Genomic DNA, 59,426 nt, shown 5'->3' on the forward strand with positions numbered 1-59,426 from the left:
AATTTAATTTCAAAGTGAACTATCCCTTTAAGAATTTTCAGAGATTCACATTTATGCACATTATTTGAAAGTGGTAAGGAAAGTTCCACAAATAAATATCAAGCTCACTGTATTACATACACTTATGCTGATCCTAACAGAACTGCATTTCTTCATAGGTGATTATGACATGTTCCTGCCTGCAGACAGGTGTTTTATGACCCCATTCCCTGACCCAAACCAGTTACAATGCAGCTCTAGCCCGGACAAGAGCACACAATGAAATGAACTTTGGCTAACTAAAGGGAAGATTTCAGTGTCTGATAAGTCTGAGGGTTGCACACCTGACAGGGCCTTTGACATTGCTGCATGTGCCATATTACACAACATTGCCAAAAAAAAAAAAAAAACACTTTTCATTATATGTTTAATAAAAGACAAATATACTTAGTTCCTTGAGTTTTATTTCAATTGTTCTTTGTAAAGAAAAGCCAGTGGTCAAGTGCCTGCAACAAGAGATATTAGACACATGCCTCATGCAACAAATAAAAAGGAAAAGTTGGCTATACACTGTCCACCTGTAGGCCTATGTCTCCTCTGTCTGTGCTGACTCTTCTGTAGGCCTTTCTGTAGATGTGGAATCCTGCAACTTATATTGCAGCCATAAAGCATACAAGTATAAATTAAGTAAAGTTCTTTATGCACTTGCAGGTAGGCTAGTTCCTCCATGACAGTTATCTGAGAGGGTTTATTCACTGTCCAGTACAATGGAAACAAATGGACAGTAAGTCTTATACTTTCTTTCCTTCGGAAAGTTAGAAAATGTCCACTTACTGCACATATTTCAGCTACCACTTTCTTGGGAACAGATACAAGTGTTGGTGTATTATGTAAAAGTGCACAAAAGAGGAAAACACAATGTCATTACAATGAACTACACTCGGGAAAAATATTTTCACATTAACATAAGTTTATCAGTTTTCACTCTCACAAGTCAAAGCAATTCATCATTACTCACGATTTAACAGTTGAAATGACTATACGGCCTTAATTTAATGCAGCAAAAATTCTTTTACAGTGTAGGCTACTAAGATCTTTTCTTCTTTTTTTTTCTCAGCCTTTTTCTTGGTTGCTTTTATAAACAGACAACCATTTATTTAACAGTGTCTTTTATAAAAGAGACTATAATATAATTAAAAATTACCATTATGTAGAATATTTTTGTACTTCACTTTTATTTGTTCCCATGTTCTAGTGTGGTGACTCTGACATTACAATGAACAAAGTAATTATGCAATTATTAAAATACAAAAATATAGGCTAATAATAAGTGATAAAAACATCTAACATGGCCACTTCTAACGGATTTAAATTGTCTGCTACTTTTTGCCAGCCCTCTCTCCTGGCTTTTGCAGACTTTGAGGTGTTCCCTGGCGTTTTGATTAAACATTAAAATTCTGAATAAACTTCGACTATTAGTTCTTGTTCTGCTGAGGAGAAAAACTGAGCCCGCTCTTTGGCCACGTTGAGCAGCCAATAGCAGCGTTGCTGATCAATGTTTCTACTATCGATACATATCCCCTTTTAAACCAGTGCATGAACGCGCAATTATCTCAGATAACTCAATCCAGCTATACTAATCATATCCGGCAAGTCTGTTCGAAGAACCTAATTAGCTAGATCATGATTAGCACGATGATATCATCTTGGATGTGTAATTTGATCTCGGATGTTTTAAGCAAGGTAAGAAGAACGAGCCCCTGGGGCCTGTTTCAGAAAGGAGGTTAAGTGAAAACTCGTGAGTATTTTAACCCTGAAATGAGGGAAACTCTGGGTTTTCCGTTTCAGGATGGGAGGTATGTCAAACCTGAAATAGCAGAGTAAGTCAAGCCTGTTTCTGAAAGAGAGGTAATTTATACTCCGAGTCAGTTACCATGGTAACTTACTCTGTGAACCTAACCTGGTCGGGAGCAGGTTTTCTTTGGTAAACCTAGAGTTTTTCGTATGTAGTAAATGCATCTTGATTTAAGAATTTAGATATTTTGACTGGAAACAATGACAAAAAGGCCAAGTAAGAAAAGCATTTTTGCAGTGCAGTACATTCATTTATTGCGCATTTTTCTATATAACATCGGAGATGCAGAGCACATACACTCACCTAAAGGATTATTAGGAACACCTGTTAAATTTCTCATTAATGCATTTATCTAATCAACCAATCACATGGCAGTTGCTTCAATGCATTTAGGGGTGTGGTTCTGGTCAAGACAATCTCCTGAACTCCAAACTGAATGTCAGAATGGGAAAGAAAGGTGATTTAAGCAATTTTGAGCATGGCATGGTTGTTGGTGCCAGACGGGCCGGTCTGAGTATTTCACAATCTGCTCAGTTACTGGGATTTTCACGCACAACCATTTCTAGGGTTTACAAAGAATGGTGTGAAAAGGGAAAAACATCCAGTATGCGGCAGTCCTGTGGGTGAAAATGCCTTGTTGATGCTAGAGGTCAGAGGAGAAGGGCCGACTGATTCAAGCTGATAGAAGAGCAACTTTGACTGAAATAACCACTCGTTACAACCGTGGTATGCAGCAAAGCATTTGTGAAGCCACAACACGCACAACCTTGAGGCGGATGGGCTACAACAGCAGAAGACCCCACCGGGTACCACTCATCTCCACTACAAATAGGAAAAAGAGGCTAAAATTTGCACAAGCTCACCAAAATTGGACAGTTGAAGACTGGAAAAATGTTGCCTGGTCTGATGAGTCTCGATTTCTGTTGAGACATTCAGATGGTAGAGTCAGAATTTGGCGTAAACAGAATGAGAACATGGATCCATCATGCCTTGTTACCACTGTGCAGGCTGGTGGTGGTGGTGGTGTAATGGTGTGGGGGATGTTTTCTTGGCACACTTTAGGCCCCTTAGTGCCAATTGGGCATCGTTTAAATGCCACGGCCTACCTGAGCATTGTTTCTGACCATGTCCATCCCTTTATGACCACCATGTACCCATCCTCTGATGGCTACTTCCAGCAGGATAATGCACCATGTCACAAAGCTCGAATCATTTCAAATTGGTTTCTTGAACATGACAATGAGTTCACTGTATAAAATGGCCCCCACAGTCACCAGATCTCAACCCAATAGAGCATCTTTGGGATGTGGTGGAACAGGAGCTTCGTGCCCTGGATGTGCATCCCATAAATCTCCATCAACTGCAAGATGCTATCCTATCAATATGGGCCAACATTTTCTAAAGAATGCTTTCAGCACCTTGTTGAATCAATGCCACGTAGAATTAAGGCAGTTCTGAAGGTTAAAGGGGGTCAAACACAGTATTAGTATGGTGTTCCTAATAATCCTTTAGGTGAGTGTAAGTAAGGCCACTGTATCAGAGCGGGAGGGAAAGCGTGCCTCGCTCATGCTCTTTCTGAGAGTTTTTGTGTTGTTTCCTGGACACAAACCCGTGAGATCCATCAAAGAGGAGATTCACAGGATTGCTGGTCAGTGGTGGAGAAATCGGTTTAAATGAGGCTAATCTGATAAATGATGTTCACTTGATAACATCTTGCTGTGACCTCTGAAAGTAACTGATTTCCTTTAGAATTTCCAGTGTGGTTGGATGCATTGACACGCCTCCCATCATCGCTCCTGCCGAAAATGAAACCGATTACTGTATTGAATGGGAGGATGCCAGATGGAAGGGTAGAGATAATGCTGTAAGCACCACCACAGCTGTTAAATAAACAGTAATTATTCACAATTTATTTGGTCATTTTTATTCCCTACAAATACAAAAGCAACAGTAATAATTTTTCCTGTTGGATTTTAATATTCTGTATTGTGTATCTCCTCTTCATCTATCAGTGGTGGTGCAGGTCCTCTGCCTTCTTGCTGTTGGTGGAGGAGAACTCACATGTTAATTTCATTAGCCTAATTAAAAAATTTAACCGGTTGGATTAGAGAACATTTCATTATGTGAAAAGAGCATTATACTACAGGAAACATGCTGCGGCACATTGAAATAGACACTGAATTATATATTTTTTATATGTCAAATGTTTGTAAAGTCATGTAGCCTACAGCCATGCTTAACGATTTAACTGATTTAATTATGGTTTTATTGTTCAATTTTAGTTGCTGCCACAATCTTTTCTTTTTTTTTTGCCTGTGGTATACCATGAAAATGAGTATTAGTTAAATAACTTACCGTTCTGCAAGTTTTCACCTGATAATATAACCGTGATTGAGAATTATACTTGTGTATTGACTCGGAAGTATGCAGAAGTGTTTTTGTCGAGTTCTGTTGCCATGGTGAATCGTAATTTCGGAGCTCCATTGATTGTGGCTTTTCACAGTCATGGTGCACGTGCTTAACTCAGAGTCAACCTATTCAGAGTTGATTGAACTAACTCAATTCAGCTGTTCTGAAACCGAAAACTCAGAGTTTCCAATCTCAGGGTAAATCAACTCTGAGTTCAAGTTTTAACTCAGAGTTGGTTGAACATCCTTATTGAAACAGGCCCCTGAAGATATATATTGCTTTCCTTTTCTTGTTTACTTTTCTTTTTTGTGAAATTCAATAAACTGTTTACTTTTGACAACTCAAGCAATTGTGTTATATTTCTGGGACAGAGGATTGAAGTGATTCCTCCATGTTTATTTTTATTTATGTTATCATTTTCCATTTAATTTAACCAGGGGCCAGGGGCCTACCACTCTAAGTCAGATGGGTGCATTGACCATTTTAATAGGACTTTGCTGTCTATGTCACCGGGTGACAGAAGCGGAACCAAAATTTTGTGTCACGGTTCCCTCGGGGAAGTATTTCCGGTGTGACACCAGGCCGGTTCCGGTTTTATGTCATGGCCGACCGGGATTTTCTCGGAGGAAACAAAGCAGCTGTAGCGGGTGAGGATTAATCAAGGCGGCGATTGGGACATGTAGCAAGAAGGTGGCTCATAAAAGGACACTTTGCAGGCGGGGGAGGAGAGGGGAGATGTGAGGACGTAGCGCAGTGGTGTAGTCTACGTGATACGCAGGTATACGCCGTATACCCACTAGAAAAGGCCAAGGATTTGCGTATACCCACTTAAAAAAAGCGTGAGGATACGTATCAACTTCGTTTTGTGTCAGAACTTTCACACTTTCATTCATAAATTCACCCCGTCTGTGTTTGCGAAGCGACGGATCGAATCGCGGAATCCAGTCACAAATGGAACTTGCTATATAAAGCAGAACGTCACGGAATTAGGCTATTTTTGAATGAATAAATCATTTTATATTAGAGTATACTCACTACAAAAAACTAGACTACACCACTGGTAGCACGTGAGAGAGGCCGAGAGAGAGGAAGAGAGAGAGGAAGAGAGAGAGGAAGAGCGAGAGGAAGAGCGAGAGGAAGAGAGAGAGGAAGAGAGAGAGGAAGAGAGAGACAGAAGACTTCGGCTGGATTGCGGGTGTAAGCCTTGGTTGCACCGTGAGTCTGTTGAATTGCAGTTTTATTGTGGAAATGAGCACGAGTGAAACCTTACAGTGTGTGGTGGATATGCGAGTGTGGGAATCGTTTCTGCTGTTCACTCGCAGTCATAGCTGTCCATTGACCTCTTCTCTGCCTGAGCCCTGGGAAGGTACAGCTGCGTTGGGGAAATACCATTAACCTCTTCTCTGCCTGAACCTGCTGCATTGGTGAAATACCATTAACCTCTTCTTTGCCTGAGCCCTGTGAAGGTACAACTGCATTGGTACAACCGCATTGGTGAGATACCATTAACCTCTTCTCTGCCTGAACCTGCTGCATTGGTGAAATACCATTAACCTCTTCCCGGCCTGAGCCTGGTGCTGAGATACGTGAAGAGAATGCTGAAGAAGAGAACGCGGAAGCTGTGAATTATGTTCATTCCTCTCTCTGTCTGAAGGTGCAGAGATACGCGAAGAGAACGCTGAAGAAGAGAACGCGGAAGCTGTGAATTCTGTTCATTCCTCTCTCTGTCTGAAGGTGTTGAAATGCGCGAAGAGAACGCGGAAGCTGTGGATTATGTTCATTCCTCTCTCTGTCTGAAGGTGCTGAGATACGCGAAGAGAACGCGGAAGCTGTGAATTCTGTTCATTCCTCTCTCTGTCTGAAAGTGCTGAGATACGCGAAGAGAACGCTGACGAAGAGACTTTTTAAGATTGTTTTTATTATTTAATAAAGAGCCTATTTATTTTGAATTCTGTGTTCGCCTTTTCCCTTTGTGTCCATGGTCAGCTCCTCAGGGGCGGCACGCAAGCGAGGGGTGGGCGGCCCGCTGGCGCTCCACCCCGACCTGTGACATCTATGCTGTCAGGACTATGCTGTCACTTTTTGTGGATAAGAACCAACAGAATTGGGATTAATTGTTACCTTATGTGGTCATGGAAAATTGTATTAGTGTCAATGCTGCTACAGGCTTTACCCTCCATAAAGTTGTGTTTGGGAGGGAGATGGTAATACCAGTGGATGTTATGTTGAATGTGAACTTGGAAGAGGCTTTTGAATCTCCAAGTGACTATTGTGTATGTTAGACTTTGTCCACTGTGGTGGGGGCAGTACAACAACATCAGTTACAGAATTCTTCTCAGCAGAAAAAGTATTTAGATTACAGTACAGTATTATTCAGTTGGGGAGCTAGTCTGGGTTTGAAATAAGGCAAAAAAAGAAAAAAAAAAGAGAGTTTGCTATAAATTGCAGAGAAATTATAAGGGCCCCTGAAATACATTACACATGGCAGATACAACAACACCAAAACTCACTGGCAGTACTGTATGGCCACAAGTTGGTGAACCATTCAAACCATGAGTTATCACTTCTGGACAGGGGTGATTCTAGGATTTTTTCAACTGGGGGGCACAAGAGGGGCCACAATTAATACAGAGGGGCCAATATATGTTGTGTTTATATATAAAACTGTAGATATCCAAATCATTTAAAGTTCAGTAAACTTTAAAATCCGCAATAAACAGTGATAGCTTATTTTCTTTTAATGGCATTTATTCAATGCTGTAAATAAGAGCAGTCAAATTCAATTTGTATTAACTTTTCACTTTTCAGAAGTGAAAAACTGTAATAAATACAAGAATCCAATCTGTGAATAGAGTACAACTCTATTAAAAATAATAAAACTCAACATTAGGTTATATAAACTTTACAGAAATCCTCACAACCTTAAATGCTTGGGCAAAAATAAATAAATAGAAAAGCCTAATTTATACAAATGCATAAGTATATTATTCATATAATAACTACACAATTAATTAATATAACTTTAATAATTAAATACAACAATAATAACTTGTATCCACATCCTATTAAATTTGCATAGCAGCATTTGCAGTAAATTTGCATTGATGAATAGACAAAATCTAAATATGCCAGGGCTAATTAGCCTTGTGCATGATTGTATACTATCATATATCCATACTTTCTGTTAGAGGTATAGCTACTTTTTCAAAAGGGTATAGTTTAACTACATGCAAATTAAATTAATCTTATAAAAACAGTTTAGAATAGCTTAATTAGTCCAGTGTTATTTTAGTATTATTTATTTATATATAGGCTATAATACATTTTAGTAATATTTTATTTACATTGCTAATTATATTTATGTTTTTTATTTGAGAATGTTTCTGGATCTCATGGCGTTTTGTCACTAACTTCTGTGAGTTCTATCTTCATAGAAAACATATACATTACACACTTAATTTGAGACTCATATTTTTCACTTTGCTTGACACAAAATTCAAGAAATTAGCCAGATTGTGCCACACAACATTGCAAAACTACAAGATATTTGAAGAAAAACTATTTTATGTTTCAGACAGCAAGAAAACTCAACATCAAATATCTTCATAATCTAGATATTATGAGAAATTATCCATAAGAGACCATTACATACCATGTCCGGGTTACAAATTGTGCATACACCAAAATTCTTTTTATGAATATGGTCCATTTCGAAGTGTTTAAATCCAAACAAACAATATTCGTAGATTCTCCTCTACTCCTGTATTGTTTTGTGCTTGCACAGCGTCATGCAGCTCGTAGACTCTGATCAGAGGCGCCGGCGCCGCTGCTTCCGTGGCTTGCAGTTTGTATATTAGCTAATCATTTATATAAACCAATCATTTTTTATTAACTTTTTAAAGTTTAATTACAATTCTTATAAAGTCATTATCGAGTCATGCGGTACGACACTGAATTAATTTAGAGTATTCGTTCTCAATTCAAAGTCAAGTAATTTTCTTCATTTATTCAGTAGCACCTCACTGCAATACATGAGATCCAGGGGGCGGAGTTGGATCCAGATATAAGGGGTGGAGATTGGTAGGTTTAGGGGTGGGTTTAGGGATCAGGGGGGTGCAGTCACGTAACTCAAGTTTACCTCCACCTCTGATATTTACAGCTTTTGAAGTGTGGAACGTGAGATAAACATAATATGATTTGCTTCAGCATCTAGTTTGCAATATCAGTAGCGTATCGGCCGAAAAAAATCACTACACAGGAAAACCCTGATTGTGTAATAATGTATTACATTCATTCAGCCACAGAGCATTGTAATGACATTGAACTTGGTCTGTCCTAACACTGTGCTGCAACAACTCGCTAATTTAAAAAAAGGGAATATAAATTAGCTCAACTTAGCATGTGCTTTTTTTTGTTGTTGGAAAACTGAAGCTCACTAATCTGTGTTCTACAACTACTAGACTAGTCTGGTTGTTGAGAAGCATCGCCGAACCGTTAATTATTCAAAAGCAAGCCGAAAGATATAATTAGAAATTTTGAGTGACAGACAAGTGAAGGGTTGGGGCACATTGGGGGGCCAATCAGTTTTCAGGAGGGGCCAGTGCCACCATGGCCCCTCCCCTGTCTATGCCACTGCTTCTGGGTGGCTCTTTTACACCCATTCCCATGTGCTCAATGATATTGATTATGCTGTCACTATAGTCTGGAATGTAAAAACATGATGTACCCAACATTTTACACACCAATCCTTTCTCAGCAGTCAGCATGTCTAACACAAATCTATTCTGTATAACAACATCTCTTATTTGTTTTATTTCATCATTAATCATTGTCAAAGCATTCTCAGTGCTGTTTGCTATTGCCAACACAGTCCATACCAACCCATTGATCTTACTCAGCACTGCAGTAGTTCCTCCTCCTAAAAAGATTGACCACCCCACGTCAGCTCCTGGAGTGGTCTATGGGTCAGACAACGTCTGTACATAACCTTTGTGGCTGCTTGGCAGGGTTCCTGGCAAAATGTTGATGTCTCTTTTTTGTCTCACCATCGGCAGTTGTTCCCCCGGCAAATACACTGATGTGCCCACATTCATCAAAACTGGTTAGCAGCAGCCTGACCTCTTCTTCAGAAGAACATAATAAGCCCTGTCCCCACATACCCAAACTGCTGAAGTGTCACTTGGTCTGTCGAAGGGACATGTAAAGGTGATGGAATGGATGCCAGTGGTCGTGAACATTTTACGGTGATGGCATTTTTTCACATCAATTTTGATTCTGCATTCAGACCATCCTACTCTCAATTTTGGTTTTGTTGAACAAATGGACACATCCCCAGTGGTTGGTTTATTAATACTGACCTGCTTACATGCACTTGTACACCACACATGGTTTTAGTTGCTGTTGGTGTTCTCCCCTGCTCCATTTTAGTTAGCTTGATGAACATCGCAGCTTTAGAAAGTGTTGTCCATGTCCAGGTGTGTTCCAGCTGTACTGAGAGTTCCTTTTTCCTCGTATTGTCTGTGCAGTCAGAATTATATATCCTCTCTAGCCCCCTCTTCCATCCGGAAAAGTTATACCACCAGTTGAGCAGACTGCAATGATTGAGTCGCTGTCCACCAGTTCTTGGTTAATTCTCAGAGTCTGCTGTCTCACTACCACCCATGCTTGTCCTCGCACAATAGGATCGAGTCGGTACACTGGTTGCTTCAGAGATGTTCCTCTAGGGTATCCTTGTTCTTGTTTTCAGATAACAGCAGTCGATGTGAGAAACAGACTTTGGCTGGCACTGACATCTGTTGTTTATGGGAATGGTTACTCCTCTGATCCCTCTCCTTGCTCTGTGAGTGTAACGTTTCTGCAAGGGCTGGCGTGGACCCACATGGCTCTCTCTGCTACTTTCACTGCTGTGTGCGTAGTTGCAAGCAGCACTTGGAACGGACCCAGCCACTTTGTAACGACAATGACTATGACATGCGGTCACATGCTGTTCAAATTAGTAAATCCTGATCCCCAAGTCTGCTTGAACGGTCAAAATTGCATCTTTGTGGCTCCCCCGAGGGACATTTGAGTCACATAAGGAAACCCTGTTTTCTTAGAATCCCCTCTAAAACCCCCATTTCAGCTCTGGACTCCCTGTGACTTTTACAACCTCACAGACTCGTGACATTCCAGAACACACACACACGTACACACACACACACACACACACACACACACCAACATCCTTTTGTGTCTAACTTAAAATGTGTGTAACTCAGACTGGTATCTGAATTTCCTGTAGGTATGCGTGATTAATGTTGTTGTGATCATACAGTTATGATCTTCGAGTGTTTGGATCTGAAATGTATTTTTGAAGAATGTTCTCCCAGTAGAATCGCATCCCGTAACCCGAGCTCATTGGCAGGTCATAAAATTTGACCACAGAGCTATCCAGCCCTATGCATGAGATAACAGGGTCGCAACATTCCAACACACACACACATACAAACACACTCTGGACTGTGAAACAGAAACCCCCTACAGAAAAGGACTTTTACCCATAAAGTCACTCCTAAAGGTACTAAATATATAAATTTGTGTGTTAAGAGGTGTGTGTAAACCATAGGAAAGCATATGTCCTATTTGTGACCTTAATAGAACTGCTATTGCCTATACAAATGCATAATAATGTATCGTTGCATGGCTACGACGCCTAGATTCTATTTTTGATATCTTTGTAATCCTCTCCAGCTAACGGAGTTGAATTCCTATAACAGAATTCAGTGATGCGCATTGTTTTATAAGTTCATATGTCTGGAGAAAATCCTCTCCAGTTAAAGTCAATCATGACTCATTCGAGTGGGCGTGTCTAACCGGACAAAGGAATCTTCCCGCTCGAAAAATCTCGACAGCTGATTCGTCCTTCACGAAGGAGGGGACGGCACCTGGGACACTGATAAAAGTCCAAAATCTCTTCTCTTCCTCTCAACTCATCCAACTTCTCTGGACCCTCTTCCCCGGCGCAGCTCCAAGGAACATCTGAAGGAGGCCCTGGCCTTCTCCATCGAACGAACCCATGTTCGAGTCGTAACCGCCGGTATTTGCAACTAAGATTTCCAGCCTCTCCCATCCCGGGAGACGAATCTGAACTTTTCCGGTAACGTTAAATTCAAGTGAGCCTTTACATCGTTTTTCGAAACGACCCAGAAGAAGAAGCTAGACGCAAACCAGCCGGACACGCGCACGCGCGTCCCCTTTTCAGCATCACACTGAAAGAGTACCACATCTCGCAAGTATATTGATTCCTATAAAAGCTGTTCCAGGTGTCTAGGTCTTAGGTCTGTGATTTAAGTTACCCTCTATCTTCCCTCTATATCTTTCTTTCTTTCATTTCATGTTTTTGTTCGGTTAAATGTTTATTCGTTTGTTTGCATTTTTACGTACGTTTATGTTTGTAGTTTATATAATCTCTAGTGTGTGCCATTTTATTAATAAACCCATTTATACTTTTAACTGGCTCTGTGTTTGAAAACCCACTTTTTATAAAGTCAATGAAACAAAAGATCTATAAAGCTACAGGCTCTATATTATAAAACTACTTTGAATAGTTTTTATTAATAAACCCAAAGAGGTTTTGTCTTCGCGGCCAGAAGACAAACTCTCTTGGAGTTTTGTAGACAGGAATACTTCTTCTTAACTGTAATGATCAGACAGTACAGAACGAGGCATTTCCTATAATTGATAAAGTAAATGCATATGCGATTTATGAATTATGACCATGCGTTATAAATATTAATATTGCCAAAATTCCCTATATTCTTGAGCTAATTCGCATTAACCCAGAGGCATTTACGCTACAACTTCTTTGCCTTCCAGCTCTTCCTCCTTAGATCCCTTATCACCACGGAATCTTCTGGTTTGATATCGTGCAGTGCAGTAAGGTATCAGCTGCCTTTCCTTGAGCTGCTTTCACCTGCAAACAAATGCTAGATATGAGAGAAGACATTTCTTAACAATAGTTCAACATGTCATGTTCACACAACTCGGTAGATGGCACTCTTTGTTTAACCTCTTCCATTCCCAAAAATGGGGTCTTCCAAACAATATCCAAAAGGTCTTGAATTTTCAGCAAATGTTGTGAACCCCTTAGTTTCTTATACATTTGTTAATTGAGTTACCATAGCCCCTTTCGATGCATGGTCCAATCCATGCATCAATTTAGCATAATGGTTGAATTTTTTTGGGGGGTAAACAAGGTTTGCCATCAACACTAAACCAAACGCCATCTTTAATGCTGCTGCCAGATTTCCTCCAAACAGCCTCTGAAGCAAAAGACTTCATGCTCTGTAAAGAGTAAGAGTCAAGGTTACTTTCATCAAAAAAGTCACATGACTTTGAGACAGGACGGCATAACTGGACTAGCCAGCGGGCCGATCTCGTGGCACAGAATCTGAAATGCCTGAGCAAAAGTCTGTCATCAAAGTTGTTTGGTATAATTCCCTCCAGAACTGTCTTACACGACTGCGTTCCCAAACACGTATCCGCCTCCGCAAGCAATTTATTAAAAACCCAATTATTATATATAGTGGCTTCTCCTTCTGCACCAAATTCAATCTTTCTTAGTGATATTTAGCGGCAGTTTATCAGGAAGTAACGATTTTGTTCACTTTGGCGCAATGGATGGAAACGGTTTTGTGTTTTCTGCGATATTCCAATTTTGCGCACGTTAAATTCGCAACTTTGTTGCAGCTCCTCTCTTCCCAGTCTGTCAGTAACGCTCTGTTTAGTTCCTGTCTCTATGAAGCCCCTCCTTCTGAAAAGCACACTGTGCTCTGATTGGTCGGCTGGATCAGTGTGTTGTGATTGGTCGAGCGCTTCGAGTGTATATGGGAAATGTCCCGCTCTTACCATAACCACCAGTTTAACACACTACTAACTAACTCAACCAGGCCCCGTCCCTTTATTCTGCGTATGAATTATTATAATGAGGAATATTGTGACGTGTTCGTTCCCGGAAGAAACTCAAGACTACAATGGAGGTGTTTCAGGGAGTTCAGAAACACTGACACTGATATAGAGAAGAACTGGAGCTTTTTCAAGCTCAAACAGCAACATTACACACTAGGGCTGTGGTACTCGAGTCCGGTCTTGGACTCGAGTCCGGACTCGAGACCGTTTTTCTATGGTTTCGGACTTGTCTCGGACTCGCTGGTATTCGGACTCGGACTTGTCTCGGTCTCGGCCACTGGTCTTTTGGTCGACCGAGTCCAGGTCTCTTTATTATGTTCCCAGTAAGCACACATACGTCGCCGCGACGTATGTGTGCTTACTGGGAACATAATAATATTGGAGGGAAAGTGAAACACTGGCCACCTAATAACTAGTGATGGGCATTTCGGCTCTTTTTCGTGAGCCGGCTCGTTTGACTCAGCTCACTGAAAAGAGCCGTCTCTTTTGACTCACAAACGGCTCTTTAAAAAATAAATGTTTTAATTCGCTGAAAGTCCACCGCTAGTGCAACGTGAATATTCACATTTTTAATTGTCCATAACAACCCGAAAACTTGCCTGCTTGCCTTGCACATCTAATTAATGGGCAAAGTTTTCCGGCTTTTTTCTTACCTTTCCTTTTTTGTGTGTGATGTGGATGTTATTGAGCTCGTAGAAGTTTAGCTCTTGCGTTCTTCTGAACATCTCGCTGAATGACTTCTGAACATTGCCCAATGTAATTTCTGAGTCATATCACTCCATAATCTGCCTCTCTTTTAAATGCCTATTCCGAGATGCCGAGTTGCTATTATGAGGTATCACCATATGCCATCATTCTGTTTTCTTTTCATTAGAAGATTATATGATATCAAGGGGAATGTCTATACTTAAAAATCCTGGGTGTTGTGACACTTTTTTTGCTTTTAGATCAACAAATAATAACCCAAAATGATTGTCTTGATAATGTCATGCATAAGACTTTCCTGTCCTGTTCAACTTTTTTGGACTCGGTCTTGTCTTCCACAAAATAGCAGGTAATAATTTATGCCGACCTTGGCCAATCTGCAGAATGGCTTTGGTAAGAGCTGTAAAAGTAAAATAACATGAAATTTCAAGAACAGCCACTAAATGGCGACAGAGCATCACTCACTGGCTCATTCAATAGAGTCTAGCTGCAGACTTGCACTTGCACTCTCTAGCAATCTTAGGGTGCTTCTCATTTCTTATTTGTTCATCGCTGATGTAGGAGTGAAGAACGAAGAAGCATCATGATTTTTTTTTTTTTTTTTTTGCTGGAAAACACAATTACAAAAAGGCAATACAAAATCACCTAAAATTACTAAATAACAGAGCACAACTCTAAAAAGAAAACAGAAAACAAATATACAGGGGCTGCGACGGAAACCGCATCCTCTCGAGTAAGTACTTTGAATATTTTGAACTCAAAAACAAAGGGGAGCTGAATACAAATTCAGTGAGTTTTATTGATAAAAAAAAAAAAAAAAAAAATTCAAACATGAAGAACAGAGAACCAGGTACAGAATAAGTGCACCAAACAAAACATCCATGTAGGAAAAAGACTCGAACATCAGAGAAACTGGGCTATAAATTCATAAAGGCTGCGGAGTCAATAGGTTTCCATTAAAGTCAATGTGTGTATTTTCAATGACTGCGGAACGGCTGCGTTCCGACTCCGGCGATCCGCAGCCCTCCGGAGCAGATACACAGAGCTTCTATTTTTGCCGGATGCCGGAGAGCTCCGCAGCAATTCAGCACTTATATCGCACGATCATACGTAAATTCGCGAGATCTCGTGGGTCCTCGTGAGTCGTGACTTCAGCTGTTAGTCATGGCCGCAGCCATTCCGCCAAAAAATCCGGACCTGGTGGGTATTGAGGGACGGCGGAGCATGGAGCCGATATGCAGTGGAGCCGATCCGCAGCCATTCCGCAGTTGGTGGAAATCCGGGGTAACGCTATATTGACAGTAGTGATGCAAGGATCACGGAATCCGTGGAGACTACAGATAATTCATGGGTCGGACAGGCAAGTAATAAAAAAATAACATTCCAATTAATTGCGGGTGGATGAGAGATAAATAATTAATGTGTTGATTTTATTAAAGACACAAAACTCGTTTCACCGTAAAACACAACAAATGTGCATCACTTAGAGCTGCACGATATATAATTTAAGCATTGATATTGTGATGTGCGCATCCGCGATAGTACGATCAATAGTAGCCTACGCAGGATGTGCAATGTCATGTAGGCCTATAAGGGTCGTAGCTGATCCGTGATCCGTACAAGCCAGCTGTCCCCCGGTTCGGAACGCATGTGATTCGTGGATTAATTGCAAAGTTTAATCATCATAGAGTAAAAGTTTATCATTTGCATATGTTTTTAAGTCGAGTCAGGCATCAAGCGCAAGAGGACTCACGCGTTGTTTTCTGTGCACACTCAGAGCCATGCAGACAACACGTGAATGCCGAATTCAGTGTTGTAAACAGAAAGAAAACAGATGCGTGTCATTTGTATTAGGTCCATGCATTGGTCTTAAAGGGACAGCCTAATCTATCCGCAGCTGTTTGTGTCACCAATGGTGATCAAACAACAAAAGAGAAAGAGAAAATTACTTGTAGCTTTAACAGAGATAAATTGTATTTATTAATTATATAACTTATATTTCATTTATACAGTGAAGACCGTTAATTTACAATTGATTATTATATTTCTGTTCCTGAATACTGTTAGATTTCTGATTTATAAATCACCGCTTATTTCAATTGTATTTATCTCTTCTATTGTATTTATCTATGCTTGTAATTTGTTTATTATTTTCTATGCAGATTCACTCCCCTACAAAATCACCCCAATTGTTGAATCAGGTGATGAGTATGAGATATGTAACGGCTGAGAAGCACTGTATATGGTATATGTATATTGTATATGACAATAAACTCAAAGCCAGCCTTTGCTCGGGATGAACATATTTAAATTCTTGTGTGTGTTCAGGAAGTTGCAGTGACTGAAACTGTCAATTTACGTTTGAAAGGAGAAAAGCCTGTGTTTAGGCTATTAAGGAAATGCCAAAGAAGAATGTTAACTTGAAATAGCTAAATGTTAACTTTAAATCAGCCTACTTCAGTGTAAAATGTTACAATATTATTATGCTTAACGCTGAGAATTAGAATAATTGTAATTTGATGATCGGGTGCGGATATCTAAATCAGAGAAAATCAGAGATGCGAGTGGATGATTTATATTAACAGCAGATCAGTTGACGTTAGAACTGATCCACAAATCTGTAAATGACAGCTGGTTCTGTTGCCAGTCATGACTATTGAGTAAATATTGCTTTTACTTAACTTTATTTACATGTGTGACCTTGAAGGAATCCAAAAGTAATCAGATTACATTACTTTCATATGCTTGGATTACGTTCCTGAATACCTTTTTTATGAAGTAATTTGTAACTGTAACAGAATACATTTTAAAAGTAACCCTTCCAACCCTATGTATGATTGTAATCCGGACGTACTACATCCGCCATTATCATGTGATACCAGCGTCAGCTACCTTGCTTTCACTGGCATTCAAAATCCTCTAGTAAAGGATCTAGTATCCTCCATCGTATGTACACTTCAGAATCTCTTCGGAAAAAGTAGGTCAACCGGGTACTTTTTGCCTACTCTTTTATGAGTACTGTGAATTCGGACATACTTCTTTTGTCACATACTGTTTTTTGCCTACTTAAGTAGGGAAGTATGCAATTTCGGATGCTGCCATTGAAAAAAAAAGAGGAAAAAATATATACATCCGGGTCTTCTAATAGTTTAAATTTCTTCAATAAACCAAGTATTCTTCTTCCACTTTTCAATTTTAACATTCTTAAAGATTTACAGTAAATCTAAAATTCTTAAACAGAAACAGAAAACAAAGGCTTTGTTTTAAGGCCAGGAAAGCTACAAGGTTAAAAAAAAAGTGAAACATGCAAGAATGAATCGTTCACAATAAGATACATATGTATTTATAAAATAGAAATAGTGAATTTTCATTTCATGTCGACTTTAAACAGAAAAAAAAAAGTATAGAATGTTTCTTAACTTCCGATTCCATGCTGACTCCTGAAATCAGCAATCCATAGATAATGTCTTTATGTGCATGAGTTAACTCTAGATTACCAATAGGACGTTGATTGAATTCCTCACAGGTGTTCTGGAACCGGCATTCCCCAAGAGTTCAGGGTTTATGTGACGTAAAGTTGATCCTGCTTTCTGGAAATACCCCCCAGGTAGATGGTAATAGATTGTATCGTTAGAATCTGATGTGGACAATTTGCCAGCAGGCTTGGTTAGAGTTGCAAAGGTGCTCCATCAATCCTCTTCCACCATTTTAAGGAGCATGTCCACCAACACTTAAAAAAAGAGACCATAAATAACGCTTTCTTAAAATTCAGATTTTCTGTTGTAACCATCAAAAATTATAATTTGTATGTTCTTTTTCACATATTCACATTATCTATTTAAATAATCTTGTTTATAATGATGTCAGTTTTGTGCTTTTTGAGTAAATTGGCATTTCTGTGTATACAGTATAATCATAAATATTTATAGCCATTATGTGTGCCCTGTCTTGGGTCAAACATTGAATGTTCAACAGCTCACTGCCCTGTTTTGTTTCAGTTGGTCCAGATTTATTCTCCCTCTGCAACAAACACAATCATCTTACTTTCAATGGGCCAATTTTAATTGTATCTGGTAATTCAAACTAATTGCTAAACTAATGGCCCATATCACAGATAAAGGGATATAACAAGATATTCTTTTTGTTAAGTTGCTTATAGAATGAGCAATACAGAAAATTTTCAATAAAGTAACAATATGCAGTTTTAAAGTTGTTTGCAGAAAAACACTTTCTGAGCAACTCTGGCCCTTGAGATCCACTTTCCTGTTTAGCTCTATAACTGTGATCAGACTCATTTGCCTGTACCTTTCTAGTAATCCTGACAATGTGTTCTAGTATTGGTGTGTATTTACTTAAAGGTCCCATTGCATGGATTATTTTATTATTTTAGAATGTTTCTTGGGGTGCCCTTATAATGTTAGTATGTTTTTTAGATCAAAAGTTGTTATAATTTAGAAATAAAAGGCATATTTCCTAGCCTGATTTTAGCCTCTGATTTGAACGCTCTGTTTGAAGGGGCGTGTCTGCTGTGAGACTTCTTCAAACACTGAGCAACTGCCATGCTTCGCTCGTTTGCAAGCCATGATGTCTCTCGAGGAAAAACCAATATCGCGCTCGCGCAGCTCATTTTCTCATGGGCGGGCCAAATTCTTTTTGCGGGCAAAGAAGAGAAAGGGGAGGGAACCTTTCCACTTATGACGACATAAGGGGAAGATTTCTAGATTCGCCCGTCTGAGCTTTCATTTTCTCAAAAATACCCAGGGCTTGATTTACACCCATCAAAACGTCTAGCCACTGGGGGACCATAGGCAGGCTAGAGAAACTCATATTAAGGTTAAAACCTCATAAAGTGAAATTTTCATGCAATGGGACCTTAATGAAATGATGAAAAATGTAAAGTGTGGTTCTACCATATGGACATTTACTTATGTTTTCATACACACTGAAACGTGCAATATCGACGTATCGACAGTACTAAAATGTAGAGGCCGACCAATTTATCGGTCTGCCGATTTTATCAGCCGATATGAACCTGTCGCAGATATATCGGTATCGGCGTTAATGACACAGATATGCCGCCGATATGAACTTTATTTTTTTTACAGAACATATAATGCGGATAAAATGCTTGTAAATTGTGTAACTACGTAGTTTGTCCAGCAGAGCGCGCTCCATTGTTTGCTAATGGCGACCCAGGTGACTGTAGTAACACCAACCAACCCTTTCACTTCAGTAAGGAGGTCTTTTCTTCAGACACGGTGTAAGATGCGCGCACATTAGCTTCCACTTCCACTGACAAGGTATGAAACATGGCTAGCTAGCTAATGTAGAAAACGTTGTGAGAGTAAAAGACGGGGTCATTGTTTATCTACTTTATAGCATAGCATCTCACCAACTAGGTGACAACGTAGCGTTAAATCACCATTCAACAGACTCAAGCCACCACTGTACTGGTAACAAGCAACTTACTTTTAAGATACCACTCTTTCTGCTGCCTGAACAAGACACCGGACGCGAGCGGCGCGATGCGAAAAAAGACAATTAAATCTATTATAATCAGTGATGTTGTCTACACTGGATGCGGCGCGACGCGAGCAACAAATCTGCGACAGTAAACTGATGCCTCATTCTGCTTTGTAAAGGGCACTTTGCCGCATCCAGGGTTAACACAGTGTAAACCCATTCTGCATATAACGCTACATTACAACATAAGGTAATATTCCAATAATTTATATAATTATAACACTTTATATAGAGCCATTTTGCATAATGAGTAGTTTCACATTTAGTACATTTTGCTGACTACTTACTTAGGCCTATTTAAAATAGTATTTAAGTAAAAGTACTGTACATATGTAATTAAACATGTTTTCATATGGTATTATTACTTTTACTTTAGTAAAAAGATCTGAGTAGCCTACTAGAGACTAGAGGAATTAAGACCAATAATAGAAGATAACAAGGTTTTGCCAGTGACACTTTTGATATATTTATTGATATAAGTTATTTTCTAAATAAAAAGACAAAGTCATTAGTGAAGATTATGCAACAGTATTTAGAATATAATATACTGTAGAACAGAACATGCAATACTGCTCAAATGTATCATTCTCATTCTATCATTCACCCTGCCTCCATTATATATCTTTGTCACACAAGTGTTTGATCACCACATTTGAGTGATCATTGCAAAAAAATTGTTTATATATTTTATACAGTATTTTGCTTATGTATACTGTATTCTATATACAGTACCAGTTAAAAGTTTGTACACACGAATGTGAAATTGTGTTCAAAATGTTTGACTGGTACTGTACTATAATATGCACATAAATAATATTGCTGCTGTATTATAATATATACATAAATAATATTGGCCGATATATCGATATCGGGCTTTTTTACTCCCCAATATAATCGGCCCCAAAAAATCCCTATCGGTTGGGCTCTACTAAAATGTAAATTATTATGAACAACTTTTAGACACAAATGTGTATGAATCCTTATTTAATATCAATATTAAAATCGCAACATTACAATTTTGATTCTATTGTATTGTTGTATAGAAATGAAATAGTTTTCAATCACATTTATTAAATGCAGTTTAATTTGATATAAAATAACATTTCGCTCCGCTCTGTGACTTCTGCTGCAAACTCGTTTTAACAGATTACATGTTAAAAAAGTCTACACTTTAAAACGTTAAAATGAATAGCATTTCTGTAATTGTTTAACCATTGTTTATCATGAATATATTATATATATTTTTTTTTTTGCTGTGGAACACAATAGGCGTTTTCTCAGTATAGTCCTATGCTGAGACTGACAATAGAACCATAAAATATGCCAAAAACATAAATTCACAAAAGTAATACATTTATTTTCGTGTGCTGTAAACCACGTCTTCAGAATCCATAATTGTGAGGAATAGACCCAAATTTAATTCTTTATTCAGCGATCTTCATCTCCATTGATGGATGAAAGACCACAAATGTCAAATCCAGTTGATGGCAGTGATATAAAATGCTCACTGGCTCTCACCTGCTTCGTAACAGATTGCGATGTCGTGTTTTGGGAGTTGTATGTTTAAAGGGGTCCAGAACTGAGAAATCAAAATTCCATTGATCTTTTGACATATATAAAGTCATGTACTATTAAAACATCTTGTAAGTTTCAGACCTCAAAACTTTCTCATTAGTCTTATATGAAAGCCAGTCTGCCAGAACAATAGGTTATGGAATGTTCTACTTTATTACGTAATAAGGTAGTTATGCAGAAGAAGATCAATGCCTGCTTCTACATCACTGCCTGTCTAGCCCCGCCCACTGATTCACGCATGTAGTAGGTAAATAACGAGAAAATCAAACCAGTGACTAAACGGTCAACTTCACATTGTTTCTCTAAGTAGGATGAAAATAATCTGTTATTTAAACTGTGATTAAATTATACATAGAAAGCGATCACAGAACGCTCCATTTACAATCGCTGGAGCTATCAATCAAACAGCGCGAGTTTATCAGTGAGTTCTGTTCTGATCTGGACTTTCGCCAAAACTCCCGTTATAATCAACAAATCTCTTATTCACATCGTGTTTGCACTGTTAGTTATGATGAAACCATTCTTTAGTGTGCAGAAATCCAGTTGCAATGACGAGACGATCACTGCATTCATGCGATCAACGTCTGTGATCAGCTACAATGCTCATCATTGCAACCATTCATGCCACAATCTATATTGCAATAGATCTAAATATAACACTATAACCAACGTTTTCGAGGGAAAAGTTTTCGAGGGAGTTCCTATGTAATACTTAGCTATTTCATATGCAAAGATGTAAGCCAATCTCTCAGCAGACACGAAGGCTAAAATCAGGCTAGGAAAAATGGCTTTTATTTCAAAATTTTAAATATAAAATGTGAATTTTGATGTAAAAATCATACTAACATTATAAGTGCACACCAGGAAACATAATGATTGCTAATGAGCATCATCTGTATGCCACACCGGTCTTATATCTCTCACGGATAAAAGGAGGACGAGAGAGGACCAGGCCTTGACTATTTTACGTGTTTTGTTTATGTGTGTGTGGCAGTCGTCCATGAGGGGTTGCTGCTTTTCTTCCGTTTTGTGTTTTTATTTTATTTTATTTTTAAGTGTTTGAACGTTCACCAGTTCCTGCTTCCTTCTTCCCTGAACAACATACCTCATTACAGCTATATTGTTCCTAAAAGTGTCATTTTCCTGCACATTTCTGTCCAGTACGTTTTATATATTCTTTTTTTATTCTCTATAAAATGGTTATGTTTGGGTTTGGGGGTAGGGTTAAGGGATCTATCTATCTGTTTTTTAGCTGTAAATGCGTAATAATGTTTACGTTTAAATGTCAATGCATTTAAATGTAATGTATACGTTTTAGCATATATCCAAAGGTACAAAAATGATGTTTTGCACCTAAAAATGTTACGTATTGATACCTACATATTAACAATGAGACCAGGTGTCACATAACGATGTATATAAACTCGCACGACGAGGAATACTTCAAGGAGACATGCTTTGATAACAAATTCAGGAGAAATACACATATACACTGACGCTATCATTAACGAGAACCGACAAACACTAAGGGCCCTATTTTAACGATCTAAGCGCATGGTGCAAGTCTGAATCCACTTTTTCTAGTTTAATGATGGGAAAAATGGTCAGTGTGCCTGGCGCATGGTCTAAAAGGCTTGTCCCTATTCTCTTAATGGGTGTGTTTTGGGCGCAACGTGCAATAAACCAATCAGAGTCTCATCTCCCATTCCCGTTAAAAGCTAGTTGCTCTCGCGCCATGGCGGATTGCTATTTGTCACGGTTCATGAATTAACGTGCTGTTGTGTGTGTGTCTGTGGGCATGGTCACTGATCGCCAGCTGGTTTCAATTGTTTGTCCCTTTATATGTTCAGTAACCGGTGTCTCATGTTGTCAGATCGTTGTGGTTTCCCGGTGTGTTTCCTGTGCCTGTTCCTGTGTTCGTGTCTGTGGATTGGATTCCCTGTGTCGTCGACGTGTCGTCTCCAGATTCCCTGCACGCCGCACTGAATCACCGAGCACCTTCACGAGGGATTATTCACGGGACCTGAGCACCATCACGAGGGATCATCTTTGGATTGAGGATCACCTGTTGTCCACCGAGGTCCCTGCGTCACCGTTCCACCCAGCGTTTGTGTCCGCCCGCCTGTCTAGCTGTGTTGGCGGTCATCTGTGTTCTGTGTTTCTGACCAGTGTGCTGAGTATTAATAAAGAGCGTTTTGCAATTACATCCTGTTCTGTCATCCATTACAGCTATTTACATGCAAATGCAATTTGCATGCGGAAAGACTGAATGCTTCTCTAGAGAGGAAACCCATCTGCTTGTGCGGAAGGTTCAAGCGGCCAAGCAGATCATCTACGGGACTAGCCGGATTCCATCATATCTTTATGTACACAATGGTAATCTTTTATATTGTAATCCTTTTATTTTTATATTTGCCATTTTTATGTGATGCTGCACGTAAAAAGTCTGCCCTGTGTGTGTAATAAGCAGAGTGTACGCATATTGTGCACCCACCTATAGGCGCATATTACTAATGCGCCCTTTAATAACAAAAAGATAATAATACTGCGCCAATTACTTTAGACCAGGTTTTTGTTTGTCAATGCCTCAGTCTATTTCAGTTGTCTCATAATAGCAAAGCGCCAACAATGAGCCTGAACACACCTTGTTTTCAGACCAGCACGCCATTGGGCGAACAGATGGGCGCGAATGCATTTGCTATTTAAACAACGTGGCGCAGGATGTGAAAATTATAACTGTCGGGCTGAAACTAGCAAAAAACACTTGCGTTGTGCCTCCAGGAAAGTGGATCTCGAGGCCATTGCTGGTATAGGGAAAGCTGGTATACCAAAAAGTCTGTTTATGTAAAGTTACATGTAACCTTATGCATCACTAATCACAGAATTAAAGGATGAGGTGATGGCCCACTTGTTTTATGTAACTTTATTTGTGTGATAGGGTCTTACCTCCTGCCGTTGGTCTTTGGAAGGGCTCAAATAAACGGCATGCATTGATGAGCTCTTTTAACTGTTTGGGACAATCTGTAGGAAGTGGCTCCATGACCTTCTCTACACACACTTTTTGATAGATCTGACTGTGGGAAGAACAGTCTAAAAACACAGGCACAGAACATTTAAGTAATGTATAGTGAAACACAAATATGTAAAAGATAAACAGAAGAGTTTATTTTTTATCAAAATTAATTGTAGTGGTGATACACACCTTTAAAAGGAACATCTCGTGTTGTAATTTCCCACAAGACAATGCCAAAACTAGAAAGAGCATGTACAGTAAGTAACAGTCATTCTTTATTTTAATAAGATACACATTTGATATTTGAGTTAGTGTGCCGTACCTGTAGATCTCACATGCCTTGTCGTAAGGATGGTTGATATTCTGAAGCTGTTGTGGAGAGCTGTAATGGAAAGCACTGTTCTTTTTGGATTTATTCTTCTGAAGAGAAGTTTCTGTTCTTGCCAACTCAAAACCTCCCAACTTTAGAAACATACAAATGAGCAAATACACACAACATAAAAATTAGGATGAAACCCCAACAAGTAATATTCCCTTTAGGTTTAGGTTAGGTTATGTTAAGTGTCCAGCACATTTAGAGTTTGATTGAATAAATATCTGTCAAAAAATTCTATAAGTTCTCTAAGAAGTTTTTTGTACTTTTTGATGCCCAAGACCTCCAAATATGATGAATCCTTATAAAATATAACATTATATTTTCTTATGTACAGTGGGGAGAACAAATATTTGATACACTGCCGATTTTGCAGGTTTTCCCACTTACAAAGCATGTAGAAGTCTGTAATTTTTATCATAGGTACTCTTCAACTGTGAGTGACGGAATCTAAACGTGCAGTTGGTAAACGTGCGAGGGGAGAGAGCTAGGCCAAACGGAAGATCCCAATATTGGAACGCTTCGCCCCTGAAAGCGAACCTTAGGAACCTCCTGTGAGATGGAAGGATGGATATGGAAGTATGCGTCCCTTAGATCCATCGTGACAAACCAATTCTCAGATTTGATCTGACTCACGATGATGGGAATAATGAGCATCTTGAACCTGAATCTCCTCAGAGACCGATTCAAATGCCTTAGATCTAAAATTGGCGCAACCCTCCATCCTTCTTGGGAACTATAAAGTAGCGGCCACAGAACCCGGACTCCCTGTCCGGCGGAGGAACATGCTCTATTAGATTCGAGCCGTTACAATATATTTGACTTTCATCCCTCCCTTGAGAAGAAAGTCAACAGGTGCGAGGCTGAAACATCCGACGGCGCACGGATGTATGCGCACCGAGATATTTATCAATGAACACTGCCAGCACCCTCAGGAGCTGACTTGAATGCCTCGTCGCACCCAAACAGTATTATTTCACAGATCGCGTGTGTCCCTTTTATTGCAGACCTGTAATCTATGCGCTGCCTCGGCAAACGTGAGATTCAAGTCGTTGACAATATAGTTGGCTTTCATCTCTCGAGAAGAAAGTCATCAGGCGCAAGGCTGAAACACCCGAAAATGCACGGCTGTGTGCGTCAAGATATTTCTCAATGAACACAGCCAACACCCTCAGGAGCTGACTGTGCATGCCTTGCACCCACACAGAATCTTTATTGCAGAGTAGACCCGTAATCTACGCACTGCCTCTGCAAACGTGAGATCCAAGCCACTATAGATTCTTTATTGCAATGCAGACCTTTAATCTACGCACTGCCTCAGCAACGCGAGATCCCAGCCATAGAATATTTATTGCATAGTAGACCCGTAATCTACGCGCTGCCTCGGCAAACGCGAGATCCGAGCCACTAGATTCTATATTGCAATGCAGACCTTTATTTGGGACAATTCTTATGGGACAAACCAGTTAGATGGTAATGGCGGACTTGGGTTAAATCCAGGGTTAAAGTGGGATGTGAGTTATGTTTAACAAAAACATGTTGTGGTTAAATTATGGCAATATTGTGAAAGAGAAAATAAATTACCTTCACTCTGTAGCCAGCCGCCACTAGAAAACTGCAGCTGCTGATGGAACCATGCACTTTAAACTTTTCTTCTGACTGATGCAATCTGTATTGTGCAAAGGATAACCACGTAATGTGATTGAGTTCCTTCATTATAGTATTTAAGAACTTTGTTTTTAGTCAAGAGACATAAATGAGAATAAATTAACTAGATTTGTACCTGTAGAGCCCCTGTGCTGCATCCAGACACATTTGAGTCTTTCTTTCCCAGGGCAGATTGCTATTACTGTCCAGGACTTGTCGAAGACTACCCTTCTCACAGTATTCCATGACTATCAAGTAACTTGGATTTGGTCCTGTAAGAAAACAATAACAATCAGATGTGTTTAACTCAAAAGTTCAATCTCTGAAAATAAGTTTTAGTTAGATTAGCATACCATTCTCATCCTGGACACAGATACCAAACATTCTTAAGATATTTGGTGACTCAAAGCGCTTCATGGTTTCCACCTCCTTGTTAAAGAGACTCCTCAACTCACTGGAGAGAATGAACAAATACAACAAAGAAATTTTAGTTTTTTAATCAGTCAAGATGATGATTGAAACCATATAAGGGGCTTTCACACCGGATAGTTCTAGGAACTTAGTTCTAGGAACTAACCACCGGAGTGGTTCCCCGAGAACTAATGGTTCCCCCAGGAACTTTTTCTGGTTGCATTCTCATCGCCAGTAGGAACTCTGAAGTGACGTAAGCCACGCTTGTTGTTGTGACTTTTATTTTGACAGCGCTGCAGAACTTTATTTTGACGGCGCTGAGAATGACTGAGCCTGAGCAAACAAACAGTGCTCGCATTCTCCGTGTTCATTAGTTTCCGATCTGTCTAACACGTTATTAGATAGAACTGTTATACATAGAAAGTAGATAGTAAATGAAAAGTTATTGGCGTATGCCGTGTGGTTGACGTCTAGTGTTGCTAGCTGAGCAGAAATAAATGATCATGTTTAGCTTGGTCCCCACAAAGCAAAGTTGCAAAATTGGAACGCAAAGTTGCGTTCAATTTTCTCCTCAGCGTAAAGGTTAAGAGGCTATACATCTATCACTGTTTTCCATGTCCGTAGAGTTAGTTTCTGGAGTAAATATATAGGCTATAATCTGTGTGTTTACAAATCTTTTAAAAAAATGTCGGGTGCTGGTGTTTCGCGTGTGTTCGGCCAATCCGCGTACACTAACGTCACGTATATTTCCTATAGTGCTGGTTTAGACCTTACTCTGAAGTAGGAGCTAAATTAGTTCCTCCAAAAGAGTTCCTAGAACTAAAATTCTAGTTCCTAGTTCCTGCGGTGCGAACACACCGACATCCGGGTACTTCTGCCAATAGTTCTAGGAAAAATGAAAAGGTTCCTCCGGTGCGAAAGCCCCTATAGACTAGTCTCACTCATAATAAAAATGTAATGACATGATAACATTTGACCACAAAATATATTTTATTACTATTATGGAACAGTTTCCCATAACCAGAGTCTGCCATTACCATCTACCTGGGGCTGGGGATGGTGTTCAGCGGGCATGAGTATCTCTTGATAGCCACAGTGAACTTGTTGTACATGCCTTTGTATAGTTCGGAATGGCTGCACTTCAGAAGTGGTTTAGCAGGGAAACTGTAGGTCAGCTCTTCTGGTTTAATCTCTCTAATGTCCTGCAGATGAAGGCAGGGTTTTTTAACTGCCAACAAATGACAAATAAAACTGTTCAGTTTAGCAACCATTCTAAATATTAATTCAACAATGCCTTGAAATTCTAAAAAAAAAAAAAAAAAAAAACTTTTTGTCTCCCAAATCAAATTCACGTGGTGCAACCAACATGCAAACAAAAGTAACAAAATGTAAAATTATGTGTGTCTGGGTCAGTAAGTATGTTGAAACATATTTTATGACAAGAAAATTTAGTTCAGGTTGTAAAATGTCATGTAGTCCAACTCTTAAAGGGTAACTAAACCCTAAACCAACTTTTTTTAGTTAATGATCTGTAAGACTGGGGCTTTATTAGTGCTGTTCATTGATTCAAGTCGTTTTTTTGACATTTGTGTTTAAAGTGTTTTAATTTTACAAAATATGGTGTAAAAACGTCTGAGTGCTGCCCTCTTCAGGTTGAACAGTGGCTACTGCAGTTGAATTTTCCTATTGGAAGTTTTGGTACCCTCTGACATCAGAGGGTACCAACTAACCACGCCCTTGCCTGCAGAGAGATACGTCACAGATGCACGCCCCCTCTCCACTGGGCTCTGCCTACTTTTCCAGCATTTTTCAAATATTGCCAGTGGGTGGAGTCAGGCTCTGACCAGGGGTTTAGTTACCCTTTAATTGATATTTATGAATTAATCATTCATGATATACAGTGTATACATGCATACATTTCTTTCTTTTTTGTGGATAGTTTTATTGACCAACTTGTTTGTACTTACATGACTCCAGGATGTCTTTAATGCCCTGCACATCTCTTTGCGTTTGGTCAACTGTCTTTTGCACAGCATCAACTGTTGTGTTCATTTTGTTGCTCTCCTGGACTAAAGACTGGAGCACTATTAGAAGGAAAATTTATCCCATGTAATACGTAGTTGTATCCTACAAAGTAGCCATTTCAATCCAATTCAAATCCATACAACATTAACTTTAAGTAGCCTACAACTTACAATTCCGAAATTCCAGAGAGTCACTCTGCCTGTCATCTTCATCTTCCCGTCGCCTCGTTGCTTCTTGAAACACTTTCTCTATACTCCCTCGGTGCTCGACCTGAAGCGCTAGAGAAAGTAACTGAGCCGCATCGTTCAGCCTTTCATTTAGGCCGTTGAACTCCTCGCCGAGTTCATACGCTTTCGTGATACGTTTAATATAGCTGAAGGAAGTGTATTTCCTTACCACCCTCTCTGCTGACTCCAGAGTGAGTTTAAGTTGTTTAAGTCCATTTATAACCTGTTCAGGCTCAGTCCCAAAGCCATGAACCTTCACAGCTTCCACCAGCTTAGCCAGAGTGGACACGCGGTCGGCTAAACGCTTGCAGCGCTTCTTGTTGGCCTGGACCTCCCCACACAGGGCGTACAGTTTTTCTGCAATGGCCAGAATTGGTTCTATGATGTCCATCGTAGCTGGAAATAAAATAAATTTAAAAATAAATATTTCTAAGGTTAAGTGTCTTGGATGGCGGAAGCATGATGTCAAGTTGTCACAATGTAAATCTACTGTTTACTGACTGATTTGTGAAAGATGCTTTATTTTGAAATATAAAATAAGCTCTAAAGCAAACAAATCCAGTACAGATTATTTAACTCGTAAATTTGCAATAACGTCAACAGTAAAAATTAAACACAACCAATTTGTTAAACAAAAATGGAAGAGAAAAAAACAAACAAAAAAAAACTGTGACTAATACTAAATACCTTATAGAACATATAGGTTACTATCCCAAATGGAGGGAACAGATACGCTACGTCAGAACTGACCTGACGAATTGGGATCTCACCTGAGAGCCCAATCACCTTGGAGTGTAAACTAAACGAGCCAATGCACAATGGCGTGCGAGATTTGCCTCACGCGCCTCGTGAAGCGGATATATAAGGAAGTACGTGTGTGATCGTACTTCAAACTTTGTGCCGAGGAGCCGAGACGGTGTGTGCCGGCCGTTCAGCAGTGGAACAGCAATTGTGGCGACAGACGTCAGAACAAAACACTACAATTGCTGCCCCTTCCAGCTCCCTGCGTGAGCCGCCTAATCCCACCACACCTGCTGGGGCGGAGAAAGGACAGGGCTTTATGCAGGGAGACTTGACAACTGCTACTGTTGACCACACAGTGAGACTATTGGATAACACTGGGAAAAGTACCTATGGAAAGGGATGCTACAGAGACCACATCCTGCCCATAGGGAGGTGTCATGTGGGGATTACACATATGGACTGGCCAACATATGTGTGCTCAGACGAGGTGGAGTCCCCTCTGATATGCCCCGATCTAGTTCCTCTGCTGGCCAACAAAGGGGCAACTTCGATATGGATACTCAACATATGGGGCCCTATTTTAACGATCTGAAATGCAAGTATCAAGCGCGAAACACACGTAACTTTGTGGGCGGGTCTTGGGCGGTGTTGCTATTATACCGGCGGGATAAAAGACTCTTGCGCCCGACGCAAATCTAAAATGGGTTGGTCTGAAGTAGCTTCATTATTCATAGGTGTGGTTTGGTCGTAACGTGAAATAAACCAATCAGAGCGACATCTCACATTCCCTTTAAGAGCAGGTGCGCTTGTTCCATGTGGATCGCTATTATAACGGCGGATTTGCCAGGCGCACGCCAGGAGCGGTTCACATCCGAGGAGACCGACGTTCTCGTCAAGGCCGTAAAAGACAGAGAAGTGACATTGTATGGGGATGGGAAAAACCCACCCAAATTAGTTTCGGTTAAGTAAGTAAGTCAATTTTATTTATATAGCACATTTAAACATAGCAGAACTATCCAAAGTGCTGAACAAAGTAAAAAACAAATCGAATAAAACAGAAAACAACCAAACAGAACAGACAGAAACAGCAGAAAGATAATATTAAAATGCCAGGTTTTCAATTTAGATTTAAAAATAGCACTTGAAGGTGCAAACAGGCGTATAAAAATTTGGGTAAATGTGTAAGCTAGATTTATGCCTATTTTTTCACATTTTCGTGGACACAACAATGATTTCCCTCGTGTGTTAATATTTTTCCTTGTAATAATGTATGGTTTTCTAAAAATGAGAACTACTGCGTCTGTGTGTAGATGAGATAAGCAAAGTGTATGCACGTTGTGCACACGCTACATTGATTATGGCCAAGCATGCGCATTTAAAATAGCATATGAATAACATGCACAACGCACCACTGACTTTAGACTAGGTTTTTCCTGGTCAGTGGCGGAATTGTTTTCTAAACCTGCAAAATAGCACCAGGGAACATTTGCGCCGGAACACGCCTTCTCTTTGCGCTGCACCGCCCCCGGGAGTGTCGCCCGCAGCTGCACAGATGTCTGCTGTCTGCTAGTGAGGCGCCGTGCAGACTCCAACATTCTGGGTTGAATGAGCCCTCACCCCCAGAGGGTATAGCTGAGCTTGGGCTTGGTAGCCTGGAGGACAGCCTTTCCCTTCTGCTGTCCTCCATAACAGACAAAGAGCTGTTCTGAGGTCCTGAAGCTCTGCGTTCGGTCCACGTACAGGCGCAGCAAGGGCTGGGTCTACCTCCTCCAGGGGCAGAGCTTGCAGGTTCACCACCTGGTCCCTGAAGAAAGTGGTGGAAACCTTGGGCACGTACCCGGGCCAGGGTCCCAAGATGAGTGAGTTGGCCGGTCCGAATTTCAGGCACGATTCGTTGACCGAAAATGCTTGCAGGTCCCCTACCCTCTTAACAGAAGCCAATGCAGTCACTAGTATTGTCTTAAAGGACAGGCTTTTAAGCTCTACTGACTGCAGTGGTTTGAAGGGTGCTCCCTACAAGGCTGCTAAGATCAAGGAGAGGTCCCAAGAGGGTACAAGGTGAGGGCGGGTAGGATTCAACCTTCTCTGGCCCCTCAGGAACCTGATGATCAGGTCGGGCTTTCCCATAGACTGACCATCTACTGCATCATGATGTTCGGCGATTGCGGACAACATACACTTTCAGGGTTGAGGGAGAAAGCCTTCGCTCCAGCCCTTCTTGCAGTAAGGAAAGCACAGCTCTGTCACAAAGATCATTGGTAAAAAGTTAAGTCAAGTCACCATCATTTATATAGCGCTTTTAACAATATAGATTGTTTCAAAGCAGCTTTACAGTGATAATAGGAAATTAAAGTAACAGAGATTGTTTTGGCTTTACAGCAGCTCTAGAATAAAGTTATTATCCAGCTAAAGTTAGTTTTTGATTGATTCACTTCTGTTGCAAAGATCATTAGTTATTAACTTAGTTATTAGCTTACACAACATCGTTTTAACTGAAAACAGAAAACAGTGTTTGGTGGCTCGAGAACGCAAACTTTACAATAGGTTCCAAGGTGTGCGTTTTAACTTCAAAAATGTGAATCTGTGAAAATGGTGACGGCGTGCACATGCATATTTTGTGTTTAGTCTATAGGTATGCGCGTTTGAATATATATGTGCGCAGGCACATAGTCTTTTCTTTAAAAATGGTCTTTTCTTTAAAAATTAAACCTCGGGATAAACAGAGAGACTAATATGAGCATAGACACCATTCTTCTTATGATGTAACAAGTATCAGGTGTTATGGGAAGTGTAATGGCCAATACATTTGTGACAGCATTTATCAATCTTTGTTAATATTAGTTAAAAATACAGCTGCTCATTGTTTGTTCATGTTAGTTCACAGTGCATTAACTAATGTTAACAAATACAACGTTTGATTTTAATAATGTGTTTGTAAATGTTATAATTAATATTAACTAAGACTAATACATGCTGAAGACGTATTGTTCCCTTAGTTCATGTTAACTAATATTAACTAATGAACCATATTGCAAAGTGTTACCGGATCATTAGTTCTGGGAACCAGGTCCGGTTGCAAGACCTGCTCCTCATCCTCCCTGAACGTGCACAGTGTCTGTGTGAGAAGGCTCACTGGGGGAAAACATACTTGCGTAGGCCCCTAGGCCAGCTGTGTGCCAGCGCATCCGTGCCGAGGGTTCCCCCAGACAGGGAGTAAAACAACTAGCAATCGGATGTGTCCGGAGCAGCAAACAGGTCTACCTTTGCAGCCCTGAAGTGTCTCCAAATCAGCTGGACTGTCTGTGGGTCGCCATTCTCCCGGGAGCGTGGCCTGTTGTGAGAGCTAGTCGGCTGCACGATTGAGCTCGCCGGGATGTGAATGTCACAAAGCGACCTCAGATGCTTCTGACTCCAAAGGAGGAGATGGCAGGCAAGTTGCGACGTGCGACGCGAGCATAGACCACCCTGATAATTGATGTACGCAACGGCCGCAGTGTTTTCCGATCTGAGCGTGCTCTTCTTGTAACAGCAATTTGAAGTGGCGCAGAGCAAGCCACACTGCTAGCAAATCGAGGCAGTTGATGTGCCAGTACGTGTCATGTTGCCATGCCCATTTCGGGGCTCAGCCATGAAGCCAGTGCTGAAGCAATCTGAGAGGTTGACTGTGGATGCCATATGCCCCAGGAGCCTCTGAAAATATTTCAGTGGAACCGCTCGCCTGCCCTTGAACAAATTCAGGCAGTTCAGTATGTTCGTGAGATGTGCTGTCAGGTTGACCGAGTCCAACTCCATACCGAGAAAAGAGATCCTCTGCACGGGTGAGAGTTTGTTCTTTTCCCAGCTGACCCAAAGCCCCAGATGGCTGAGATGCTGGAGCATCAGGTCCCTGTGTTTGCACAACTGCTCTCGCGAGTGGACCAGTATGAGCCAGTCGTCAAAATAGTTGAGAATGCGAATGTCGTGTTCCCTCATCGGAACAAGGGTGTTGAAAAATGGAGCGCAACTGGAAGAAAACAAAACTAGAGGTATTTCGCATTTCATGGAAAGAGATCTCGATTACATACAGAGAGGCCTTAAAAGATGCTAGATCTGCTTATTTTTCAACCTTATTAGAGGAAAATAAACAAAACCCTAGGTATTTATTTGAAACAGTGGCTAAACTAACGAAAAATAAAGCTTCAAGCCCAGAAGTTTCCAAGCAACACAGCAGTAATGACTTTATGAACTTCTTCACTTATAAGATTGATAACATCAGGGAGAAAATTATTACTATGCAACCATCTACTACAGTATCACATCAGGCAGTCCATTGTAGTGTCCCTAAGGAAAAAATGGATTCATTCATTGCTATAGAAGAGGAAGAATTCGTTAAACTCGTTAAATCGATCTCAAATCTACCTTTTCTGTCAAAGATACTAGAAAAGGCGGTATCCTCACAACTATGTTCCTTTTTAGAAAGAAATGATATCTGCGAGGATCAGAGCCGCCTTAACCTAATGTTAGGCCCCGGGGCTGAGAGGTTTTGTAGGCCCCCCATCCCCTCAATTTAAAGAGTCTCATTTAAAAAAAGTGTAATAGCCTATCTAGGTAATCTACATCACAAAATGCATTAGTTTCTTTCGAGACCTACAACAGTGATTTTTTTAAATATTGTTTTTCATTTTAATATTGTTATTAACATATCACTGAGCACATAAACACAAGACACTTTATTTAACAACCACACACAGCAACTAAATTTCAACTTTATGCAAATGAGAAGCGATTTTCGCGAGCGACGACCAATAGGAAAGAAGCCTTTCAGTGGAGCTCAGCTCCCGTCACCGTCTCGAGTGAAATTGCATGTGAATCGGCAAGACCGAAGAGTTCAAGGGCGATTTCACTGTTTTATATGATTTGACTGTAACTAACCACAAACATGGATATAATAAAATGATGCATGGAAAAGAAACTGTCGACAGTCTCAGTGAGTTTAATTCATACATGTATAGTTCGAGTGTTGTAGTTTTATGATGCAAGTTTAGCACTGCTGCAGTTCATTTTACAGTGCATTATGTTGACTATTAGGGACAAGAAAATGTATTAGCCTATTTGTCAAATTCGGATGACGTTTTAGTAATTGATGACAGTATGAGTGAGTTTAATTTGTAGATTGATCGATCGTTAATCTAGTAAATTATTTAATCCCTGAACACTGCTGTGTGTAATATAAAAACACTCTCCCAACAGCATACTGTTTCTTTTGAGCCTAATTCCTTGTCAAATTAAAATGATATAGTTGTATAATATCACTTGTGGTGGTGTTTTGTATAGATGTGGCCAGACGAGCAGTCTTGCCTCATTCGCGCCGCGGGACCTCTCGCGCGTAAACGCGTCTTTACAACACTGAAATCACTCGCGCCAGACGCTCTATTCGCGTTTGGTGTGAACGCACCTTAACAATAACATTAGAGCGACAGCACTACCAACGCCCACAAGCGACTAGCGACATACAGCGACAAAATCTGACAAGTTAAAACAAAATGACCTTTTCAGCTCATCATGAACCTGAACATGGGAGGCCCCTGAATTTGGGAGGCCCCTGGGCTTCAGCCCAGGTAAGCCCGTGCATTAAGGCGGCCTTGGCGAGGATTTTCAGTCAGGATTTAGACCGTACCATAGTACTGAGACTGCTCTCATTAGAGTCACAAATGATTTGCTTCTATCATCCGATCGTGGTTGTATCTCGCTATTAGTGTTACTCGATCTTAGTGCTGCATTTGATACTATTGATCACAACATTCTTTTAAATAGACTTGAAAATTATTTTGGCATTAGTGGAATTGCATTAGCATGTTTTAAATCATACTTATCTGACCGTTATCAGTTTTTAGCAGTAAATGAAGAGATGTCTCATCGATCACAAGTTCAGTATGGCGTACCACAAGGCTCAGTACTAGGACCATTGCTTTTCACTCTGTACATGCTACCCTTGGGAGATATCATTAGGAAGCATGGAATTAGTTTTCACTGTTATGCTGATGATACTCAGCTCTATATTTCTTCATGCCCTGACGAAACTTACCAATTCACAAAATTAATGGAATGCATAGGTGATATAAAAAATTGGATGACTAGTAATTTCCTACAACTTAATTCAGAAAAAACAGTGATTAAAAAAAAAAAAAAAAAAAAAAAAAAAGGAATGTCTCTGAAGTAGCCTAACGTTACCCATGTAATCGTCCCTCAGGCACTACTCAGCAATGTTTTGATTGTAGAATCGTTCAGCAGCCTCGGGGGAGTCGAAGTAGTGCTACGAACCGTTGTATGACACACGAAGCTTTGCCGGGTAAATCATGCCGAAACGAACACCGCGTTAATACAGTAGACCCTTGACGTTGTTGAACGAGGCTCTTTTTTTAGCCACCGAAGCGCAGAAGTCTTCATAGAATTTGATTCTATGTCCCTTGTACAGAATCTCTTTTGTGGCCCTCGCCCACTTGAGCACAGCTTCCTTCTCAATGTAACGGTGAAATCGCACTATAACAGGACGTGGATTTTGGCCTTGGCGAGGTTTAGGTCTCAGGCTACGATGGGCTCTGTCAAGCTCCGGTGAAGTAGAAAGGACGTCGCCGAGAACTTCTGAAAAAAAGTCTGTCATAAACTGCCTAGGGTCCTTTCCTTCAATATCCTCCGGGAGGCCAACCACTCGGATATTCTGTCGTTTAGACTGCGAGACAAGGTCCTCAACGTTAGCTCTTAAAGCGCCGTTCTCCTCCGTTACCGACGTCACCTTCGACTGAAGATTCGAGACCTCCTGTTCAAGTTGGGTTATCCTGTCACTGTGATCGGAGAGACTGGTCTCCATGTGAGTGATAGTAGAGGCCTGGGTAGCCAGTGTAGACCCAATAGAGGAAATAGACGAACGAAAGGACTCAAGTGACAAATTCAGCAGCGCAGTAAGTTCACCAGTTATATTTTTCCTTAGTTTCTCGAGTTCGCTAACCAACTTGTCAGCGGGGTTAGAGCGTCATCTGCCATGTTGCCGCTGTCAGGGCCAAGATGAGACGCCTTGGTCTGGGCATTGATTTTACCGCCAGCTCGTGCACCTTTGCTCATTAGGAACAGATTACCGGATCCAAAATTGACCCGTTTAAAGTAAATTGATAAAAAATAAAGTAAACTGATCACAAATAAAGTGTTATGGAAATGAAATACGAAAATTATATCAGAGCACTGACACCACGCGTCTCTCCACTACATGGCAAAACCGGAAGTCTCAAAACAGTGATTCTAATTATTGAACAAAAAACATCTTCACGTATTAATCTAGAATACTGTCTAACACTTGATGGCTGCTCTGTCAAGTCTTCGTCGTCGGTTAGGAACCTGGGTGTGCTCTTTGATAGAAAACTTTCATTTGAAAGTCATGTGTCTAGTATCTGTAAAACCGCATGTTTCCATCTTAAAAAATATATCTAAATTATGTCATATGCTCTCATTGACCAATGTGGAACAATTAGTCCATGCGTTCATGACATCAAGGCTAGATTATTGTAATGCTATTATGGGTGGTTGCCCTGCACGCGTAATAAACAAATTACAGCTGGTCCAAAACGCAGCAGCTCGAGTTCTTACTAGAACCAGGAAGTATGACCATATTAGCCCAATTCTGTTAACACTGCATTGGCTCCCGATTAAACATCGTATACATTTTTAAATATTGCTGATTACTTACAAAGCACTAAATGGTTTAGCTCAGCAGTACTTGAGCGAGCTCTTAACGCATTATAGTCCTTCACGTCTATTGCGATCTCAAAATTCCGGCCAGTTGATATCAAAATCGACTGCTGGCGGTAGATCCTTTTCCTATTTAGCACCAAAACTTTGGAACAGTCTCCCTAACATTGTCCGGGAAGCAGACACACTCTGTCAGTTCAAAGCTAGACTAAAAACACATCTCTTTGACCTAGCATACACATAACACATTATAGACTTGTATAATTCAATGTTAGGCTGCATAGATTAGGTTAGCCGGAACCGGGAACACTTCCCATAAATCCTGATGTACTTGTTACGTCATAAGAAGAATGGCGTCCATGCTAATATTAGTCTCTCTGTTTGTCCCGAGGTTTACTGCAGTCCACCGGATCCAGGCCGTATCCAGATCTGATGAAGGACCTGCGCCTGGACACAAAGACAGCGCAGTCCTGAAATGTCAACTAGTATCTCCCCTGTGAAGGCCTCCCTCCCCTCCCTTTACCTCTCTACAGATAAAGTGTTGTCGGGATAATTCCGGTTCGCGTGGCTACACGGAACCGATAAAAATGCTGTATTATACATTTTAAGGCCAGACAAGTAGTTTGTTGAGGGTTGGTTTGTAGGGAAGGACTACACACCTGTGAACATATATTCAAACGCGCATACCTATAGACTGAACTCGTAATATGCATGTGCACGCCATCAGCGTTCTCACTGGTTCGCGTTTTTGAAATTTGCGCAGAAAGAATTGTTATGGAATAATTTATATTTTCTTTGTATTTTATTTTCAATGATTTAACAAATGAAATGCCATACATTTATTTGGCTGTATTTTGAGTTTCTTTATACAGCTGGAAGGTGTGTGTGAGACTTCAGAGGTGTAAAGATTCCCGGGGTTAGGGGAGCCACAGGGGTTCCTCTGTTTTCGTTTGTTTAGTGGGGGCTGTAAAAGATAGCTTTTGGAAAGAACACTATAAAGAAGCTGGCCCACCTCTGCTCTGAGTCTCACTCCGCCTGCAGCTGGTCTGTGGATGGATTGGGAACATTTCTTGCAAGAAATAAATATCTTTTAAGGACAATTTGAATCCTAATGTCTTTTATGCTGTGATGCTGTTATTGTTAATTATTGTTTTGCTTTTACAATTGGTGTCAGAATGGGACTCCTTGAGGTTTTCTTCTGGTCCTGACAGCGGATTTGACGAACTGATCATCTCAAAGCACAGGCTTTGATCTTACCTCGCCGAATTTAAGAGAGAAGAGCCAAAGCTGCTATCAGGGCCAGGGAGAAACATCACTGGATTCAGAAAGAACTCGCAGCAGTAAAAGCATCTCGGGTAAGAGACAGTTAAATTATTAAATTTTTTGTCGGGTGTAAATTGATATAACTGTGAATGAACCATAGTGGCTGGAACTATCTCTTTGGTACGGGCAGAGAAGGTTTTCGAGGGGGAGATTGTAACAAGCAGGGCTCTAAAGTGTAGCATAGGGCCCTGTCAAGTCAATTTTATGCCGAAAACTAGCTCGTAGGTGGACGGAAGAGCCACAGCTGATTAAGTAAGTGCACTGTAAAAAAAAACTGTAAATTTACAGGAAACTGTCTGTATTTTTTACAGAATTTTGCCGTTTTGTCATTATACAGTGAATACCTGTTATTTTACAGATATTTGTTGTAATTTAAAGATCCACTATTAAATTTACAGGTAATTGCTTTTATTGTGGTTTTACATTAATTTAACGTTTTTTAAAGGAAATTATCTGTAATTTTATAGGGTTATGTGTAATTTTACATAAAAAATTAAGTAATATTTTACAGATTATTTCTGTGGAATTAGAAAACAAAGAAAATAAGGTATAACTGCAGAAATCAGCAGTCACTTAACATGTTTTCCTTAAAGATTATTAAGCATGTGGGGGTTAAAGTGAGTTTTAAGATTTGTCCACACATTAGGCAGGCCTATTTAATTATTTATAATCTTTTAATTTTGTCTTGCAAATAGATGTTCATTTTGATCATCATTTGTATTTGCCCGTAAATTTCATTTAGGCCTATATTTTATGTCTTTTATGAATCGTTTTTCCAAATCTGCGTTGCTGCACATTGCGTGGCTTTGTGTGCGTTTGAATGTGTGTGTGTGCCCGCGCGCGCGGCCGCGCGCAGATTCAAATTATCCGCCATTACGTTTCGTTGCTTAGTCCCGCCCAGCCCACAACGGTTAGCTACAAATCTGTCTCTGTCGTCGATCTGTGTCAAGGGCAAGCGGGAGATTTGAATTCAGAGCTATAATCGTATTCGACAGAAGCAGCCGTGAGCAGGAGCGCTGCTGAACACATATTAGTTGTAGTCTGGTGTCAGTCATTCCGGAAATAACGCGCCCTTTTTCAGTGAGCCTGGTTCGTCACAGCAGACCTCATCCCGACCGATCAACGGCTGAGGTAAGAGTCTAATACTACATGTAAATGATATTTTATATTACATTTGTGTTAAGTGGTTAGACTGTTTCCATGCTAACGTTAGCATTCTTAAATTATGTTCAGTCATAACTGGCGTCGAGGGCAAAACACAAATGCAGCATGGGTCTTTTCAATTATCGATCTGTGTTAAGAAAGATCAGTTGAACCCACTCTAACTTACTTGTTAACTTATAGACCTAAAACAATCTTTAGTAGACTTGTTATTCATATTAAAGTCCATAATTGTGTATAAAATCTTCGTTATGATAGTCAGTAACAGTAAACCAATCTCTTAAATGGCGGGACATTTTGAAACCATGTCTGGAAGCTGAAAACTTTATTTTTCACTTTTTTTTTTTTTTTTTTTGTAAATTTTTTTTTAACTTTATTTTATTATAGTAAAATTGTAGTAAACACGTTTTTAGCTGATTTTTTTTACCATTGTAATAGCCACAGTTTTACTAAAAATAGGCCTACTGTGTTTCTTTTGTTTATTTCGTAATAGTTAACATGACTAACTTTATTAAGACCGTTAAGAAATCGAAATACTGTCTGTAACTTAACGTACTTGTTGATGATACAGGAAAGCCTAGAACAGGAAGACTAGAATATGAATACAACATGATGAACCCCTAGGTGTATCTAGGTCTAGGTCACAGTAAATCATATTCATTTAATGTTACTTTCTATAAATGTAACTTAGCTAAAATCACATGGCAGCTCAAAATATTACTGCTGGCCTTTCCAGCTCAGCTTCAAGATCATAGTCAGTTGAGTTTTTGCATTGTCCCAATGGAACATATTCTGACATGTGTAAATCTAAGACTGAGTTTTAAAATAACTTGTGTGTGTGTGTGATTTCAGGTCACGTGGAAAGCAGATGATCATGGCAAACAAGGTATGGGAAGAATTCATTAAAACATAAAAATCATAATGGTTCTGATTCCATATGTTCATAACAGTCTTCTGATTCCATATGATTGCACTAAAAGTATGCACAAGGTTTGGATTTGCTACAGCAAGATTACGATTGTGTTAGATTCCACCCATCTTTCTTTCTTTTTTTTTAACTAGGCTCTGTCATTTAGAAACATGACTTTTCCTATCACTAATATCTTAATGACACATATCTCTACCTTTTAATCCAGCCAGATGATCTGACGGTTGCTGCTCGCATCTCAACCTACCTGATGGAAAATTCTTGCTGGATGAATGACCTTCACCTTCAATCAGCCTTGCCAAGACAGAACTGCTTATGGTTCAACTTTCAGCCAAAACATACTTGCTGTGATCCTGCTGATTTGCCTTATCATTAGGAGGATCAGGCCCTTCCTATCGGAGCTACACAACTCTCTTGTTCTATCCAGACTGGGCTATTGTAATGCTCTCCTGGCAGCTCTTCCAGTATCAGTCAAACCTCTGCAACTGATCCAGATGCTGCAGCAAGAGTTGTCTTTAAAGGTAGCCCTATGCCTAAACTCACTGCTTCAGATCTATGTGTCCTCCAGAAGCATGTGTTCTGCAAGTGAACGGCGCCTTGTGGTGCCATCATCCCAAAGAGACACAAAACCACTTTCACTGACATTTACCTGGACTGTTTCCTGGTGGTGGAATGACCGGCGCAACTCAACACATTTTCAAGAAACTGCTAAAGATCCATCTTTTTCATAAACTCTTCACCCAATAATACTATATCTTTGTAAAAAAAATAAAAACCTTGCTATGTGTACTGTGCGACTAACTGGGACTTGTCACTGCACTTGTTGCTTTTTATTATCTTTAATTATTATCTTAATTGGTTAGTCACTTTGGATAAAATGTAATTGTAAATGTTAAAATAAGTTATACTGTAAAGGTATACAGTAATTGCTTTTTATTGTGGATATATTTACATGTTCTAAATTATATACTAAGCATCTTTTTCCTATCAATCACTTATCTTGATGTTTAGTGTTTGTTCAATTACTAATACTGTAAATATGCAGGTATTCTGTACTCATACATTTAGTTAATTTAAAAGAAATTGACTGTACATTTGCTATTATTAAGAACTTAATTAGAGATGTTGTGAAATTGGATCGGTACAAATAAAAATAAAAACTGTAAATTTACAAACATTTGTATTTGAATTTATGTACTTGTGTGCATTTTTTATACATAATTTCATTGTTATTTTACACAGAAAAACTATATTAAAAGAAAATTACTGTAGATAGACAGCATTATTATATAAAATAATTGTATAAAACCTTAAATTTACAGTATTTAATTGTTTTAAAGGTGTATATGACTTTTTTTAAACGTTAAAAATCCCAATAATTACATAAGATTTTATGTAATATTAAAGATATAATCTGTTATTTAATTATGGAAAATTACTGTATTTTAACAAGATTGTTTTTTGCCGTTATTTTACGGTAATTTTCTGGCGCCCCAGCTGCCGGAATAATACCGTTTTTTAACAGTTTTTTTTTTTACAGTGTGGACGGAAGAGCCACAGCTGATTAAGTAAGTGGACGGAAGAGCCACAGCTGATTAAAGCATATTTGCTACCCTTGCCGATTTGAGTTGACAAAATCGGATCTGTGAAGAGACGTCTCACAGATTATTAGACGTGCGTCAATTTTGTAAATCCTGGGAGATAGAAATCAGCCAATATGGGGTCATCTCAAAGCAAGCTTGAACAAAATTTTAATACACCGGTTTTCTGTAAAATGGGGAAAAATTACGGCCAGAAATGCATGCAAGAAATTGGGAAACGGATAATTGTTAAACAAAAGGTTGTTGTAGTCGTGTTCAGCATGTAAAACTGTGAACAGACAGTAGTTTGTTGAACTGAAGAAGATAGAAGAAAACGAAAATAAATGCAGAAAGGAACTGGCATGTAGGGGAAGATAGAATGTTTTTCCTGATGGAAATTACAAACAGTGAATTGTTGGATTGAACAGATACAGAAGGAACTGGCATGTAGGGGAAGATAAAATTCATATTTATGAACGCCTGATTAAGTCAAATTAAGTTGAAATGGTATGAAAAGTGAGTTTTAGATAAAAATAAGGCATTGAGTATGATTAACAGGGATTAACATGATATAAAGATAAGGAATGTTTCATTAAGCAGAACGGGAAAAATTCTATATTTTAGAGATAAAATAATTATTGAAATGATGTTTATTTTGACAACCATTGTCTTTTGAACCTAAAGGGTCCAGCTATGCTAGGAGTATAGCAACAGCGCTTGCTTGTTCATCCCAGCTTCTGGATGTTAAATGTATACTTGTTTTTGTAATCAGTGTTGTTGATGATAATATCAAATTAGAAATGTCCAAAGATTGGATATTTTGTTGATATTAAGCCATTTAAGGAAAATATATTGTTTTATAAAGGAAATTATGGGTTGGAGATAATTTCCCTAGACACGTGTGACTAAAGTTAATCAGAAACTTTGTGAAACTCGCTTAGAATATTTAGATTTTCCGTGTTGCTTATGAAAATTAATGTTCTGCCAATAATAATGATGTGAATGTGCTTTATTGTATTAATGTTATGAAAACAAGAGTATTGAAGAATAGATTGCCATATTTTTATAACAAGAGTTGAAGGTGCAAGCGGCTAGGATAGCTGTCTGTGTAATTTAGAGACTGAGAACAAGATTTGAAGAATTTTGTGGTTTCTGTGAAACAGTAGAGATAAGTGGGACTGGGGAATAATGATAATATTAAGTTGAATCTGCAAACTAACCATTTGATAGAAGAATAAGCTATCAAATCAGTGTTAATGAAATTAATGACATGCTTAATTTCTTTATACTATATGAAGAGTAACTGAATAGTCCTGATACAAAAGAGAGCAAATGCTGTAAGCAGCTCTGCTCTGAAGCTCTCAGTTTAAAGAGATTTGCAGATTATGTTTTTGTAAAAGTTTGATTCTGATTGGAAAGATAAACAGTAACTTGACTGGCTCCAAACAAAGAAAGTGCCAAAATAACACAAATTTAAAGAAAAGTCTGTGTTAATATGGGTTAGAAAGTAAATCAATGTTAATATGATGAAGATTATGATTCGGCTATTGTAATTGAATTTGCAGCTGGGACAGTGGGATAAAATACAGAGAACTGCTAATCAGTGGCTCTGTTTGCATTTTCCTGAATAAGAACACACTGCTTCAGGGGTGTGAAGTAAGCTGGAGCTGTTAGAAAGATCAGAGTGATAAGACTGTAGGCAGAATAACAGAGAGTGTTTTATTGCGGTCAGGGGGGTCATTCAGTGACTGTAAAATGCCCACTGAATGACTGTAAAAGTAAATGAGGGAGAAAAGAAAGTTGATAGATAAACTTTTGAAAGTTGTTAAGAAGATTGAAAGATATTAAGTGTAAGGAATTCCTTTTGAAAGGAAAGAACTATAAAAAGTACCGGTTGACGTAAAATTACAGATGAGCTAAATGAGTTGCAAAATATTTTAAAAGTACCAGTCACTAAAAGGATGATTGTGTTTTGAATGAAACGCTTTGATAAGGTTTTAGATGATATAGAGAGACAAATCTAACGAATGATTTATAGTGATAATCATAAAATGTATGACAAGTAGAGAGCGCAGCCTCAAAAGTTAGTATGAATCATAGAAGCAGATTGATAAACTCCTAGAGAAAACATTGAAGTCGGGTATTAAATTATGGTAATTGAAAACCTGACAACTAAAATTGAAATGAAATTTGAAACGTTATTAAGAACTAGAATATTATTATTTCTTTAAGATAAAATAAGCAGAAGCAGTGTTACAGGATTAACAGTTGCTAAATGTAAAATGTGTAAGAAGGCATTGGATTAAACAAAAGCTTGTTAATGTTGATTTTAAAAGATAAGCTTGTGATTTGGCCAAAACAGGTTTGCTTATCTGAATTTGGTATGCTGTAACTGAAACTGCCACAGTTTCAGTGCAACAGAGACTCATTCTGGGTGGAAATTTGTAATGTCTAAATTACAATACATGTAATTTATGGAAAAGATGCCTTAAGATGGGCTAGAGTAGATAAAAGATGGTAGATAAAGTCTGAAGTTAAAAGTTTATGAGAATGCAGTGTATCAGTCCTGAATGCCTCAAGAGTCTCTCTCTCATTCAATGTCAGCTGAAAGCTGTTGCCTGAGCCTGTGTAAAGCACAGTGTTTCAGTTGAAAATCATAGATATGGAAAAGCTCAAACAAATCATGCTATAGGCAGTTCAGATTTGATAAATTTAGAGGACAATTTGTAAATGTTTTAGAAATAAATCTGAATGATTTAAAGTAAGTCTTTAAAATAATAATGCAGACCTTAAATGATAGAAGTGACATTGTTGACTAGTTTATTTTAGGACCACTTGATATTAGTCTGATGTCTGATATTAACCTCCACCATGAAACAGGGCCGATGGCTCCGGCTACAGAAGTAACAGTACACTGAATGTCAATATTGAATGTTCCAAGTGGATATGATGGTTCTTGGTTACCTCGTATATAAAAAAAAAAATAAAAAAAAAATAAAATACATTTCATTATCACAAACTATGATAATTTTGCTCAAGTGAAGTAGAGCCATAACTCAGTGTGCAGGAGGCGTAGATCCTGAAGACGGGTAAGATTCTCTGATGGCCATAAGGGAACAACCTAAGCCAGGGGCTATGCCGCCACTGGGGCACCTGCCCACCAGGTTTCGGGAGGTGTTATCTACGAAAAGGGAGTGGTTGTGATGCTACTTGGGGCCAAGAGCATCAAAGAGGGGTCTATAAGCTGTTCCCTACAACTTCCACTCCAATATATATATATATATATATCAAAATGTTCCTTCACTTAAAAGAGCTTAATTGTCATATAGAGACAATTACATCCAATCTCAGTAATATGTAAATAGTATCACAGAGCGCAACCAACAACCATCTTGATTACAGGGACTTCGAATAGCTTGTCACCTTAAACATTTGACCGTTCTGTTTTAACAGAAGATCAAAGATGTGACATAAAGAACATGATGTTGGTTGCCTTATGGGCAAGGGAAAATGTTTGATATTGAACTAGTTTTAACTTCTGAAGGTCGTTAGACATGGTGGTGGCTAAAGATGAGGACAGCTTGTGATGAGTCAAGAGAAATTTCTGAAAAACGAAGGTTAGGTGAATTGAGTATTTAAACTAAAAATAACCTTAAAAAAAAGATCATAGCATAATGTATTTTAGATTGTTGTAATGGTTCTAATTTGAGTCAAACATTTGTATTTTGACATTTGTGAACCATTAAGGGTTGACTATGACTATGATTATTTTAGTTACAGTTCTAGGAGGCTGTTGAAAAGATTATTTGCTTATAGTGAGAGAGAAAGAGACTGTTTGAGTGGAGGAAGGGATGGTACTCTATCTGTCTTTCTGTTATCAGTCAGCCAAAGAAAGCTGAAGCAAAGTAAGATAATGAACCCAAACAATCCAGCTGACTTTTCTAAAATCAAATGAATAATGAACAGACATGCTTTGAAACTGGTTAAGAGGCCATAAATAAAAACATTAGATAAAAGATATAGGAAAATGTAAGGTTAAAATGTCATTTAAAATTTAAATCTTTTTAGAGAAAATAATAGAAATATGAAATATTTATAGAAATATGAGCGGTTCATAGTCAGGGATGAGTGTGAGTGTTAATTCATGTATTGTAAAAAGGGGGAGATTGTTATTCGACTGACGTTGACGAAGTGTGGAAACCACAACCTGACCTGACCAATTGATGACCTGGAGAATGTTTGTAGATGACTGAATTGCGAGACCAACAACAGGCCTGAAAAGCAGGATACGCTGTGAGACTCAGGGCCGCTGCCTTAAAACAATTTGATAAGAAGATGAAATTGTGGCTTTAAGTAATATTTTTGTTTAAGAGGCAAAGAAAGATGTCTAAAGGAAATTTGGCTGAAGGACAATGTTTGGGTTAGCAAACTTTATCCAAACAAATGTTACCAAATAAATATGAACAAATATTGCAGTTTTCCTGTAGCTCAAACATTAGAGTTTGACACCTGTAACGCCAAGGTCATGGGTTTGATTTCCGAGGGAAAGCAAGAACTGATAAGAATGTAAATGTGTATCTTGAAATGTAAGTCGCTTTGGATAAAAGCGTCTGATAAATGTAAGAGAATCTTATTATGTTAAATTGATGCACAAGATGAGATCTCGTGCATCAAGAGGAGGATGATAACAGTTGCCAAATATGGTTTACTAAGGGGGTCACATTTGCTGAAAGCATTTGCACAGGTGGGAAGATAAATGTTGGAAGGACACTGGGTTTAATTGGGTAAAAGCCCTGCAAGAAGTCATTTTTCCCCCGAACAAAATTGCTGTGTGCATTGTTTGTATTTTTAAGTGTGCTAATAACAAGAATTGTTTCGACAGGAAACGCCAGGGCAGATGCGGCAGCACAGCAGACAAAAGAAAACTATGTGACAATAACCTCAACATTTGTTTTTCTTTACAGAAGATGCAGACTTTTGCGCACATGGCATGAGCAAAGACACACACACACACATGAATAAATGGTCAGATAAGAGCCTTTCAACTCTTCAGAGGGGTCAGAAGGACAGGAAAGCCCAGGGGGTCAAAAGGACCATTTGCATTTAGGAAAGCCCCAGGGGGTTAGAAGGACCTTTTGTCTAAAACCAGCTGATCTTGTCATACAGGAGTGAACGGGCAGGGCAGACTGTGCCCAGTGAAAACAATGACTATAGATGAATTTGACTAGTAATCCGGGCCTGGGTCATTATTGTGGCAGAAAGATGCCACACCTTGCGCAGCGCATAACTTAACATTTTTATTTTTCAGGATGTCAGAACGGATTGCATCAAACAGAACTGATTCTGTTCCAAATGTATACATATTGTCTGGCTAACATGAGCAAAGTGAAGAAACAGTGCCTAACACTGTGCAATGCCTAACTTAAAATATTCATGTTGCAGGATGTCAGGATGTTTTGAACCAAACAGAACTGATTCTGTATTGTTTTGTTAACATGAGCAACGTGGTTTGAGTGTTTTTCAGGGGAAAAGGACCCTGAGTGCTATTCAGTGAGAAAGAAATTATCCAGTGATATGTTTCAGGTTGAAAATTCCACAGGTCACACCAAAAGGGACGACAAGACAAGCGGTCACTAACAAAATCACTTAAGGTCTGCATTCACAGGTGACAGCAGACAGTAAATGACTCATTCCAGTGGGGGTGCGATCGTGATCTAAGGGAAAACCTTGTAAGGATTTGAAAATGATTGAAGAGTGTTAGACCTGGATCCAAGCATCTTACCTTAAACTAAACCAACCAACATCAGCAACCCCACACGCCAACGCGAAGAATAAAGCGAGAGATCAAGGATATGTGCTAGAAACATTCCTCTCTTGCCCACGCTGGAAAGACCATTTCAACGATGCGCAAAGTGTCAAAATGGTGAAGATGGAACGTCCATGGGGCAACGAGATGATCAACACCTCTGGAGAAAGATGTGGACCAACTGATGGTTTAAGTTTAGCAGAAGAATATGTTTTGTGATGATTTTGATGATTGTATTTGATTGAATCAAACGAGGTATTGATTTGTTTGGTGCAAATGTAGAAAATCTATTAACTGATGTGTAATAAGCTATGAAAGACCATTTTGAACAACTACATTGGTTAGAAGGATGCAGGGTTTGAAATGAGGGATTTTTATTCTACTTTTAATCTTTGAATTTTATTGGTAAACATTTTTATTCAAATCAACCAGGGGTGTTAAATTGATATGGTTTTCCTACTATGACAATCTATACTATTTCTTGTTTATACTGGAGTGACTGAGGGTCCGATTTATCGGGAAATACGGTAACAGTGCTTATCCATTTAGCCCGGCTTCAGATAAAATGTTTACTTGCTTGCTATAAAGTTTTTATTTTTATTTTATTTTTCTTATTTCTTTCAAGGTTCAAGTAGAGTGATATGAAAGGTAACTGTGATGTAAAGACTTGAAACAACTCATCATTTATGGGTTTGATATAGAATTAGAAACAAGCGTGTTTTTAAGTTGTTATAATCAAAACTAATGTTAATGAAAACAAATCGTTTATCAGAGAATGATAAAGAGGAGGAATTGTTATGGAAAAATTTATATTTTCTTTGTATTTTATTTTCAATGATTTAACAAATGAAATGCCATACATTTATTTGGCTTTATTTTGAGTTTCTTTATACAGCTGGAAGGTGTGTGTGAGACTTCAGAGGTGTAAAGATTCCCGGGGTTAGGGGAGCCACAGGGGTTCCTCTGTTTTCGTTTGTTTAGTGGGGGCTGTAAAAGATAGCTTTTGGAAAGAACACTATAAAGAAGCTGGCCCACCTCTGCTCTGAGTCTCACTCCGCCTGCAGCTGGTCTGTGGATGGATTGGGAAAATTTCTTGAAATAAATAAATATCTTTTAAGGACAATTTGAATCCTAATGTCTCTTATGCTGTGATGCTGTTATTGTTAATTTTTGTTTTGCTTTTACAGAACTTAAAGAGTTTTCTGTTAAAACGGTGTTGTGTTAGCGGCCCCTAAGTTAATAACTAATGATCGTTGCGACGGAAGTGAATCAATCAAATTAACTTTAGCTGGACAATAACTTTATTCTAGAGCTGCTATAAAGCCAAAACAATCTCTGTTACTTTAATTTCCTATTATCAATGTAAAGCCGCTTTGGAACAATCAACATTGTTAAAAGCGCTATATAAATGAAGATGACTTGACTTGACTGAAACAACAGTTCGGCCTTTACTACAGTGAGGATTTCAGTTAATTTGTTTGGGTCAGAGACATAGGCGGTGAAATTATCATTGTGATGGTCATCTTCCCGCAGTGGGTACATGACTCATCCACAGAATCAACCTCAGTGTGCTTTAAGCCCAGACACATTAGGCAGCGATCGTGACTGTCAGTGCTTCCTTACATACCCGCTTCAGATGGTGCGTAATACAAATCTTGCACGCCAATATGATGACTCATTAGTTTACAATCGAAGGTAATTGGGCTCTCAGGTGAGTTCCTCAATTCTTCAGTTCAGTTCTGACGTAACGTCGAACGTGACTGACTGATAGGGAACTGAATATACAGAAATATATCCATCATGATAATCTCCCCATGACAACTAGACCTAGTCTTTTTTTTTTTCAGATATCAAATGTTTATCAGATTATCTTTAAACCTACTTCTCCTTTGCTTTTCTACAGCTATATTTTCACGTGACAACTTCAGTCTATATAGCTAACAGAGGTTCATAGGGTGCAAAGGTTTTACAGTTTTATTATACAGGAGGCATCAAAGCAGGTTAAATTTGAAATACATGTTTAATGGCTTTCATTGTTGCTTCTGAATGAAAAAAATAAACAAATGCAATCATGGAAAAACAAACTTAAGAGGAAAGTGAAGGCAATACATGTCAAAAACGTAGAACGTTTTATGGCATCTATTCCTCATATGCATTATAATGAAAGGAGAAGTGAAACTTACAAAATCAAATCAATGCGCACCATTTTCTCATTCCTGTTAGAAGCACTATTCTTGCCATAATAAATGTTTCCAATGAAAGGTATCCTACCATAAAATAATTGAAGAAAGTTAACTATCATTGAAAACTACTTCATTACTGCATGTTAAAATGAGACTACCTTGTCTCTCGAAAAGAAACCCAGTAAACCAAAGTTACTTTCACAATCTTTGCATGAAGCAGAAACCACAAACAGGAAGTTCGTTGAGAAATCTCCTTTCATTTTGAGCTTGCCACTGCATTTGCAGTACATCATCAGCTAAAAATCATGTTTCCCTTCATACCTAAACATTTTATATGGAGTAATCTAGACTTCTTTGTTGACTTTGTCCTGGTAATCCTTTCCAGCCTTTGTACACTTGTGTCTTTGTATTTAAAAGCTTATAAAACAGGTACTTCTAAAGCAGAGCCCAACTTTTCTTACAAACCCTCCAAAATACTTTTAGATTGAATCAAAACAGATACCTCAGATACTTCAGAGTTATTGCACTGACATAATAATCGTAATTTTTTAAGAAAAACAGAAGTAAACATATTATGATTATGGCACAATGACTGTAAAATAAAAAAAAAACAATTCCAAAATACATTATAAATGTAAATACATAACTTATACTTACGTTTAAGTTACTTTATCTTGTCAAAACTGGCAAAAACCCTATTCAGTCTGACACAGGAATGTGAAAACAGCTAGTCTCAGTCAGGGGCGAGGCCAGACATGTTCAAGGGGCTGGGCCTTAATAAAACAGGGAGGGCAAAGTGTAGAGTATGAAAACTGCACGGCAAATTACCAGGAAAACATATAACAGCACTGTTTAAAGTTCAAAGTTTCAAAACATCAAACAACAACAAACGACCTATAAAAACTATACTGTAAAAAAAATTCCACTTATTTCAACTTAACTTAAGTTCTGTTGCTTTTTTAAATTGAGTATAATTGATTGGCTGTACAAATAATTTTCAACTTAAAGGGATAGTTCACCCACAAATGAAAATTCTGTCATCATTTACTCACCCTCAAGTTGTTTCAAACCTGTATGAATTTCTTTTTTCTGTTGAACACAAAAGAAGATATTTTGAAAAATGTCGGTAACCAAACAGTTGATGGACCCCAATGACTTCCATAGTAGGAAAAAAAAAATACTATGGAAGTCAATGGGGTCCATCAACTGTTTGGTTAGCGACATTTTTCAAAATATCTTCTTTTGTGTTCAACAGAAAAAAGAAATTCATACAGGTTTGAAACAACTTGAGGGTGAGTAAATGATGACAGAATTTTCATTTTTGGGTGAACTATCCCTTTAAATTAAATTAAAACTAACTTTAAAAGAAAGTGGAAATTGCTTAAATTATTTGTGAAATTAAAGTAATGTAAAAACATATGACCAGTGTTGGGTAAGTAATTAGTTATAGTTACTAGTTACTTCTCACAAAAAGTAACTGAGTTAGAAACTAAACTACATCATTACAAAAGTAAACTAATTAAAACTTTGCAGATGATACTAATATGTTACAGAGATTATTCTAATGCTGAAATGTGTAATTTATTTATGAACAAACTATATTATGCTCGGACACATTCGGTCTCTCTCGCGCACTGTCGAACGCGCTCTCGGACACACTCGGGGCTCTATTTTAACGATCTGAAACGCAAGTATCAAGCGTGAAACGCAAGTAACTTTGTGGGCGGATCTCGACGCAAATCTAAAATGGGTTGGTCTGAAGTAGCTTCATTATTCATAGGTGTGGTTTGGGCGTAACGTGAAATAAACCAATCAGAGCGACATCTCACATTCCCTTTAAGAGCAGGCACGCTTGTTCCATGGTGAATTGCTATTATAACGGCGGATTTGCCAGGCGCACGCTAGGAGCGGTTCACAGCCGAGGAGACCGACGTTCTCGTCAGGGCCGTAAAACACAGAGAAGTGACATTGTATGGGGATGGGAGAAACCCACCCAAATTAGCTTCGGTTAAACAGGCGTATAAAAATTTGGGTAAATGTGTAAGCTAGATTTATGCCTATTTTTTCACATCTTCATGGACACAAGAATGATTTCCCTCGTGTGTTAATATTTTTCCTTGTAATAATGTATGGTTTTCTAAAAATGAGAACTGCTGCGTCTGTGTGTAGATGAGATAAGCAAAGTGCATGCGCGTTGTGCACATGCTACATTGATTGGCCAAATTGATACATTGATTGATCGCCCTTAAAATAGCATATGAATAACGTGCGCAACACGGAATTGTTTTCTAAACCTGCAAAATAGCACCAGGGAACCTTTGCGCCGGAATACGCCTCCTCTTTGCGCTGAACCGCCCCCGGGAGCGCAAGTTAATTTCTTAATTTACCGACGTGCGTCTGGGGAGGGAAAAGTCCGCTGTGCGCGGGTGCAAAATAGGAATGATACATGCGTCGGTGTACAAAGTCAATTGCGCTGGGTGCAAGATAGGGCCCTATGTCTCTCTCGCGCACTGTCGACCGCGCTCGCGGCGTTCGCCTCGCTTTTGTCGAGTCCGGCATCGCACAAACACACACACCATAGAAAAAAACGTTGCAGGTCCTATGGTTGAGAGAGAGAGCCTACTCATATGAAAACTGCTTCAGTGAGCTCAATTATAGTAACGCTGTATTTTATTGTCAGTAACGGTAACGGCGTTGTAACGGAGGAAACTGTAATTAGTTTGATTACTCATTACTGAAAAAAATAACGCCGTTAGTAACTTCCTTTTTCTATCAAGTATGTCAGTATAAATATTAGGCCTATTTGAATTTTTTAACTATAAACATTGAGAAAATATTTGTACTTACCTCTACATGTCCTCCTGCAATATTGTTCTGAAACAATGGAACTTCTGGTTAAAAAAGGCTATAGACTCATCATAATCAAGTGTCTCTATCAGTTTGCGTTAAAGGAATCGCCCGGATGCATTGCTAGCCTTATTTTCTTGCAGCAGAACATTATTGGATATCCAATATGGCTTTTGAAAGTATCAACTGATTGATATTTGCTTCGCCATTTTCAAATTCAGCTCCACAAACATGCCTATTACTATTACAAGTTTTACAACCTTGCGTTGTAAAGATAACATCATATCTAACAGAAATTGGCGAATGATAATGTTTCATTTTGACAAGCGTATGATATGCACCTTCAGGGAAAGGGAAAACTAGGAAATCTAAGATTGTCACGGTAAAGGAATTTCCCTTTTGGCTATTCAATATTGCGATATGCTATATTATTGCTATATAAATGTTTCAATGTGGTAAGCAGCTACGAAGATGATGAAGATTCAAAAACAAAACAGGTTTTCCAGACTAGGAGTGTGTGATATTGACTGGGATTTGATCGATAACAATAATTAGATGATAGGTTAAGGACTGCCGTGGACATCTGACTCCCAAAGCTTTTGATATTCTTCATAGTCTGTGCGGTGGTCAGTTTGCAACAGTGGCAGAAATGATCTTTTCCAATAAGTTTGATTTGATTTTTACCTTTTATGGGCATTTTACCTTTATAAAGCTATTTTTTCTAACCCAATTAAATGTGCATCATCTTTTCTGTCAAAATTCTTACATTTACATTTAGGTAGGATAGGTAGACTTTATTAATCCCATACCGGGCAAATTCACTTATTTGAATATTTTTGGCAGCTCCAAAAAAATTAATAAAAAAAGTACGGAAAAACACATTGAATAAAAAAATACCAGATAATAGTAATAGATATAATAAGTGCTACATAGTGTTGTTACTGCAATTAAAGAGCCTAACTATTGTTGGATGGAAGGACCTGCGGTAGCGCTCCTTCTTGCACTGAAGGTACACCAGTCTGTTGCTGAAGGAACTGTTCAGGGACCCCACAGTCTCATGCAGGGGGTGAGAGATGTTGTCTATGATGGAAGTCAGCTTAGCTAATATCCTCCTCTCCCCCACTCCCTCGATGGGGTCCAGAGGACATTCCTGGATAGAGATGGCCCTCTTTACCAGTTTATTAAGTCTCTTTATCTACCTCTCAGTGCTTCCAGCTCCCCAACAGACTACCGCATAAAAGACTGCAGAAGCCACCACGGTGTCGTAGAAAGACTTCAGCAATGACCTGCACACACCAAAGGACCTCAGTCTCCTCAACAAGTGAAGGCGACTTTGGCCCTTCTTGTACAGAACCTCTGTATTGTTAGACCAGTCCAGTTTATTGTTGAGGTGAACACCCAGGAATTTGTATGTTGACACCGTCTCAATGTCCAAACCCTTGATTTTCACCAGAGTAATCTGCGGTGCCTTCCTGCGAAAGTCTATCACCGAGATAGCTGTCTTGCTGGCATTAATGCAAAGGTGGTTTAACAAACACCAGTTGACAAAGTTAGTAATGACCTCCTAGAATTCCTGATCATTCTCTTCTGATACACGCCCAATTATGGCAGTATCATCAGAAAACTTGTGCAGGTGACAGCTGCTTGTGTTGTATCTGAAGTCCGATTTAAAGAAGCAGACTTTTATCCAAAGCGACTTACAAATGAGGGGACCAATAGAAGCAATCAAACCAACAATAAGGCAACAATATGCAAGTGCTGTGCCTAGTCCGCGTTATTCTAGCATAGTACATGTAGCAAGGTTTTAAAAAAAGAGAAAAACGTCATTTGTCAGACAGAAATGGTAGTTATTTTGTAAATGATTTCCTGTTTTATATATTTTTTCTATTTATGTAAATAAATATTTCTGTTGCAACCAACATTAATATGTCCTCCACTCATTTGTCACGGCTTTGAGCTGGTCGTGACAACAGATAACAGTACCTGACCACGGTGTGTCATTTTTTGGGGGTTAAATCTTCTGCTCTGTTTGAGAAAAAAGCAGAGGCTTCTCTACATGATCATCAAAAAGAGAAGCTGGCTGAATTACTGGAGATCTTGTTTTGAATTACATCAAACAATGTTTTGTTTGATGGACATTTGGGCCACACAACTATGGTCAAACATAAGATCGTGGCGGGTACTGCAAAGCCGATCCATCTCGCTCCTTACCATTCTTCTCCGGCGAAAAAGAAGTTAAGGGCAAATTCGAGAGATGTTAAAGGATGGCATAATTGAACCTGCTTTAGACCCATTCAGACCCTGCTCCAGTGATGATTGTGAAAAAAAACATCAGGAGAGCCAAGATTTTGCGTTGATTATCGTTTTGCCCTGAGAACCGCCCCACACGAGAATACGGGAAAAAGCCCTTCCTTGTTGTTGTACAGACGGGAATTGGATACACAACTCGATCTCATCACCCTGCCAAACTGTGATGGACTTGGTGAAACAGGTATTCCTTACCCTGAAAGCCTGACGTCATCGATTCAGGATGCACACGATCATGCAAGGGCTGTCCTGGAAAGTAGCCATGTTAAAAGAAAAGCATTTATTATGATCGTAAACTTCGTTCTGTCTCTCACTGTTTGAATGAGCTGGTTAGAGTAAGGATGCATCCTGGGTCCCTGCATGCCAAGATACCGAAGCCTACCCTCTTCCTATAATCTCTACTCCGGCCCATTCAGTCATCGCTGCCATAGGAGAAAAGGACAGTTAAAGGGTTAAAGGGTTAGTTCACCCAAAAATTAAAATTCATCATTTACTCACCCTCATTTAATTCTAAACCTATAAAACTTTCGTTCATCTTCAGAACACAAATGAAGAATTTTTAATGAAAATGAAGAGATTACTGTCCCTCCACTGACAGTCCACGCTACTACCACCTTGACGCTTCAAAAAGTTCATAACGAGATCGTAAAACTAATCCATATGAATTGAGCAGTTTAGTCCAAATTTTCTGAAGAGACACGATCGCTTTATATGATCAACAGATTTAATTTAGGCTTTTATTCACATAAACATTCATCACTCACACATAAACATTCATCAATGCAGTTGGTAAAGGGAAGCTCAAGCATGCTTGCTTGACGTTCGGGTTACGCATCACGTTTGAGCTTCCACAAGAACCAATGAGGTTTGTTCTCGCACGTCAAGCAAGTTCATTTGAGTTTCTGTTTCTGTTCGCTGATAAATGTTTGTAGGTGAGTAACAGTCTAAATTCAATCTGTTCATTATACGTTGATACTGATACTGTTCATTATATGTATTAAGCAATTGTGTCCCTTCAGAAAATGTTGACTAAATCCTTCTAGTGTTCATTCCCTGGTTTAATTTTGCATCGCTTTCGGTTGTTACAGCGAAATAGTTTGTTCAGCGTACAAAACTAGACTGTGCAAATTAAGCGATTATTATGTTGGGAAGCCAACAAATTATTATGCTATTTAAACTTATTTTTTATTCCTGCTTCTCCTGAGACAAATTTTTTGACTGCTACTCCTAGAGCTTTAATGCTACAAGCACCAAACTCGTTTTTTCCCCCCGGACTTCTGGTCTTCATATAAATGATGACAAAACTCCAAAAAATCCTATAGACTTTGGCTGAGAAATGATGGCTGTAATATCAATGCTGTCCACTAGATGGCGTCTGAGGATAAGAGATCTTTGAAGTTAACTGGATTAAAAAAAATTGTTTTTAGCAAAAATATTTTTTCATTCAGGTTCCACAGCGAAATAATGGAATAGCGCTCACTTTATAATGAGATTATTTTTCTAATCATCTTTGAAAATAACAATAAAAATCAATCACTGTTGAATTTTTTTTTTCAGAGACAGATGCAGTTATAATCCATACATATTATTTGTGTTGCTATTTAATTTTTTTAAATGGTCTACAGAGCCGTCAACACAGGTCCAGGAGTGTGGGTGGCTTGCCTTCAGTAGCAGATGCTGCCTTTAGATTCAGAAAATAATTCTAAATTTATTTTAGAGCTCCTAGGATTCAACCCACTTTATTTTTGTCACGGCTTGAAGGAAGGATGACGAAGATGAAGGTAGTAACAAACACTTTCTTTAATAATGTAAACTCAGGATATACAGGAACAGGCGAACGGGTGAGACAGCGTGTGAAACACGAACAATACCGGACCAAGAACTGATAACAGACAGGAACTTAAATACACAGTGATGATGATTACAAATGACAGGCAGCTGTGAGGAAGGTGATCAGTGTCCATGGTAACAGATTGGTGGTGGGAAACAGACAGGGAAACACACGTGTTGAATGAAAAAAAACTGAAAGTCTATGAACAGAACTTAATGGTGACAGGTTGGGAACCCTGTTTTGTTTTTAGGCAGTTGAAAATAATATAATATATATTAATATAATAGCTGTCACAATTGCTAGGCAACAAGAATAGTCCTCCGTAGGCTAAACTGTCCCATTTAACAATAGTCCTTCTTTCGCGGGCTTCGAAGGCATGTCCTTCAAAGGATGCAGCTTTTGAATTGACTGTTCGCAAAGACCCCCCCTTTAGTTACTGTTGCTATGGCCGACAACTCGCTGACAAACAGGACAGACCAGGTTACTTTTGATATGACACAAAGTCTCAACTTTCAAATTTGGTAATTTTTAAAAGAAATTTAAACAATAAATACCATTTTGTGGCTCTTTAATGTGTCGTGACAGTATATATTTTTTCCTACTATGGAAGTCAATGAGACCAGAAACTGTCTGGTTACTGACATTCTTCTAAATATCTTCCTTTCTGTTCAGCAGAAGAAAGAAATTCATAAAGGATTGAAATAACATGAGGGTGAGTATATGATGACAGAATTTTCATTTTAAAGTGGAGTATCCCTTTAAAGCTGCTCATGAACCGATCATCTCTTCCTTCTAGTTAATTTATAGCATCAAATAAACATGAAAGAACATAAGAAGGAATTTAGTTTGAACCGCGGAAAGACATCAGTAGGCCTACACTCCGTTTTTCAAGTTCAAATCCTCCAACGTTAATCTACTAACTCTCCTGACTGCTTTGTCGGACAAAAAGGGCGGATTTGGCAGATGGCGGATTATTATTGGTCAGATCACCTGTCAATCAAACTCCCTGCGAAGGGTCAATTGGGACACAGCCACTGTTTTTCGCCTACTGTATAGGGAAGTATGCAATTTCATATGCAGCCACTGTTTGCTGCTACGACCTATGTCTACAGACTAGCCATTAAAAATGCAACCTGAAATGACATATTGCTAAACACAAAATGCCACTAAAACTTAAACCTACTAGGGTGCTTCTCATTTCTTGTTTGTGTATCGATTTTAAGCCCGATTTTGCTCGCCGACAGGTTTTGGGAGATAATCGACAAATGCCCGAAATCATAGGCAAATCGGTGCTCGTTCACGTGAGTGACAATCATGCAGTGTGAATGTTCAAAGACGTGATCTGAGAGAATCGCAGACGAGTCGCCGACGCCTGTGAGATATTTGGCATGCTAAGGCCCTGTCCCAAATGGCACCCTAAGCACTCGCAGTCTTCCTCTGAGTCAGCACTTTCGTGAAGTAACGCAGCTTTGACTGTCGGGATGAAGTCTGCTGCGGAACTCGCAAAAGTGCGCATCGAGGGCGCAAATCGACTGCATGGGGGCTCGCAAGCACAAAAAAATTACAAATGGGACACCCTCATTAAGTCAGTCTCACTGACTTAACGGACAGGCGCACGTGGCAGCCATTGTAAGTCCACAAGTCCGAAAGTGCATATGAAGTGTGCCATTTGGGACAGGGCCTAAATATCTGGACCTATCGGCAATTCACAATCCTGCAGTGTTTTGACTGAAAACTACATTGGCGATGACCTACAGCCAATGAGAGGGCAAGATACAGGACAGCGGGAAGTTCGGGGAGGAGTTATAGACCAGAATATTAGTATTTTAATATACCAAACAGAAATAAAGCACAAACATTTGCTTGACCAGCAGCAAAGCAGCAAATTGCTAAATTATTTATTCACCCCCAACTCTCTTTGCAGAACACACAATCCTTGCTCCCCTCGTCTACCCAACCATTTCCTCCTGCATAATCTGTTTTTTCTTTTTCTCCTTTTCGCTGCAAATCAGTGCACAGGCAATTTGGATCGCAAGCTTCTTGCGGGCTATTATTTTTAATAACAATTTCAGTAACACGCGAGAACTCCGGTCAGTTGTCGGTGATTCTTTCTTTTGTAAAGTCATGCAGTGTGAAACCCCTTGTCGCCGATCCATTGTGCAGTGTGAACACAGCAGCAACGGAATGCTGCCCTAGATAGTCATGCAGTGTGAAAAGAACAGTGACCTGACTACTTTGAAAATCGTGCAGTGTGAACTCGGCATTAGCTCCACCCCCTTAGGATGCGAGGGAAGGACACACCCGTGTAG

At 39.1% G+C, this 59,426-nt stretch overlaps 1 protein-coding gene and 2 long non-coding RNA genes across 6 annotated transcripts; 2 read left to right on the top strand and 1 right to left on the bottom strand.

Annotated features, from left to right (window-relative positions):
* Nucleotides 1-4,731: 4,731 nt before the first annotated feature.
* On the top strand, nucleotides 4,732-6,824 carry LOC309491128. Its single transcript, XR_014202921.1, has 3 exons — nucleotides 4,732-5,001; nucleotides 5,380-5,977; nucleotides 6,043-6,824. It is a non-coding gene; the product is annotated as an uncharacterized lncRNA (long non-coding RNA).
* Nucleotides 6,825-9,265: 2,441 nt separating this feature from the next.
* LOC309491057 (mixed lineage kinase domain-like protein) lies at nucleotides 9,266-50,896 on the bottom strand. 4 transcript variants are annotated; one of them, XR_014202912.1, is made up of 12 exons: nucleotides 50,790-50,896; nucleotides 28,632-29,084; nucleotides 28,404-28,520; nucleotides 27,481-27,664; nucleotides 26,379-26,479; nucleotides 26,162-26,297; nucleotides 25,963-26,047; nucleotides 24,328-24,467; nucleotides 24,195-24,244; nucleotides 23,939-24,082; nucleotides 12,081-12,194; nucleotides 9,266-10,188 (listed from the first exon to the last, which is right to left on the bottom strand). XR_014202912.1 is itself a non-coding variant. In XM_082160476.1 (11 exons), exons 2-11 carry the CDS (start codon nucleotides 29,077-29,079, stop codon nucleotides 17,584-17,586), a joined length of 1,446 nt encoding a protein of 481 aa, XP_082016602.1. In that variant the 5' UTR covers nucleotides 29,080-29,084; nucleotides 50,790-50,896; the 3' UTR covers nucleotides 14,674-17,583. The 4 variants fall into 4 exon arrangements, 3 of the variants coding, with proteins under 3 accessions (XP_082016602.1, XP_082016603.1, XP_082016604.1); XM_082160476.1 differs by lacking the exons at nucleotides 9,266-10,188; nucleotides 12,081-12,194 and adding an exon at nucleotides 14,674-17,624; XM_082160477.1 differs by lacking the exons at nucleotides 9,266-10,188; nucleotides 12,081-12,194; nucleotides 50,790-50,896 and adding exons at nucleotides 14,674-17,624; nucleotides 50,133-50,656.
* Nucleotides 38,738-40,807, top strand: LOC309491141. The gene is made up of 3 exons (XR_014202933.1): nucleotides 38,738-39,605; nucleotides 40,488-40,521; nucleotides 40,772-40,807. It is a non-coding gene; the product is annotated as an uncharacterized lncRNA (long non-coding RNA).
* Nucleotides 50,897-59,426: the final 8,530 nt, after the last annotated feature.

Source organism: Leuciscus leuciscus, assembly GCF_965113295.1.
Source record: "Leuciscus leuciscus genome assembly, chromosome: 25".
In the NCBI taxonomy this organism is placed as follows: domain Eukaryota; kingdom Metazoa; phylum Chordata; class Actinopteri; order Cypriniformes; family Leuciscidae; genus Leuciscus; species Leuciscus leuciscus.

Coding starts and splice junctions, on each gene's coding strand:
- LOC309491057 (XM_082160476.1), bottom strand. CDS start 29,079: ATGGACATCATAGAACCAATTCTGGCCATTGCAGAAAAACTGTACGCC. Junction 26,048..26,161: donor GCAGCACAGGGGCTCTACAG/GTACAAATCTAG, acceptor TGCACAATACAG/ATTGCATCAGTCAGAAGAAA. Junction 24,245..24,327: donor AAGGCATGTGAGATCTACAG/GTACGGCACACT, acceptor TGCTCTTTCTAG/TTTTGGCATTGTCTTGTGGG.